The following is a 72,089-nucleotide window of genomic DNA, read 5'->3' on the forward strand; positions in this document are numbered from 1 at the left end:
ATTTTGATGGTTAAGAACTAATTAAAGATTTTCTAATTAAAGGAGAGCTTTAACTTTCGAACAAATGGTTAAAAACTGAAAATAATATTTATTCTAAATAATCATATCTTTATCATCTAAACTAATAATTATTAAATAAAATTAAAATTAATTCTTTTAAGGTTTAAAAAATATTGAAAACATCTAATGCTTTATTCATTTATTTAACAAAAAGATTATTACAATATTCCTGACATGGATGCTAGTTCTACTTCTACATGCGTATTACTATTACATACAATACCATTATTCACAAGAAGAGTAAATCCATGGAAATCAATAATATAATAATTACCTTTGGTGGAATAATGTAATAATATAATAATTACCTGGCACGTCAAGTTTTATGCGATTGGCAAACACTATGTAGTGGGTATCTGTGAAAGCCCAATCATGGATCATAAGGTGGTCTGGGATTCTAAACTCTTGCTTATGTAACAACTTGAAATCGGAATCGTATTCTATAAAAACAAGACATAAAATATAAGAGTTAATAACCGACAAATTTATCAAAATAAAATAATCTAGCTAGTTGATACTTATTGAAAGGGATATAATATTAGAAAAAAAAAATGCCATTATTATTGTAATAACTTACCGCTAAAAGTAAAATTGCTGCGTGGAAGCAACATGTCTTCTGCATTGCAAGAAACAGTAAGTAGCCTGCTCTTACTAGAATCAACCTTATAGTGAGACAAAAGCCTCTTTGGTGGCATCTTAAACACACCTGTAATCAATAAATTAAAGGTTAAAAATTTAAGAGTGCAGGTCACTAAAATAGTGGTTTAATATTAAAGAATTTGATTTACATAAATTTTTCTTTTACAGTATTTTTAATCCGATAAATTAATAAAAATTGAAAGATTATTTAAAAATTTATTATTAATCAATTATATATACAAAATATAATTTAAATTCTCATATTTACTTAAGTAAATGAGTTAATTGATCATTCGACTAATTTAAATTCATTTAAGAGTTTAGATAGTATATATATTCATGCATGAGATTAAGTTTAAATTTTTTACTATTGTCAGCATAAAAATAAAGCATTTGAGAATATTATTTATACTATTGAATATACTTAAAGAGTTAACTTGTAATAATTAAGATCCGTATATTGAAAAATCAATAACCAATTTTATTTTATTTTACTTTATTTCCCTTTGGGTAAATGGAATAATCCTCAAACAGATATATTAGTGTGCAAACAAGGGAAATGGATTATCTCAATTTTTTTTAACAATTGAGATAATAAAGTGTGATCTTTTACTATTAATGATTATAAGTGAAACCAAAAAAAAAAATATGAAAAAGAGTACATTAAAAGATTATAGATCATACTTTACTTCCTCAATTTTTTTTCAATAATTAAGAGGATCCATTTCCGCAAACAAGTACCTTGGAAACTACTGTTATGATATCACCTTGTGCCACACTAAGTTTTGCCACCATTATTCATTTTCTTATTTATTTATTTAATTCGATGGAAAGAAATTAGAAGCACTTCCATCTGTCGCTTAATTTGAATCCATATTTGCTTCTATTCCTACTTGTCCAGCTAACTTCCAACTCTAGATGGTTATGCTAATACGAGCAATTTCTTCATTATATATGTACAACATTATAAATCAATAAATTTTAACAGTGAATATATATGATAAAAGAAAAGACATATTGTTTGGTGCGTGATGCATAAAATAAAACTAAAATTAACTCTATGATCTAGATGTCTACAATATTTAATATAAGAACTAGGAGTTAGGACAAAAGGAACCACTTTAATTCAATTATTGTTCCGTTTTGCCCTGTCATATACTATATTATTAACAATATTTTCTTGATAAATGCATTTACATTCAACAACTACTTAACCCTTGTGCAATGCATAAACTTAAAATTAATTAACTATATATAAACTTATCATAAAAACTGAGTTTTTGTTTAATTTTCTGAAAAAAAAAAAGTTTCTAAACGTAACTTGGAGATTCAAGTGTTTTAATCATTTAAAAAAAACAGAAAACCAATTACACTTACATAAAAAACAAATTAAATATAAAATATATAATAAAGTAAATAAAAACATATTTGCGCGCGGTTCAAGTTTTAAATGAAAGTAATGAAAATAAAAATAACTTTAATATGATAGTTTGACATTTTTTATTAAATGATTTAATATAATATGTATCGATATTTTAATTATTATTCTATTTTCGCTTTAAAAGGTAAAGTGCGATCATTTCATTCTTGAATAGTTTTTTTTCTCGTATTTTTTTACTTTCACTTATAAAATAAATAGTGAGAAATCATACTTTACTCTCTAAAGTGAAATCTAAAATTCAGAAGATCCAAATCCATCCTATTCACGTATAGGGTTGAAAGTGAGTCAAACCAGTGTCATGAAACCACTTATCCCAAAAATTTAAGCTGATAGGAGAAGATAACACTAATGGTTATATCTTTAACATTCTCCCTCAAGGAAGAGTCACTCTTTTGGGTTTGCTTAATTTGCTATCTTCTTTCGGATATAGAACTCTGATACCATGTCATGAAATCACTCATTCCAAAAACTTAAGCTGATAGGAGAGGGTAACACTAATGGTTATATCTCTAACAACTAGCTCATGAGTCAGTTCGAACTCGACTCGTTAATAGCTCGATAAGCTGAATTGTGAGCTAGTGAGCCTAGCTTGAACCTAAAATTCAGCTCATAAATTAAATGAGATGAGCTTGAACTTGGTAAGCTCAACTCATTAGTTTATAAACTGGATCAATTATATATATATAATCTTAATTAGTTAGAATTTTATATTTATTTTTTATATATAATTTTGATGTAAGACATAAATAAAAAAATTATAATTTATTGATATAGAATTATAGATTATATTCCTATTATTTGAGTCAGCTCGTGGGCTCGAGCCAGTTCGTAAGCTTTCGATAAGCCGATCTTTAAGTTTAAGAAATAGGTTTAATTGTTAATGATTTGAGTTGCGAACCAACCTCGATTTTCGTGAGCAGAACTTGAACTTGGTCTATCTCGACTCATTTTCAACTCTATTTACCTAAAGACATTTTTATATTAGTAATTACTTTATTAATTAGATAAATGTTTCAATGCTTTATTATAGGATAATGTTAGAAAGAAAAAAAATAGTAAAAATTTATCTTATTTAATTTTTATTAATTATTACAACAATTAATAAAAATTAAATAAAATAAATTATAGTTATTGTTGGTTAATTTTCTTTGCTTACTAACCATTTTCGTTATTACAAAGGGATGGGCATAATGTTATTGCTCACTTTCTTGCAAGAAAGGAGGAGTGGATAGATGAGTGTGTGTTTTGATCTTTTGATCTACCACCTATAATTTCATTGTGAGTTTTCCTATTATATCTACTTTTACTTTTCACTCCAAAAAATATAATAATCTAGCTTGTATTATATTGAAAGAATTGATATGTGATATAATGATAATGAATTTAAGTGTCTACATGCTTGTGTAAATTGTCAAACCCAAAAAAATCATTATTAATTAATATTTCATCATATAATAATAATAATAATATTTTCTATTATATATCTGAAATAAGTGTTCAATTAGAAATATATACTTTGATTTTAGAAAAATTAACAAGAGATATATGAAAAAAAAATTACTTAAGTTTTGAGTCAATTGTTACCTAGATTATTTTTTTTATTTGAATTTTTTTTATATAGTAGGAGTACATAAGGAGTACATAGTATATAAGGGGTTATAATTCAAATATTTTTTAAGAGATTTTTCATTCTTTTCAAAATGAGAACAACTTATTCTTTTTTTTAAAAAAAAAAAAGAATGAAAAATCCCTTAAAAAATATTTGAGTTATAACCCCTTATATACTATGTACTCCTTACGTACTCCTACTATATAAAAAAAATACAAATAAAAAAATAATCTAGATAACATCAATAGTCAATTTAATCTTTGATTTTTTGTTTACAAATAATATGATATCTAATTAAAATTAGATAAATTACAATCTGATTTCCAAATATGTAATAATAAAAGGTTCTGTTTGGATGAGATAAAGTTGTTTGTATAGAAGAAGTTGCTAACAACGATTGAATTAATTAAATATTCTAATCCAAAATCAAGATGTTTTTAATCTATAATATGCATAATAGGTTCCAAACAAGAGAAAGTAAAAAAACAATCCTTTTAATTTTTTTTAATTATTCTGTGAAGTGTGATTTTTATTATATATTTTTTAAATACAACTAAAGAATATAAAATAATAATTAAAAAATTGAAAAGATGTATTCTTAGAAAAAGTGTAATAATGTTTAAATAAGAATTAATAATGGTCTAGACCAGAAAGCTGCTATAATATAATGCAGAAGAAGAAACGGACACATACCATACAAAATAGGCTTCAAGAGGTCGGCAGCAACCTCCCATACACCATCACTATCTTCCGTCGAAACATCACGACCGTCCATCATGTTATACCGTCCGATCGTATCCAACGTCCCAGATTCAATCTCATAAGGCTCACCACCTTCCCACATGCATAGTAGCTTCTCCCCCCACTTCACCACACTAGTGTTCGCCACATTTTTCATTACCTTCGTATTCCCAACTTTCTTCCCACCTTTCAACACAGAAAACGGACCTCTATGCGTAAACCGCCACGTGTCAGTTTCTGGATCATGCTCTTCTACTTGCGCTTCTGTCTTAATGTATTTCGCCATGTACGTCACTTTATTGTTGTCAATCGTGAATGCTCTTAGGTATCCATGACCGTCTAGTGGGTGCACCGTGGAGCCGTGATCATCGGAGAAAAGTCCCGGTCCGGTTAGATAGTACGTGCCGGAGGGAAAATCCGACGGTATGACGCCGTCCACAAGGCGTAGCGTGATTGGTTGGGTTGTTTCGGATCGTTGTGAGACGAAGAGGAATTGGTAGTCCCAAAAGGCGGTTATGGAGTCATCAAGGTCTATAGATGGAGGAGGTACTACGGGGACGGCGACACGGGTTTCGGGTGCGGTTATGGATATTGCATGAGGTATGGTTGGTGGTGATGGCGGCAATGGAAGTTGTTGGGGAACCGGAATTTGCCTTATTGGAGGAGGAATGTATGTTGGTGTGGAGTGAATTGGTTTGGCGTTCATTTTTGGAGGTACTAAGGCTTTTGGGTCTTGGTATGTGAAGGTGGCAACGAACATGTGATATATATAAAGAGTTTATAGCATCCTGGAGTTTAAAATGGTTATTAGTACGCTCACTATTATTATTATACAATTTTGATAATATTTTTTATATTTTTAATACTTTTAACTATTTTTTAAGTGTTGTCAAAATTATATTTATTAGAGTATATTTAGATCAATTAGTATTTATTAAAATTATTTAGTATATTTAAATATTTTGTTATAGGATATTATATTTTAATTATTTTAATAATTTTTTTAGCAATTATATATAAAAAAGTCTCTGATAGCTAAAATTGTGATGGCTAAAAGTGATTTTTTTATTGATCAATAAGTACTTTACCTACATCTGATACTGATACTGCTACTAGACAATGCAAGAGAAGTATTAGAACTAAAGACAAAAAAATAAGTGCATATCCAAAAATTATTTTTTGTTCTTGTGGGTCATTAATCCATTATTAGATTGTGACCCTTGTTTTGATAAGTTTTGTTTATTTCTTTAAAATTATATAATAATATTTAATTTATGTTTATTTAAAAATAGTATAAAAAATTATTTAAAATTATATTTAAATTAAATATTATTTTAAAATTTTAAATTTATTTTATATATAATCGGTTAGATATAGTTTGAATATATATATTTTAAATTTTAGTATTTATATTTAGAATTTAATTTATTAATTTAAATTAAATAGTGTATAATTTTAAATTATAAGTTAGTATATGTAAATAAATTATATTAATTTTTATTATTAATTATAAGGGTAATTAATTAAAATCAAACTATGAAAAAATTATTTTTATTAAGCATGAAAATTCTACCATTAATTTTTTATGAAATATTCAAAATGTAACCTAAACCATAGTAGGTTTTTTTTAATATTTTTTATATGATTAAACTAAAAAATTAAAAAAAAGTTTATTTTTAAAAGTTCATTAAATTAATAAATTAAAATTTTATATTTAATAATATATAATAGATTTAACTATTTTTCTTGAAATATATCTTTAGAATTTCTTTAAATTTTAAACTATTTTAATTTATTTATTATCTATATAATGCAGGATTAATATCAGTTATCTATCAATTTATTTAAGTTATAACTATATTAGAATAAAATATTTACTAAGTAAATAAAAATTTGATATTCACCTTCATTTAAGATTGTCAAAAAAGTTTAAATTAATTATTTTTCTATTGGTGCCATAAATAAAAGTAACAAAAAATTATCAATATTTATTTTTTTAAAAGAGATCGATAAAGTGATAAGTTTTCAATTTTTAGTTGTCTAAAAATTTTTTTATAACATTTTTAACTTATATTTTAGAGAATTTTACAATCATGTATTTAATTATCTCAATTATTTTTTAAGATGCAATATTTTATTTATAGTTATTTTTTATTATTTTTATTTTTATCTTATTTGACATCGAACTTGTTATAAAATTAGAATATTTAATCTATTATATATTATCAAATATAAACTTTTAATCTATTAATTTAATGAACTTTTAAAAATAAACTTTTTTTTTTGTTTTTTAGTTTAATCATATAGAAAATATTAAAAAAAAAACCTATGGTTTAAGTTACATTTTGAATATTTCATAAAAAAAAATTAATGGTGAAATTTTCATGCTTAATAGAAATAAATTTTTCAAAGTTTAATTTTAATTAGTTACCCTTAAAATTAATAATAAAATAATTAATATAATTTATATATACTAACTTATAATTTAAAATTATACAGTATATATTTAATTTAAATTAATAAATATAATTCTAAATATAAATGCTAAAATTTAAAATATATATATATGTTCAAACTACATTTAACTGATTATATTTAAAATAAATTTAAAATTTTAAAATAATATTTAATTAAATATAATTTCAAATAATTTTTTGTATTATTTTCGAATGATCGTTAAATTACATATTATTATACAATTTTAAAGAAATAAACAAAACTCATCAAAACAAGTGCCATGATCCAATAATAAATTAATGACCCATATAAACAAAAAGAAGTTTTTGGGCATACACTTATACTTTTGCCCTTCGCGCGCTTTATATAATAGTCTCCTTCATTAGTTTTATGATTAACGCTTCTCTTACATTGACCAGCGCCAGATGTCGACAAAGTACTTGTTGGTCAACAAAAAGTTACCTTTAGCCACCAGAGATCTTTTCTTTTAAATATCCTTGTATATTATATTATTTTACACAACTTAATTATACACACATTTTTTTTACTGCTCTCTCATACTTCTTCTAATATAATATCAGAGTCATCATATATCTTCCTTTAAAATGATAGATTATTTTTCTTTTAGTTAAATCACCTTGCTTTTCACACTTTTTTCTCCATGCCATTTTCCTTCTTTTTTATCTGATTTGATATTTTATCACTACACCGACTAATTCATCTTCTCTGTCTTGTATTTTTTCTAATAAATTTGTCACCCTAAAATATTATCGTCAGAGTTGATGTTCTGATGGTAATATCGACGGTAAAATTTGGAGGAAAAAAATAAATTTCAGCGCACTAGATACCGTTGGATTTATCGGCGAGTAAATCTGATGCGTTTTGGTTACATGCACCATGTTACTGGCGGATTTCGTCCCTTAAATTCGAATCGTGAACCCTCTTCCCTTTTATTTCTTTCTCTAATCTCTCACCTTCCTCCCTCTCTCTATAACCTCTCACCTCTGAGTCTCTCTTCACCGCTGCAAAGGTTACCACCGTGCTCGAAACGCCCTCTTCTCTGTGCTCTATTTCCGTCGTTGCTACCTTGTGCCGTTGAAAAGGCCGCCGCTGCTCGAACCGCCCATTTTTATCTTTTCTCTTCTAGCTAGTTGCTTTGCATTCTATATTTTTATTGAATATGTTTTTCACTCTATTTAATTTCTACTTAGGTAAACTTAATTTTATTTAGTTAGTTGATTTTTAGTAATTGGTTTAGTTAGATTAATTTATGTTTTAGTTGATTTTAGGTGGTTAGGAGTTTTCATTGAATCTATTTTTTACGTTGTTTAATTTCTACTTAGCTAATCTTAATTTCATTTAGTTAGTTGATTTTTAGTAATTAATTTAGGTAGATTAATTTCTGTTGTAGTTGATTTTAGGTGGTTAGGTTAGGATAATTTAGTTAGATTGATAGGTTCTGATCTCTGCTCAATGTGTTTGGAATTATTATCTGAGATTGTTGATTTTTGTTGTTGGGATTATTTGAATTAGTCTGAATCATTAATTTTACGTTTTATTATTAATTTGGCTTAAGAATTGTTGCTGAATTTGTTTAAGTAATGCTTAACTGTGTTGATGGCTGTTACTTTGTTAGAAAATTACTATGTTAATGCTTATTTTGTTGTTAGAAAATTACTATGTTAATGCTTATTTTGCTGATTCATATTGCTGCTAGAACTGCTGGTTTATGCTTATTAATTACCGTGTGTATGCATTTCTAGTGATGTTTTATCATATATTATTTTGTGCTTTCTTGAGGTTGCATTTCAAATTTTTTGGATTGTTAGAATGTTTTGAAAGTTAAAATATTTTGAAAAATTATTAACAAGGTTAGAATACTTTGAGAGTTAGAATACGATGAAAGTTAGAATAATTTGAAAAGAAAATAAGTTAGAACAAAATTAGAATGCTTTGATAGCCGGATTTTTTATTTAAATAAATTAAATATATTTAATAATTAAAGAAATAAATAATTTTTAAAAATTATTATGAAAATATGTCAGCCTTTCATATCTCGTTTATACCGTAAACAAGATAATTTTACAAATATCTTGTTTATAGTGTAAACGAGATATGTGTATTTTTTTCAATTTTTATATATCTCATTTACAGTCTCGTTTACAGTGTAAACGAGATATATGTATTTATAAATATAAAATATATTTTTTAAAAATAATAAAAAATATAAATAATTTAAATTGGACCAAACTCTTAAAAATAGAACATGTCAAATAATAGGGAAAATAAACCATTTCATATAATAGAAAATATGGACGTTTTAAGAATGGAACACTATTAATATGATTAAAATATGATTATTAAAATACCATTATTAATAAATACAGTGTGCTAACTCATACAAATTAAAAGATGAGAAGCATGAAGAAGTTGATGTACGATAAATAAAACAAAAAAAAATGAGAAGAGAATTGAATTATCCCCCACTCTTCACTGTGTTTTATTTTTCTTCATCAGTCTATCCTAATAATTGGCAAACCTCTCCTAATAATTGGCAAACGGTCCTCTTCTCCTGTTTTATTTATCCCGTCAACCTCTCATAACAATTGGTAACGGTTATTTTCCACGTTTTATTTATCTCCTTAACGCAAATGGTTATCTCCCTATTCTTTTTCTATTTTATTTATCCATTAACTTCACGTTTTTTATCTTTCAATTTTTAGGAGTGGAAACAATTACCATATTTATTCTCATCAAGGAACTTGAACACGTACAAATTTTTTTCAAATTTAAATCAATCAATTTGATCTATAATTTAATCTAAATTTTTTACGTACTCTTTTTGAGTACTAATTGATTAAACATATCCATTTTAATCTCTTCTACCAACCTTTTTAAGTACTAATTGCATGCTAAAAGTTTAGATTATTAGTATTATTAATTTTTTTATTATTTTCAAAACATATATTCTTATATTTACAAATACCTATATCTCGTTTACACTGCAAACGAAATAATTTTTCATGTATCTCGTTTACAAGATATGAAAACGTATTTTCGTAATAATTTTTAAAATTATTTATTTAAGTAATTATTAAATATATTTAATTTATTTAAATAAAAAATAATTGAAAGTCTAATTTAATTATTTTGAAACTAAAATACAATGTATTTTTTTTTATTTGCTAAACTAAACTACTTTTCAAATAATTTGTTATTTCTTGAGTTTCTTCTTATGTTATTATTTATTGATGTTTATTATGTTATTAATATATTCGCCATACGGACATGACGACAGGCAGCAGAGGTAGGTCAAGTGAGACAAGTGGTCGTGGTAGAGGGCGAGGTTCCACCAAATCCCCCAAGGCTGCCTAGTCATCGTCCTCTATCCCGACTACCTCGTCAACCCCTATGACACCACATGCTGGTCCATCGGACTAGCAAATTATCATGGTCCTAAACCCTAACTGGGTGCTTCCTTCTGCTACGCCCCTTGCAGATGCAGCAACAACGTCGACAGAGCCTGCGGTGGATGTTACTTCCAATGCTCCTGAGCAGGATGCCCCTCCACCACTACCTGTCATCCGGTTGAGGATTTGGCCCGAAGACATGCAGTCGTAAGTTTGATTTTTAATGTTAAGTTTGTTTATGTTAAGTTTGTTTATCTTGAGTTTCTTTATTTTATGTGTTTATTAATATGTGGTTTGTTATCTGACAGGTTTGCACCGAACCCCAATGCTTGTACACAGGAGATATCCGAGGTCATTAAGTCCATGTACGACCACCCGTGGTTGACCTACATGCAGATTTCGGCTGGGACCAGAGCGCTAGTTTCAAAAGTGAGCGGCAAGAACCCAATTTGGTTAGAATTAATTTATTGTATTTGATCCGTATTTTATTCCAACTAACTAATGTTGGTGAATCACTTTGTGCAGTTGAAATTTGTATGGCATGCGGAACATACCCTCATTATTCAGAAGATCTACGACCACCAGACAAGTAAACATTTTCAGCAAATGATGAGCGATATTCGTCAGGGGAAAGACCACCTGACATCGTGGATCCGTCCAAACATCAAGAGTGAATTGGAAGCTTATTTTAGAGATAACGAGGGGTTCAAATGTCGCCGTCTGACGAACATTTCCAACATGGCTTCACTCAGGTCGTCAAGGTATACAGGTCAGTCGGTGACCTACATGAAGAAGAAGACGAGACTAGTAAGAATTTTGACATTATTTTATGTTATAGTAGTTACTTGAATTAATTTTTTAATTTGTTCAATTATTTTAAAAGTTACTTATTCTATTGATATATACTTATATAGTCCTATATGAACTAAACTGAGCTTAGCTGATATAGAACTATTTTGTTGGTTTAATTTTTTTTATCAAGTTACTTAAGTAGTTAGTAGAATTTAGTTAGTTTAATTTTCAATTTTTATGGATTTAGGTGATTAGGATAGGTTAGATTAGGCTCTAAGATTGCTGAAAAATGTTGGATTATTGAACTATTTGTTGATTCCTGTTGTTGAAATTGTTTAGAAAATACTTCACTGTGAAAATAATAATGGATATTTGGTTTGGATAGAACCCTTCAAGGGCGGCTAAATCATCCAAATTTTATGGGAGACTTCCTGTTGTTAAAATTATGTTTTCAAAATTAGAATTAAGATTTCCTGCTTCATATATATGTCTGTCATTGGTTTAAAGTCAATTATTTAACTATTATCCTAATCACAACTAACGTGTGTGACGCAGGAGGAGTATCAGCAGAGGTTGGAAGCTACGACCCAGCAATCTCAGCCGCCTAGTGAAGTCGACAAAGCCTGCACCGAGACCTCAGTCGTGGATCCGATAGGATTTGGAGCGAGACCGCCTCTGAACCTCACAAGAATTGCTGATTCTGGTTGGGCTCGGTCTTTGTTAGCGGCCTCCGCTCCTCCGCATTTGGCAGCTTCCTCTGTCTCTGCCTCTACCACCATCCCTGTTGATCCCCAAGAAATTGTCAACTTGAGAGAGAAGGTGCAGAAGCTAATACAGAAGCTTCACCAGCAGCAGGAGTAGAGGTATCAAGAGATTCTTGTACGCGTTGCCGTCAGCTCAGACCTGATGGAGAAGCTGGAGCAGCTCGATCGGTTGCGACAGCAGATGAAAGAGTACAACCAGCAGATGTACGTTGGAGACAGCAACGCTGCTGGTGGGGAACTGATGGCAACACTACTCCGCTGCCTCAGCTGGGGACCACAGTGCCGACGACGGTAATTATCAGGATCTGTAAGGGTTAGAATTTTATGCATTTTTGTTCGTTTAGGATACAATACTCTACTTCTGTAACATTTTATTGTATTCATAGCATTTATTTTTAATAATTAATTTGTTAATTTTTGCTAATTTTAGATTTCTAATAACAATTTTGTTAACAAGAGTTTTAATTTGATTTGACTGTTAGTTGTGGCTAAACTATGCCAAAAAAATAAAAAATAAAAAGCCTACCGGTGGATGTACAATGGGATTCATCTGACGATAAGTTTTGGTACCATTTCAAGCGAAATGGCATCAAAGTTGCTGTCGGATTAATCATCAACTCAGACTCGACAATCCATTGAAAACATCAACGAAAAATCTGCCGGTAATTAGTGTCGGAAGAAAAAAATCCGTCGGTAAGTGATTTCTAGCACTGTTTATACCGTCAACTACAAGACGATGGTAATCTATTTAGCAGTGGATTCATTTGATTAATCTGATGGCAAATCCGATGGTAATCAGCGTTTTTCAATAGTTTCGTCTATGTTCCGTTCTAGCAATTTTGCCCGTTCCATCAGTTTTTGCAGTTTCTTTTTTTTATTTCATTGTTTTAAATAAGTTTCAAACTCAAGTTACACTTGAGTTTGAGGAGAATGTTAGAATATATTAGGATCAATTAGCATTAATTAGAATTATTTAGCATAACTGAATATTTATTATAGGATATTACGTTTTTATTATTTCGATTCTCTTATCACATATAAATATCCTCATATTGTATATTATATACACAAACCTTTTTTTTACGGGCGCGCTACACATTCATGTAACCATGTAACCAAGTTGGTTCAAGTCCAAATAGAGTCACGTGCATTAATGACGAGTGAAATCACGTGCTCGAAAACCCTTTGTTACTTCGCGCTCATTATGAAAAAGCATTACTTCTTCCTCAACTCGAAACCGCTCCTTCTCTTCGAATCTCTCTCAAAATCACTCAAACTTCAGTCACATTCTCTACGAAAACCACTACTGGAGAAGAATCGTGAGAAGATTTGGCAAGGAACAACGATAAACGAACAAAAACAACAATAGAGATTCGCCTTCCTCCTCCTCCTCATTCTCCTTCTTCTTTTTCACGTTCCTTATTCTTCATGTGTTTTCTCCTTGTCTTCATTCTTTTGTTGTTATTGCTGCTGTATTTTTTTGTCTTTTCCTCTTTCTCTACCTGGTGAAGAAGCAGTAGAAGGTGAGGAGGAAGAGTTTTAAATTGTGCAGAACATAAATGAACTGAAATGGCCAACTCCACTGAACCGAACATCATTCATGTACTGAATAAAACGTTATAAACATTTAATCATCAAGAAAAATATTTTTACATGTACAAAGACTCAATTGAACACACTAACAATCAAGTAAATCAAAATGAGCAACTCCACTGAACCGGGTAACATTGATGTACTGAATAAAGCATCATAAACATTCAATCATCAAGAATAGCATTTTTCCATGCAAAACAAGTCGACTGAAAACATAACAATCAGGTGAACCGAAATGACCAACAGCACTGAACCGAACACCAATCATGTGCTGAATAAAACGTGATAAACATTTAATCAAGAAAAAAAATATTTCTGTATGTACAAGAACTCAACTGAATACATTAACAATCAATTGAATCAAAATGAGCAACTCCACTTAACCGAGCAAAATGTTGGTGTTGTTGGTGATGATTATAACGAGAGAAGAATCTGCGTGTGCGAAGAAGAAGAAGCAGAAGAACATACATGCGCGAATTTGAAAGAAGAAGGAGGAGGAGAAAGAGGAGGAGAAATACTATTATTGTTGATTGAAAATTGATCACCATTTATTCACTATATGAACATTGTTCGGTTCGGTGGCCTCCTTTTACTTTGTTCAGTATTTAAGATTATTGTGATAGCATGCAGCAATCATTTTCTAGCTGTCTCAACGTAACAACCTCATTCAACTGATTTGAAGTTGAATCATTCATTGTTTCCATTCAGAAGTATAGATCGAAGAAGAAAACGAAAAAGAACGACGAAGCTTATTACGTTGAATTCAATAAAGATCAATAATGAAGAATGCGATTAGAGAAGAAAAACGTGAACAAAGGATAACGACGAATTTTATTAGGTTGAAGAAGAAGAAGAAGAAGAAGAAGAAGAAGAAGAAGAAGAAGAAGAAGAAGAAGAAGAAGAATGCAAACAGAGAAAAAGAACGAAAACGCGAGAAGAGAACAATATTTACGTTATATGAGGCACGTGTATAACAAACGCCTAAGTGAGTTGGGAAGGCGCGTGTGATTAAAATTATTTGAATAGCTTGAATGAAAAAATTACATGAATGTAGAACTTTTCTATTTTGTTATTATTCTCTCCTACCTCTTCTAACATACATAACTATGATAATGAATGTAACATGCACTTTATATAATTATCACTATTTATAGAGTAGATAAAAGAATTTTATACTTTTATTTTATTATTTATTTTGACTTATTCATTTTTAAAATGTGAATACTTAAATGGAATCCTTTTAATAATGTTATATTGTATAATTAGATATTGGGTATATAAATTTTTTACGGTAATAATATATATACAAAAATACAAATAAAGTCTATTATAATTATATTATAGTTTTTATATATTTACTTTTATTTAATTTTTCTTATCTCACTGCCATACTCTTAAATTTAAAAGAATGCATGATGTTTGTCATATTTTTATATATACTTTTTATAATATAAAAATTGGGGCAAATGACTTGATTAAACCACATTCATTTCAATATGTTCTGAATGTCCCAAACCGAAAATTGCAATATCAAAGTCCCAAACTACGTTTTTATATAAATCGAATTAAATAAATTCAATTTAGTAAAACAGGTAGTAAATCGAATCTAAATTATTCGAATTAGGTAATAAACTCAATTCAATTAAAATCGAATCAAATCAATTCGATTTAAAGATCAACGCAAATTGAATGAAGTAAATTTGATTTACACATGCAACTAATGTTAGAGTAAATCGAATTTAAATATTTCGATTTACAAACCAAGGAGGTATATAAAAATGAGCTGCTATACAAAATTTTGTAGAAGAGTGAGATTCACAATGGCTAGTGATGACAGTTTTGTAACTCTTGTGCACTATAGAGAGTCCATTAAGAAGAAAACGCGATCAGGAATTAAGTTCACTGACAAGGACCCACTGAGTGTTTTTCTCAAACCTTCGACAAGTTTTGCTGAGTTTAAGAATACTATACTCCAGAGACTAGGACTGCATGGCGTGAAACGGGTGGAGAAGTTGTTTTATCGAATTCTGATTTCCGTGTTACGCGATGATGTAAAGTATGATTCATTCATTATTAGCAGTGATGAAGATATGTAGGTGTTATTTCATTGTCGCCGTCAGTTCTCTGAGGTGAGGACTCCAGAGTTGTTGCTGAAACTTGTGGATGTGGCATCTAGTTCTGGAGGCTCAAACAGGAATATGTACTCCACAGGACATCTAGCCAGCTCTAGTGCATTGCCTGTTAGATCCTCGTCAGCAGTGCTGGTGATTGCACCCGAGCCAGATTTAGCGGCTTCACCATCGTTTGCCGTCAATCTGAATCGAAGTTGTGATGCATTAGTTGGCGAGGCTAGACCATTGGAGGCGGTGCTTTTGCGGCACCCAGTTCTCTTCCGTGTGTTCCGGTATTCGGAGAGGTTGGAGCACCCGATGGAGTTGAGAATGCATTGTAGGATGATGATGATGTGGAGCTCGCAACGATTGCTGCGGATGATAGCAAGGAGGAGACACCACGGACGACTCCACCTGTGGGTGGGGGAGCATCTAGTTCAGGTACTAATCAGTACCCCCCCACTTCTCTGCTCTGGACTTGGATGCCATGGCACCTCAGGAAGATCCCTCTGTACCTGTTGGCTTCGGGGCAAGAGACTCGCAAAATGCAGGAGGTGGAGCTAAATTTCAAGTCGGCCAACAGTTTCAGGATAAAGAAGAAGTTGTGCTTAGCGTGAAGACCTATAGCATTCGTCGCGGGGTAGAGTACGGGTGTTGGAGTCGGATCACTGCAAGTACTATGGCAAGTGCAAGGAGTTCGGGAGCAGGTGGCCATCAATGGCCTCCCCCCTCGCATCCCACGTCCCCTCCCCTCCATGACATCAATGGCCTCCTCCAACCAAATCCACTCACGCTGGCTAGATTGAGTCCCAACACGCTGCATCCTAGCGACCCTACGGTTATCCGGAACATCAGGCAGCTGGTCTATGTCCGGGACTCGTCTAGGGCCTTGCTCAATCGCCTGAGCTGGTATCGCAGCTGCCCTAGGGTCACCTAAAATGAGCTCAGGCGATAAAAACCTCCTGCCGTGCTGATACCACCAATCAAGGTACTCATGAGAAGGTCTTGGATCATGTATGATATCAAACTATAGCACATGCTGCGCCCTGTCGGACCAATGAATGTGCCAACTCTGCAGTGTCAACGAAAACCAACGAAATCCGCCCTTCCTATCCTTTGACATCAGAAAATCTATGCTCAGGGCAGCACGTGGCCAACCCTGAACCCCACAAAATTGAGGAAGAACCCGATCTACCGGATGTCCCTCAATGACAGCAAAATAGATCAACACTGTTGCAGCCCTCCACAAAGTCATATGGCGTGGCTCCAAGATCTCGGGGTGTAATGCCTGCACGACCTCCGCCAGGCTATATGACATCCATAGAAACTGCGCATTCAAGTTCAAATTGTTAGTCAACATAAACCAATAAAGATGCAAATACAACATGAACATGGAAATACTCACATCTCCCGGCTGGAGCAAATCAATCCTCAGTCTCCAATTCGAGACACGAGGCCCCTTGTCACTCAAGCTCGGCTGATAACCTCCCCATTTGATAACCACAACATTTAGTTAACAATCATTTTAAATGCTAAAAAAATGGAAAATAGTTTGCATAGCTAAATAGAGACTACCTCGAGGCCAACGGCCAATGGAAAATATCATATTCGTCCGACCGGAATCCAGGGAAGCTTCAAAAGATCCACGACTGTAGCAGCTATAATGGACCAGCCAACTTGACGACATTTGTATTCGCCACACAGCACATACACCTGTATAGCCATAACAACGCAACAGAACCCCAATTGTACTGACCCATGTCCTCCAACCTGGCGACGTACGGCAGCCATCGGATTTGGAGGTGGGTACCTGACTTGTCCCCAAACAGCTACGTCGATAGGAGCATCATGATGTATGCACGGGAATACCTCCTAACCGTCTCGTCATCTGCCCCCCGTGGAAGCTCACTAAACGTCTCCTCAAACTATGTGCACTTCACTGTGAACTTGTCGATGCAGTTCGCTGGAGGCAATACCCCGAGCAACTCCTTAAACCACACCCATGGTGGTCGGCTACCCTCTATAAATCGTGGAAAGTCTGTCAGGCATCCGCTAACATACTGATCGTTGATCGGGAGACCAAGGTGGTACGCTACATCCGATAGGGTTATCATACACTCCCCAAATGGCATGTGGAATGTATGCATCTCAGGGCGCCATCTCTCTACGAAGGCGCTGACCAATGGCTCGTCCAACCGAAACCAACTCTCGTTCAATCTTGCAATATGGTACAGACCATCCATCTGCAAGTAAGGAACGATCCTACCATCCAACATCATATCGTGCTGCCGTCTTATGCTGCTGATGCATCGATGGGGCTGAATAAGAATAGAAGATGACTACTCACATTTGTCACAAAAAAACCTCTCAATGCATCAAAATTTCTAGTTACCACAACATTGCATGCCATCACTTTGTAAACATCTTTACAATGAACCCCTACCAATAATCTTTTATAGATAGAAACACTAACCACTACATTACTCATGATCCAATTCTTTGTATTAACAAAAAAATTACTAACACGAGATAAAAACATGTTCCTTTTATTAACAAACATAAAACCAGTACTTAACCCTGTTCATTATTCTACAGCTAACCATATTCTATAGTTAATGACTCACTAAATCTGACATGAACTAAATTTAAATATCTGTTTCTGGATTTATTTTAAAAATTTCACACTAACAGTTCTAACTAACTACTAATTTATTTAAAAATAAATTAAATATTAAAAAACAATAACCTCGAGGTGGACGGCTCCAACAATACGCGAGACTCATCCAGTTGATACAGACGATTCGAGTCGTCCTCCATGCATGCAGATTTGGTTGTTCTCGGGTTGCTTTCAGAGAATCTCGGAACTGGGTGGTTGGGGGTACGAGGTTTCTGGGTTCGAATCAAGTGACTTTGATTTGTTTAAATAACTAACAACCAAGAAAATCGAATCAATTTGATTCGAATTATGATCAACGCCAATTGCATGTAAATCGAAACAAGTAAGTTCGATTTACAAAACCATCAAATCAAATCAAGTGGTTTCGATTTACGTTGGTTTTGAAATCCATTGACTAAATTGAATCATGTTAATTCGATTTACATGTTTTTAGAAATCGAATTCACTAAATTCGATTTATTCAATTTCTTACCACGAACTTAATTCGAATTGATTTGATTCGATTTGCACTCAAATTGTTTTTTCACTTAATTCGAATTAAGTGGATTCAATTTACTAAATGTTAGGCTAAATTTATATAGAAATCAACATTGGGACTTTGACGTTGCAATTTTCGATTTGGGACATTCATAACATATTCATATGAAAGTGGTTTAATAAAATCATTTGTCCTAAAAGTTGATTTTTTTTTATATTCTCTCATTTTTGTTAATCATTTTTAAAATAAAAAATAAAAAAGTATTTAGATATACATGAAAATTATGCACATAACATCCTTCTAAATGTGTGTATAAAAAAAAATTAAATCAAGAGTCCAAATATCATATTTTATAATTTTAACCTAGTAGGTTTGGTATGTGGCTATACGCAATAGCATTATAGCAATAAGAGTTTAATTTAATTACGGATTTGCCACCGCTGCTTTTGCAATTTACATACATGGTTGCATGGTTGATTTAGTTTGTGCTCTTTCAATGTTGATGTGGGGTATGGTTAGCAATTTACAATGTGGTGGACACGAGAATTCTTGCACTTTGAGTGGCAGACACAATGCATTTCAATATTCATGGTTGTGCGATTTGTCTGCTTTTGAACATTTGTTTTTTTTTTTCTCAGATATCTACTGAGTTTGCCAAAGTAATGATTTCTCGTGGATTTAAATTTTATTGTTAGTTACTGAATTATTATATATATAAGACAAAATTTAAATTCTTAATACTTACATATTAATGAATTAATCATTAGACTAATTCAAATTGGTTAATATTTAGTTTGTTTTAATGAAATAGAAAGAAGAAAGAGTAGAGCTTGGTGCTCCATGAATCCTACAACTACTGGTTTTCCCCTTTGGTCAATGTGCTGGTTTTAGTTTAAGAGAGAGGGAGCAATGCGTGATCATCATATATTCATATAGAAGCTGCAATCATAACCTCTCATTATGATAGTTGAGAAGGAAAATGTGCAAGTTGCATTATAATAACTCAATCATTATATATGTATGATGTACATTCTATTACCACTTTAATTTTTTTTATTTCTCTCTTTTTCATCCCTGTATTTTAAATTTCTGGAAATCACATTTAGCAAAATATGAAGTCTCTTTGTTTATGTTTCTAGTATGTTCAATAATAATAATAATAATAATAATAATAATAATAATTTGTCATTGCATAATTCATAAGAAGAAAAATGAATTTAATAACTCATTTAAAGTATAAACTACACCTTAAAAAATAGACTGCAACATGCATAAGTTATCTATTAAAAATATTAATGATAAAATATTGTTTTGATATTTAATATTTGAATTAAAAACAAAAATGATTCTTACTTTTTTTTTATTGGTCAAAATTATCTTTATATTTTAAAGAACAATGCTACATGTTCAGCATAATTTAAGGTCAGTTTAGATAGGTCCATAAACAGGAACGGACATAAGGGGGAGTGGAAGTCTCAGCTTCAACTTTTTTTAAAAAAAATAATAATAAAATATTAAGTATGATTTTATTTTAAAAAATATATTTAGTAATTAGTTTAATATAAATAAAAGTTCAATTCAACCTAAATATTATGATCTCTAATATAAAAAAATACTAATATTTTTTAGTTAAATAAAATTTTTTAAATTTCATAAAGTAGATTCTTTTTTTTCTTGTTACCGTCTTTTTTTTATTTGTTTGCTATTAACCCTCCATGTTTCAAATATTACAACTGAGATATATTTTTCACCTATAAATATTGTGAAGATTAATTCAGAAATAAAATAGAAGATGAATTTATTGTTAATTATCTTTTAATTACACTAAAAAGAAAATTACTAAAAAATTTAACACATATTCTATTATCGATAAATTTTATGATACAAAGAATCCACAACTTCCTTAGTAAATTAAAAAATACACACATATTTTTTATACTTTAAAATATATTTTTCATCGATATATTTTTGTAATACATTTTACATTATATAAATTTTTGCATATTTTTTAATATTATATATATTATTGGCCCCTATGATAAAATTTTTTGATCCGTCTCTGTCTATAAGTAACTTTTTTTAACTTTTAACTTATAAAAAGTTATAGCATTAATATTTAGTACAATTTTCAAAATCAAATTATAACTTTATAAAAAGTTATTTAAGTGCTTATGAAAAAATTTAAAAAAATGACTTCTCTTATAATAAAAAAATTTTCATTATTCTTTTTTAAAAATAAGCATTTTTAAGACTAAAAAATTAAATATAAAAAAATTATTTATAAACTACTTTTAATATAAATATTTATTATTTAAGTTTTTTTTTAAAATAAGCTTAATTAAACAATTTATCTAAACTAGATCTTATTGTTTTTGGCTAATAATTAGCCAACAATATTTAAAAATATTGTCTAAAAATATATATTAGACTACTGGCCAAAAAAATACTAGCCAATATCAATTAAAATTGTTAACCCTCAAACTTTTTTCTACTTTAAATTGGACGCTATTTTTTTTATTTCCAATAATTAATCGTCCTTCTCTTATAATTTCATAATCTTTTTCTCTCTTAAATCTTCGTTCTTTCATAACCTTAATTAAATTAGCTTTTTTGAGGCATAATTCACACTTCTATAATCCAAATATTATATTTCAAGGACTCTTTATTTTGACTTAGTGTTGGAGTTTCCTTGTGGGCATCCCAATTCTTGGAGCCAGCAAATCTGCCCTTTCGGTTACCAACTTTCTTCTCATCAAATGCTCGACCCAAATAAATCTTATGCTCAAATATTCTATTCACAATAGTAATACTAGGGAGGAAAAAAAACACCCCAATTTTTAACAACTACGTATTAATGAGTTGAATATTACATTATAATGAGTACTCTTATACAATGTTTTTCCATATATAATCTATGTTTGGACACTCGATATATCTCTTTTTACTTACTATCTCTCTCCTTTATCTAATATAATTACTAATGGAAAAAATTAATTAAGTATAACTAGCAAAAAGAAATAATAATATTGTGCCATTTTCTAAATGAAAATTAACATATTTTAGACCAAATGAATTTTAATAATGAAATGTTAAACGGCGGACATTTCGCGGCGGTTTTTAGAAACAAAACCGCCGTTAAATAGAATATGGCAGCAGTTAGTACGACAAATTTGGAAGAAGTTACTAAAAACGTCACATTTTATAGTGGTTTTACTTTAACCGCCGCAAAATGTCAAATGGACAAATATGTTTGATGAGCTTTTTGCAGCGGTTTTCTCTCAACCGCTGCGATATGTTTTTAGAAATTTTTTGTTTAAACATTGCCTTGTTAAGTCTGCTCAAGTTCTTGCTAATATTTTTTTTGAAAAACATGTTTCAAACACTGTAAGTTAATGCATTAGATACAATTTCGATTTTGTATTACATAAAAAATAATTCATGAATTAAAAAATATTTATTACATAATAATGTGCACAAATTTACGATTAGGGTTTTTTCATGTACTATCAACGCATTTTGAGTTTGTATTCAAGCATAAATTGAAAAAATATCAAGCCAACGTCTGAATTCATAAAGTGAAAACAAAGTTCAATAGAGTTTAACAATCAGAATTCTTGAAATAGACAAACAAGTATTGAGTCAAAAATTTTCTTCAACATCGTATTCACTTGGCCAGAAATATTCTGTCACAAATCTACTGCAGTCACGTGATAAAGGATCTGACAAGTCATCTCCAAACCATGACTTTTTGTTCAGGTCGAAACCCCTTTTTGCAGCATATACGTCATCTTCTCTATGTTGGGTGTAAAAAGTTTCATTGTGTTCTTTCGAAACTTTATTGAGCTCAAAATGCTTGGAGGTGTCATATCCATCGGAGGAGATAGCATCTAAATCATCTTCTGAATCAGTGTCTGCCCCATCTAGAATGTCATCAACTATTTTGCCTGAATATTCAACTGACACTGAAAATATGAACATGCAAACAACAACCTAAGTCTACTTAAAAGAAAATGATAACTCCCAGGTCACTAGCTAGTAATTAAGAAAAAAAAACTGCGTTAAAATGGTAACAGGACTTTAAACTTAAAAAAAAAAAACAAAATTAACAATTACTAGCTCCTTCGTTGGTAGTTTGGACAGATTTCTTGGAAAGAAGTTCTGTAATAAAACATTCTATATACTTTAGTTCCTCTTTTGAAGCAATATCCAACTCAACAACATGCGTGTTTCTAAAGCGTGTCTGCATCATAATAAAATTAACCAGTTCATTGTCTTTTTTGTAAAGCATATCGTGTCTCTGTAATTCACTTTCTATGCTAGAAATTTATTTCTAACCTTTAATTCAGCAAGTATGTCTTCAGAGGTCCTACCAGCCACAAATGTCATAAAAACATACCCAAATTTCTCTTTGTACATTGATCCCCATGCATGAAGTTCTTACAAATTTTAACATGAACGTATCAACTATTATTGGTTAAATGTTGTAAGCATATATCAACTTAAAATACTTATCATTCAAATATAGTTTAACTCAAGTTTTTAAGAGTATGCCTAATGAACAAACATGCACAGTAGTTTCGTTCGCCGTTTTCAAGTATTCATTAGAACAAAGTCATGCTGATATAGCCTCTAACCAAGACCTAACATTCAATTTACAGAACCTTATGTCTCTAGCAACAGTAATTGCATGTTCAAGTGAATAGAATGGAGAGAAATGAGAAACTGATGGTATTCATGAAAACCAACAAGAAATGAAAACTTATTTCAAATACGAAAACACAGATTGTAATGTAACCAGCAAACTGCATACATCATAAACACTATTAAACTTATTAAACACACACAGATCCTCTATAAATGATGTTTCATGTTCTCCATATTTCCACTAAGCCACATCATCGAAATTTTCGGAAGCATCATCTATTGGATCTTCTAAATCATCATCCATTGTCAATTATAAATCACCGATGTCACCTGCCGCTGACATGTTCAATCCTGGTTGTGGAGAAAAAGCAGCTTCAACTTCATCATTCTCTCCTCCCATGTCATATAAGTCTCGTGGTTTTACATGAATCACTATATTTCATTCTTTATCTACTTCATCATCCACATAGTATACGAGATGAGATTCTGATGCCAATATGTACAGTTCATCCTCTTCTCGATCACCGGTGTGTATTGGACGAGTGAAATCAACGCTGGTAAGGCCCATATGGTCTTGTTTGATGCCTCTACTCGTAGTTGTATCAGCCCAGATACATTTGAATAACACCATTGTGAAATGGCAGCTGTAGTTCAATTCAATTATGTTCACAATTTTTTCATAATATGGGACACTACCAACCGCCACTCTATTGTCACGCATGCTTGCATAACTTCTAGTATTAGATGAGACATAAACTCCACTATTTTGTATTTTTAGTCAGTTTTCTTTTGTGATAGTTCTAAACTTGTATCCATTGACGTTGTACGCCCCCAAAACGTCTTGCTTGAAGCATGGGATCGCATGCTAGCAACTTTATTTCTTTCGAATGTATAGTACTGTCCATTGAAATCTGGCACCAAATAACATCCATCGTTGATATAAAACATTGGATTTCATGAAGTTCAAATTCTAGACTAAAAAGATATTAGTCAGGTTAAATTTCTATGAATCTCATCTTTGAACCAGTAAAAAAATTCTGCATGCACAACACGGTCTATCTTAACATATATAATTAAATCTTAGAGTTGAATTTGAATTTATTTTAAATTTTGGAAATTAAATAAATACAAATTAAAAGTTACAAATATTTTTAAAATTTTCATGCAAACGTTAAAACTATTAAATAATTTCTCTTACTATATGAAAGGAGCCAAATAAATTAAATAACTACACTAACCAAAGTCATTTATTAAGTCTTTATCACTCATTGTCATCTTATCATTGAGTTTAGAGTACGGTATTTAAATGTGATACATTGTTCAATTTATTGCCTACCTGTCCTAGACAAACTTTACCATTAATCAAGAAACGTATAATGGTTTCCATTAGTTTCTGTCCCCATATCATGCACCATTGATGACAATTATGAAAGTCCAAAAAGAATAGAAAGAAAATAGAGTAGAGCAAATATAATATTATGTCATCTTCTAAACTCTTCCAATTGATTATTCCACCAACTCTGAAAATTCCGTTTGAACCTAATGTAATCATGCTGGCGGATTTTTTAAAACCAAGACTTTTCTCAAGCTCATAGATTTTAACTATTTTAATTTCTTATTACCTTTAAAAATTAAAAAAAGAACTAACTAATAAAAATAACAGATAGAGGCCAGGTTTTGCAAGTATTGTGTGCTTCGATCGCTAAGTTTCATTTAAATAATTATATAACAATGAATGACCATAACAATCATCAATCGTCTCAATTAGATCGGGGTATTATTCGGGTATCAAAATAAAATATCTGATTAACCTGACTTTATCCGGTAAAACTCATAAATAATAAAAGACAGTACAGGTGTTTTATTAAATCAACATGGATTTTTTTTAATTATTATTTCTGCGTTATAATAACTTAACTTTGAGATCTTTGATGGAATGATCAAGTTAAATAAAGCACTTGTTGGTATATATATATATATATATATATATATATATATATATATATATATATATATATATATATATATATATATATATATATATATATATATATATATATATATTCATGTATCTTTTTTATATAATATCAAAATTTATATAATTTAAAAATTTAAAATTCGATTTTTATTGATTAAAAAAAATTAGTGTAAAACAAATATAAAAGGAAAAATTTATGCAAAAAAATTGAAGCAACTCTAAAATAGACACATACACGAGAAAGTGTGTTAATATATAAATATTTATATAATTTTTTTCTATCATTCTATTAGTTTAAATTAAAAAAAAAAAGTAGCTTCATGATTCAATGATACTCATCACATTAATCAATCTCATATTGTTACAAAATAGTAACAATTTTCTAAAATAGTAGGTACATCGTAATAGATGGTGGATATAACGTATAAGAGATTATACAAGTTTTGTTTGTACATATATAATTTTGCTATTTTATTTTTTAACTCGAAAAGTTAAGGATTAATTCAAGTTGGTTTAAATAACATATCTTTTGTATATATAGTTAAGCTCTAGGATGACCAATCACAAGTTTACAACTAACACTTCATGGCATTATATACAAATTTTATTATTGATTATTAATTTTAAATATTAAATAATGATCATTGACAACACTTTACGAAAATATAAAATATATACGCAAATTTTGTTTCCAATTGGATTGAACTTATTGGATGTAAAATCTAATCATGAAATGCATATATTTCACCACATAACATATATTTGTGATTATGAAAACAAATTGCCGTGAGATATAATGGCAGTTAAGAGTGATTCGGAGAGAAAGCAAGGGCATTTTTGTGGAATTGACTTTGAAATCATCATAATTAGAACAAGGTTGTAATCATAAAATATTGACCAATGTTTTGATACCAAAGCTAGTAGTTGGTGTGATTCTACTTAAATGATGACAAGAATAATCAAGGGCCCACCGCAGCCCTAAGCTTTGGCCCGTTAAAGAGGAATCTGCTGATTTCATTAATTATATATTTCTCATTTTCAATCTCAATTCTCATTGTTTCTCAAAGTATTAGTGGGTGTTTGGAAAGTTTACCAAAAGAATTTTACTCTGATGAAAAATTAATTTATTTTTATTTAAAATTCAATTTTATTCTTTAGAATGGTTTTAGTGTTTTACTATATTTGTACAACTGAATTTAATTGTTTGGGTTGAAATAATTTTTGAATGAGTAAATTTTTTTCTTTTATAATTTTATTCTTGAGAAAACTATTTTTGTTTGACATTTCAAAAATATATTTTATTTAAATAGGGAATATTTTGACCTTTCAAATATTAAATTTAGATATTGTGAGAATTGATTTAGAAATAAGATTTTTTTAGGCTTGATTTAGTAAATTTTTATTTTTTTAAAAGTAACTTATAAAAGTTAGCTTTTAAAAGATAATTTTTTAAAAATTATAGCATTTATGTTTGATAAATTAAATTAAAATGACTTTTAATAATCACAATACAAATAACAACAAAATATGTTTAGTAAAATAACTTTTAAAATTTAAAAATATTGTAATAGATATTAATAAAAGAATTAGATTTAGAAATCAATTAAGTATAGAATTATATTAGACTTTTTAATTTTGACAAGTATAAGTCATCTTTAAAAAATTTTATTTTAGATAATTTCAAAAGTACTTTTATTTTTTTTAAACGACAAGTACAAATACATAATTTTTTTTTATTTATCAAATGTAAAATTAGTCCGATTTATAAATGATGAAAATTTGATAATTAAAATTTTAAAATGAATTAAAATTATTTATTTTTATGTGTTTTAAAACAAGGGAAAATTCTATTTTTGATTGAATTATGATTCTTGATGTTCCAAACAACTAAAATTCACTTTTCCTGAACCGGCCATAGTTACTTCGACCTAATTAATATTGTAATTATGACTATTGTGTCGATGCCCATATTTTTCCATGTTTATTGGTTAGACGGTTAGTGGGCCACTTAATTTTGCATGGTCTACTCTTAAATTTGTGCACTAATAACTTTATCACCCTTCTTTTATTTCTTTATTTTTCCACCCTTGTTTGTTGTTGATACAATATATATAACATGGTATAGCTAGCCATGGATAACAGTTTTTTTGCATTCCTTCTTTTGTATTTCAACATTTTACATTTTACATTTGTTTGTTTGTTATAGTACAACACACATGCCATTAATTTCTTTCTTTTTTATTTGTTTTTCTGAATCCTAGTATTCTTTGTTGTTATAATGCTAAGTGATCGCAATGTCTTGCCCCTCATCATCTTCCAGTGTGTATATAGATACGAGTAGCTATAGGGTGAAGAATGAAATTTTGATAACCAGTGAAGAAATGTTTTTTTTTAATAAAAAAACTGCTAAAAAAATTATCATTCTTTATAAATTTAGTAAAAAATCTTTATGTTTCACGTAATTTTACTAGTTATTAACAAAATTTCTGTGTGTACCTTTGTGAACTCGATTTTATAAAAAAATATGTAACTTCCATGATCACAAAACTTAGATATAATGTGAGAAATAAACGTTTTACATACAACAATAATAAGCTTTGTTATCACTAGTAGGTTTTTACAACAAACCAATTGTGGTGCATCTAATTACTATTTTATACTGCAGGTATATTACTCTGCAGACAAGAATCATTAATAACTAGCTGCATTTGATTGAGGCAATTTTATTCTTAATCCAAGTTACAGACAACTATATTCTTCTCCTATAAAACTAACTAAATTTACTCAATATTTTTTTTGACAGAAAGTATCTCAGATTTCATCAAAACTTGAAGACAACTAATAATTCAGGATTTAAACCTGAGTGAGACAGTACAAATAGACAGACCTACCTCAAAGAATAAATTTGCTGGCAACAATCAAACTAAAAATAACAAACAACCTTAAAATCATGCAAATTTATATCTACATGATCGTAACGATGAACAAAGCTTTCTATCTGTATATATTATACAGATTTTTAGGTAGTCTTTCTCTAGGAATGAACGAAACATAAACATTTTTTTATTTTGTTGAAGTAGGATAAATTCACAGTTAATTCTAAGAATCTCTGGATGGCTTAAAATTTGTTCCGTAAAAATAGAGACTAAATTTCACCCTATTTTTTGTATAATACATTTTTAAACTTTGTAGAATTAATGATAAATTTTAGAAATTAATGGTCTTATTTTAACTACATTTGGGTATAAATAAGGCTCTCAGACAAAATTGACTATGCTCATGAATCTTATTTATATGTGAGCAATGATTTTTCTCTCTTTTACGTTGAAGTTTTTATATTTGATTATAAAGATGTTAGATTTTAGTCTCCTTCACTTCACATTTTTTAACCCATTCAAGCGGGTAGAAAAAAAAAAAATACTAAGTTATTATTACTTTATCTTTAGGATTGGCATAAAAAATGAGCTCTCAAAGAACTACAAAACACAAAATAAAAACATATAACAATAGAAATCTCATTTCTAACCATACCTGCATATCTTTTGAATGTTTCAAACACCTAATGCATGCAAAGTTGAGTACGATATGACCTACCTTGTTGAGATAACATATCATAATATATTTTGTGTTGGATATTAGTTAGATATCTTTTTTTATGTTAAGGATTAGATAAATGATATAATAAAATATATAGATTAAAAAATTAGAAATTTGTATAAAATATATTTTTTGAGAATTACAATTTTTTTTCTATAACAAAAAAATTATAATAATATTTTCTATTGACAAAAGGAGAATATATCTCTTTAAATATAGGAGAAATCTCTCAAAGAAAAATCTCTTTATCTAATTCTGATATATGTTACTATTATTCTTGTTGGATGAATTGATTAAAAATAAAATATAAAAACTTAATTTATTGGCAAACGTATTCAATATAAACCATCTGTAATGAGGATTCCATTAATTTTTTTTGTCAAAAAAATAGCATTTGCCTTTTTAACTACAAAATTTTAGCTTTACTATTTTTATAATCTCTCACTTAAAGCTAATTTTAGTAAAATTTTAAAATTTATGTTGCTTATGTATCTAATAGGGCATAGGAGGATTTGCACCATTCAAATTTATCGGTATTGATTGCCTTTGTCATAATATCTGCTAGGTTATCTTTAGTATGAATCTTTTTCATATCCACACTCCGTTCTTCTACTACTTTTCGAACAAAGTGGTATTGTACTCTAATATATTTTGTTCTTGAATAAAAGACAAAATTTCTTGCAATGTGCAAGACACTCTGACGGTCACAATATACAGAAATCTTTTGTAGTTTGTGCCCAAGTTCCTCCATCAATCTTTGGATCCAAATAACTTCTTTGCATGCTTGTGTAGCTGCCATATATTTAGCTTTTGCAGTAGATAGAACTACAACAGTCTGTAATTAAGATAACTAGCTCATAGCTCTTCCTACAAGTATGAACACATATCCTGTAGTAGATTTTCGTTTATCAAGATCACCTGCAAAGTCTGAATCAACATATTCATTGACAATTAATTTTGATCCTCCAAAATATGATGCAATATTAGAGGTCCCTTTGATGTATCTCAGAATTCTCTTAACAGCATTTTAATGTTCTTTACCCAAATTTGTCATAAATCGATTTATCACTGCAATTGCTTGAGCAATATCTGGTCTTGTACAGATCATGGCATACATAAGCCTTTCCATCACTGATGCATACGGTACTTAAGATATTTTTATCCTATTTGCTTCACTACTAGGGCACATACTTGAGGATAATTTAAAATTCATATAAAGTGGGGTAAAAATTGACTTACATTCTTGCATGTTGAAGTGTTGTAAGATCTTCTTCAACTAATTCTTTTACGATAGCCAAATCTTCTTATTCCTTTTGTCTCGGTGAATTTGCTTTCTTAAAATTTTGTTTGTTAGTCCCAAGTCTTACATATCAAACTCCCTAGCTAACTCTGCCTTCAATTCTTAGATTTGATCTTTGTCGGGGCCTACCACCAACATGTCATCCATATACAACAACAGAATGATAAAATCATTATCATCAGACCTTTTGTAGTAGGTATGATGATTTGAACTAAGTCTGTTATATTCAACACTAATAATGAAAGAATCAAATATCTTGTACCAACACCTTGGCGCATGCTTTAGACCGTACATAAATTTAGTTATCTTGCAAACCAAGTTTTCTTTTTCTCGTTCTTCAAAATCTTCTTGTTGGAACATATATATCTCTTCTTCAAGTTCTCCATGAAAAAGTAGTCTTTACATCTAATTGCTCTAGTTGTAAATCAAATGCAGTATACATAGGCAAAATTACTCTAATAATAGTTAGTCTCACTACTGAAAAAAATATTTCATTGAAGTCAACACCTTCTTTCTGAGCATATCCTTTGACAACCAATCTTGCACGATATTATTCCACCTGATAATTAATATCTCGCTTGATCTTGTAAACCCATTTGTTAGCAATGGTTTTTCGACCGACTGGAAGTGCAACAAATTTTCAAGTATGGTTCTTATGCAATGCCTCAATTTATTCTTTCATTGCTGTCATCTACATAGAAGCATCTGGATTGCACATAGCTTCCATAAAAGTTGTTGTCTCTCCATCTTCTATCAGAAGATAATATGTATCAAGGTTTGTCAAAACATAATTAATTTGAGTGTCATGATGGTATTTTTCTTTGTTGAGTGGATCGATGAACTTCTATTTCATTGGCCTCTGCTTCTTGTTCTTCATGCTCTGATTCTGCTTCAGAAAAATCACCTTCTCTACATTTTTCATCTATTTGAACAGTGGTCATCTCTTTAATAGTGTTGTTATTTTCTTATTCTCTTTGCAATTCATCTTCTGCAAATAATACATCTCTACTAATAACTACCTTGCAGACAGTGGGATCCCACAGGCGATATCTTTAACTTTGTTAGCATAACCCAAGAATATATGTTTCCTAGACTTTGGATCCAATTTTGTTCTTTCTTGTGAATTGTACATCGTGTATATAGGACAACCAAATATATATATAAAGAATAATAATTAGGTGGCTTACCTTGTCACATCTTCATTTGTGCCTTCAATCCAATTGCAGTTGATGGTGATCGATTTATCATATAATAGGAAGTTTTAACAGCTTATGCCCAAAAAGACTTGGCTAAACATGCAATTTGTAACATAGCTCATATTTTTTCTAGTAGAGTTCTATTCATTCGCTTTACTACACCATTTTGTTGAAGCGTATATGCAACTGTAAATTACCATTGAATACTTGCTTGCATGCAAAATGCTAGAAAGTCACCATCGATATATTCTCCTCCATTATCTGTCCTTAAACACTTGATCTTATTTTCAGATTCAAGTTTCAACTTTGCCTTGAACCCCTTAAACATCGCAAACATACCTTATTTTTTCTTGATTGGGTACACCCATTACCTCCTAGAATAATCATCAATAAATTATACAAAATATTTTGCTCTTCCTAAGGATATTTTTGACGACTCTCATACATCAGAATGAATCAACTCCAATATATACTTGTTCCCAGCAGTTGATCTACCAAGTGTCAATCTATATTGTTTGCTTGTAATGCATTGCTTACAAAATGGTACGTTTATCAATTTAAGTTCGGAAATGAGATTACGTATTTATGTTCCAAAAGAATTTTCAAGTCTCGTTCTAATATGTGGCCCAACTTGCGATGCCATGTCATCGTCATTTTTTTTAGACTTGCTGAAACAACTGATTCCTCTGTCTCTTGCAAAGTATCTCCCAGAAGCATGTATACTACAATCTCTTATACTTTTATTACCACATAATCGCTTTTAATAACTTTGAAGATCCCACCTTGAATATGGATCTTGCAACCATGTTCATCTAGTTGTCCAATTAACAACAAATTCTTTTTCAAATCTTTCACATGTCTTACTCCTTAAAGTGAACAAATAGAACCATCAAATATTTTTATTTTAACAATACCCATTCCAACAATTTCTAAGGCATGATCATTTCCCACGAACACAGATCCTTCCACGACTCATTCATATGCACTATAAGAAAATCACCGGATACCGTCAGATTTACTGGCAAATTTTTTCGTCTGCCGCTAATTACCAATGAATATTAACTTTTAATTGGTGAAATTCTAGAACTTGTTACTATCGGATTTATCTCTGATAAATTCGACCTGAATATTAGTTTCTTTTTAATTTGTTTAAAAATTCAATATAAAATTTTAAATGTTTAAATTCAATCATTTTTAAGATAACAAAATTCAAAATTTTATAATTTTTTATAATAATTTATCTATAACTTTTTGTTAAAAGTTCACAAATAAGTTCACACATCAAAGTTTAAGACTAAAGAAGAAAAAATAATAATTACTCGTATATAAAAAAATGTATCACTATAAACATATATTCTAAATCCATAAAAGATGAACCTATATATGGTTCAATATGAAAAATAAGATACCTAATAGTGGCTAAGTAAATTGCATAGTTGAAGATCTTTAGACAATAAAATGTTGAAAGGAAAAATTAATTATACAAATAGTATATCTATTTAAGTTTCCACGTAATCAACTAATATGCATATGTGTATCTCTCAAATCTTATATCTTTTTAAATTTATACAATTTCAAAAACTTACAAACCTAGTTGGAGGTTTTGCATCATAAACCTACTGTCTACAGGTGTATTTACTGGAATAGCAAGCTATACATCTTCAATTACAAACTACAAACATAATCAACACAGAAATTATAATTAAACAAACAAATTAAAGTTTATATATTCAAATGAGTAAATTACAACAAACTTAGAAAAATTAACAATAATCAACTTAGCAAAATTAATTCAAAAGACAATGAACTCAGACAACAATAAACTCAAAAAATTAACAACAATCAATAATAAATCAATAATTAATTTAGAAATTAACAACCTAAAATTAACTTGGAGAATTAACAACAATCAATACTAAGTAACTCAAAAACACAATTAACTCAGACAACAATAAACTCAGAAAATTAGTAATAATATAAAACACTATCAACTCCAAACAAATCTTAAATTATACCCTACCTAACCTAGCATTATTTAATTTCTAATTACACTAAATTAATATAATAAATTCTAATCACACACTTCATTAAAAAATTTAATCAATAATTTAATAAAATACCTAATAAAATCATAAACAAACAAAAAAATATGAAAAATACAGAAAATTACCTCTGATGGTGACTACAGGATGGTGGAAGCGTGGTGGTGACAGGAGGTGGCAGTAAAATCTACGGTGGTGAAGCTAGAGTTTAGTAACATAACAAATAATAAAAAGAAAAAACGGACAATAACCTTAACTTTGGCGCAGTAAACTTTAGTTGCCGTGATGGCGACAAGGCAATGACCTCCGATGGCAAGGGACACCAACAGCGGTAGAGAGAGAGAGAGAGAGAGAGAGAGAGAGAGAGAGAGAGAGAGAGAGAGAGAGAGAGAGAGAGAGAGAGAGAACTGAAGTGAGGGAAAATGATTTTGTGTTTGAATTTTACTCCAAATTTACCGGCGGAAAAATTTGACGATAAATCGTTCGTTGTTGCTTAGACGCCAAGTTTCACTAAATCTGTTACCGCCAGAATTTTCTGACAAAAAATCTGACAGTAAATTCAGCAGTCATAAAAATAATTTTTGTACCTCTATTTACTGTCGGAATTTTAAATCCAACGGTTACTTATTCGAGAGACGAATTTTCACTCGTAACTGTCGAAAAATTTGTCGATAGTGTCTGTCGCTAAATCTGACGGTATTCAACGCATTTCTTGTAGTAATGTACAAAACCAATCACAATGAGGAGTCATGTGTCAGGTTGCTTCTGAATCAAAATCCAGGCATTAATAAGCTGTTTGATGCCTTTAGAATTATTTATTGCTTTGCCATACAAGATTTTTCCATCATCAGAGGTACTCGTAACTAATCCTTGAGAAGTTGATTCTTTTGGAACTTTTTCTATACTCTTTTTATTCAGACAATCTTTCTTGAAGTGTCCTCTTTAACCAAAATTGTAGTATTTGAATTGCTTCTTTTCTTGTGATTTTGGTCTGCTTTGGCTCCTACTGGAACCAAGCTCCATTGATCTCCCTTTCATGATCATGATCAACAGCGTCTTTACTTGTTTGAGTTCCTTAATCTATTTTCTTTATTCTTGTGCCTCGATTCTTCTTCAAGAATCGTAGCAGCCATATCATCAAAGGAAAGATAGTCTGTCAAAATAATATTGGTTAAGTTAATAACAAACTAATCATATGAATCTCGTAGACTTTGAAGTAGAAGTTTTGTACGTTCGTTTTCTCCTATGTTGTAATCTAATGATAAAAGTTGAGAAAATATCGTATTTAGATTGTCAATATAATCTGTTACTGATGTATATTCACTCATTCAAAGAGTATAAAGTCTTTTCTTTAAAAATATCTTATTGTGAATTGATTTGACTTCATATAATTCGGAGAGAGCATCCCAAATTTTTTTTGCCGTTCTTTTTTCTACTACACTTGATAAGACTAAATCACCTAGTGCCAAGTGTAAGTTTGTAATGATATTGTCACCCATCTCCTTTCATTTTTTATCTGTAATCCAATGGGTCTATTTTCAATTGCTGTCAAGCAGTTGTCTTTCCTCATAATTATTTTTATTTTCAATTTTCATAAGAAAAAATTATTCCTAATAAATTTTGGAATCTCATATTTTACTGTTATTTTTTTAGACAGTAACTTACAATAGAAGAAAAACTTATCAATTAGCAATATTTGTCTCTGATATTACTATTAGATACCAGACAAATGATACAATAAAATATATAAATAAAAAATAAAAAATTTGTATAAAATATTTTTTTTGGTAATTACAATTTCTTTCTATTACAAGGAAATTATAGTAACAATCTCTTTTGACAAAAAAATATACCTCTTTTTAAATATAAAAAAAATTTCTTTACGTAATTTTATGTTGCTATTATTTTTATTGGATGAATTGATTAAAAATAAAATATAAAAACTTAATTTATAGGCAAAACTTCTTCAATATAAATAATCCATAATGAGCTTTTATCTCTCTTCCATAAACCAACAAATAATTGCATTATTATTTAATCACAAAATAGCATTCATTTTTTAATCACAAAAAATTTGCTTTACTATTTCTACATTTGATTCTCTATTTATCTTTAAATTAAAATGGAAATTTTGATAAATTCTCCATCTAAAAGTAAATAGTTAACATTCTTAACAGTAGTCCCACACTCCCACGTATCCAAATTTGTAAGTTTCATGAATAATTCATCTTCTCTTTCTAATAGATATAATTTCTTCCATTCAAATATAAAAGATAATTAAGAAATATAATAAAATATCGTTTTTGTCCTCAATGTTTGGAGTAAGTTTTAAAATTATTTTTAACGTTTCAATCGTTCTATTTATATCCCTAATATTTCAAAATTGACTCAATATTATCCTGCCGTTAGGGATTCGTTAACAGAATTGACGGCGAGATAAAATTGAGACGATTTTGAAACGTTAAGGACTTAAATAGGACGAAAACGTTGGAGACAAAAACGATACATGAAAATAAATTTTAATTTTATCCTTTAATAATATCAATTTTTTACTATACATAGTATTCAATTATTTTTTAATCATATCTAAGTAAATTACACTTCATTATATTACTTTCATTCTAAATAAATTATTTTTTTTATAATTTTACTCTTAAAGATTTTTAGTTATCATGAAATGTTTGTAAAATGACTAGTATATAAACTTGCGGAAAAGAAAAAAATAATATATATACAATAAAATATAAATTATACCTTTTATCTCTAATGTATCAAAATTCTTTAAAATTATAAAAAAATAAATTTATTTAAAATGAAAGTAATGTGATTAAGTGTAACTTACTTAGATATAATTAAAAAATAATTGAATACTATGTATAGTAGAAAATTGATATTATTGAAAGATAAAATTAAATTAAAATTTATTTTTATGTATCGTTTTTGTTTTATTTAAGTCTCTAACGTTTTAAAATCATCTTAATTTTGTTCCGTCGTCAATTCTGTTATTGGATTCTTAATGGCAGGACAACATTGAGTCAATTTTAAAACATTATTGATTTAAATAAGACGATTAAAACGTTAGAGACAACTTTAAAACTTATCCCAAGCGTTAGAAACAAAAACGATACTTTATTCTTCAAAAATGGCCCTTCATTCTAGTTTACCCAGTTAGTTATTTAAGATTTTTTATTTTACGAATAAGATACTCAATCGATGTAAAGGCCTACTCTATAATGGCTTGATGCCAATATAATTGAAATGGCTGAAAATGCATGAGAAGAACAATTGAATCATATTTTTTTAAATAAATAAATTTTAAAAATATTATCAAGTTTTAAATTTATGAGCAGCGAAATATGTTATCAAGTTTTAAATTTATGAAATGATCAATTTTAGCAAAATAATTTCTAAAAAAATTTTGAAGTTAGAAATAATTCAAAAAATTATTTTTAAAAATAAAATTTACAATAAAATACAAGATAAAACTTAAAAATAAAATGAAAATAAGGTAGAACATGTATTTAAAATGGTTTTCTTTTCTTTTTTCATTCAATTATTCTCTACATACAAGTCATTTTTTCATACAAGTCATTTTACCTTAATTCACCTCACGCGCCTCTTATTCTAACAAACTTTTCAATCAACGCGCGAATATATAATTGCCTTTTTCGAAAGGATTTTGTTTTCGTTTTTGAATTTTCTCAACTTTTTCGATCTACATTCTCTTCCATCTCTGCGTTTCTCTTTGTTCGTATCTACGCTTTTGAAATCAAGCTCTAAAATCAGTTTTGAACAGTTATCTCGTTGTTAAAGATAATGAATAATTCATGTTCATATTGTCAATTGAACCAGAATGAAGTTGATTATTGTTTTGAATCCAATCAAGTAGCTGAGGTGTAGTTCGATTCTAGTTAATGTTTTTGTTAGTAGTTTATGATTTTGTAGGTGAATAATGTTATTTTTGTTTGTGAAAATTGTTATTCATCGTTGATGGTTTGAATTAAATTTAATGTAAAAGTTCTGCATTAGAGGAAATATTTTTTGTATTTGCAGCAAATTTGGGTGTAATACCAAGATAGTTGGGTGTAACATGAAGATATTTGAGTGTATTGTTCAAGAATTTTCGGTGTATATGTGTGCTGATAAGTTCTGCATAATTCAAAACTCTTCTTCTCCCTCCTCTTCATCTTCTGCTGCTGCTTCTTTTTTTTTTTTATCATCATCATCATCATTATCATCTTTTTTTCTTATTCATCTTTTTTTCTTGTTTTATCTTCTCAAGTTTCTTCTTGTTTTACTCTCTTAACAAAAATAAAAAAATCAAATAAAAAAGAAGAAAAAACACATAATGGTACAAAATTACTTGGAAGAGAATGAACTTACATTCATTCAACTAAAAGAAAGACTGAAAGAAAGAAATAAGGAAAAAAAGAAGAAAAAATGCAGCATTAGAGGAAATATTTTTTTTATTTGCAGTGAATTTGGGTGTAACACGAAAATATTTGAGTGTATTGTTTAATAATTTTTGATGTATGTGTGCTGATAAGTTCTGCATAATTCGAAACTCTTCCTCTTCCTTCTCCTCATTTTCTGCTGCTTCTTCTTCTTCATCTTCTTATTCCATTTTCTCATAATTCTTTACAAATTCAGTTTCGCAACTTCTTTCACTTTTCACGACGATTTTAAAATTTTTTTGAGAGATTTTGATCATTGTTTGAATTTTGAGCATTGCGATTTTAATTGAAGAAAAAGAACCGTTTACATTATTTAAGAGTTAGAAAAAATGTGTGTTTACACGCAATCTAAACTTAAGGTCATTTTTGTTAGATTTTGACCAATTTATATAAACTTATATATCCAAAAAACTTATGTGTAATATATCTCATTCTCATTTTCAACCTAATTTGTTGGTTAAGTGTTATATTTCTAATGTAAGGAATCAAAGCTTTCTTGTTTATTTCCATAATATTCATGAAATTCACATCACCCCCTTTAGTATAGTAATTACAAGATTTCTTCTAAAATTTCCAATTTTTCCATTGAAGATTTTATTTGTGATGTTATCAGTTATCACACTACAATTTTGTCATATATAGTAAAATAGAGAGTAAAGAGTATAGCTAGTTTGCTATTTTTACTAGTTTGACATGAAGTTATTACATTTAATTAATTAGTTTCTTATTTATTTTATTTTAAAATTTTTTTGAGAGATTTTGATCTTTTGTTTGAATTTTGAGCATTGTGATTTTGATTGAGGAAAAAGAACCGTTTACATTATTTAAGCGGACGAGTGAGTTGACCACTCGACCAACCCAAGTTGGTTAGTTTCTTATTTATTTTAATTAATCTCAAATTAATATTATTTTGTTTTCAAATTCAATCCAAAAAACCTTTATGACAGATTAGCCCACCAGGTAGAAAAAAATGGGGACGGACTTAAATTGTCAGACAGCCTTTTTAGTGCGAGGACCCTGAAAGCCCCCTTACAAGTTACAACTGGAAATCTAAATCGCTATTTTTTTTTTCATCGACCAAAAAAAAAAATCTCTCTTTTTTTTTTTATTATTATTCTTATTTTTTTGGTTTTTGAAAAGAAGTGGTCGCTCCCAGTGTAGAGTGTGGGAGCGCGCAAGAGCAGCAACAATGTCTGGATTCTCCTTCGGTTCTTCTTCTTCCTCTCAGTCTTCGTCTTCTTCTCCCTTCTCCTTGACAAACCCTCCATCCTCTTCCGCTTCCTCTTCCGCATTCTCCTTCGGCTCATCCACCCCCTCCACTGGTTTCTCATTCGGATCCTCCTCCCTCTTCTCTTCCACCACCGCCACCGCCACCGCAAACCCTAGCTCCGTCGCTTCTTCCTCACCAAGTCCATTCTCTTTCTCATTCGCTTCTTCATCCTCCACCGCAGGAGGAAGCGGCGGCGCCACTACTACCGCACCCTCCTTCGGCTTTGGCTCCACACCTTCCTCCTCCGCAGCCTCTGCGCCGTCATTTTCCTTCGGTTTTGGGTCCGCGCCGACCGCATCTGGCTCGGCTCCTGCTCCAGCTCCGTCTCTGTTCGGCTCTGCTTCTTCGGCATCCACTGCGGCAGCTTCGAGTTCCGGTTCTTCCATTTTCGGTGCCGCGAGTTCAGGCTCCTCCTTGTTCTCCACACCGTCTTTTGGTGGAACTTCCTCTGCCACGACGCCGTTTGGGGCAAAACCCTCTGCTGCGACGACACCATTTGGCGGAGCATCTTCTGCTTCTTCGGCGTCACCTTTTGGCGGAGCATCTTCTGCTACACCCTCGCTATTTGGTGGAGCATCTTCTGCTTCAACCACACTCTTTGGGGGAACTTCATCTGCAACGACGTCATTTGGATCAACACCTTCTTCAACAACAGCGGCTGCGAGTAAGCCATTTGGCGGGTTTTCGCTCTCCCCGTCGGCGGCTTCCTCTTCTGCTGCAACTACAACTCCTTCATTCTCAAGCGTGTTCGCCACTGGTGCTTCTTCTTCCTCTTCGAGCTCATCTTCTCTGTTTACGGGGTTTGCAAAACCATCTGCACCAACACCAACAACAACTGCAGCCTCTACTGCCGCTGCTTCTGCACCGACGCCGACCAGCACTACTGGATTCTCATTTGGAAATGCAACTTCGTCTGCTTCTCAACCGTCTTTCGGGTTCCCCAATGCAGCTGTTTCATCACCAGCTTCATCCGCTTCTACAGCTTCCAGCACACCGGCTTCAAAACCTCCTGGTTCTTTCTCGTTCACCACAGCATCAGCGCCATTGTTTTCGACTGTAACTGCCACCACAGCTTCCGCACCAGCCGCGGCTGCCAGCGGCAGTACCCCCTCGTCTTCTGTGCCTGCATTTGGTATCCCAGCTTCAACTGCTCCGGCAATTGCTGCATCTTCGTTATCGGGGACTCCAGCAGCTTCTGCTGGTGCTGCCTCCTCTACTAGCGGAGGATCATCTTTTGCTGGATTTGGTGTGGGGAGCTCTGCATCAACCGGTTCCTCCACTGCTTCTTTTGGGACGGGGTTTTCTTTTGCAACCAAGGCATCTGCAGCATCAACGGCGGCTGTTTCAAGCTCTGCACTTGCATTTGGTGAGTCAGGCAATTTGAATGCTTTTGGAAATAGATGGATGTCAAAATGATGGATACTGCTGTTCTTTTATTTTATTTTTTGGATTTTGTCCATATCAATTTGCTTTGAGTCAATATTTGCTACTTGGTTAAACTTACTGGAAAATGTTGGATATTTGTTGTGTTTTAACATGGCAGCGTTAAGTATGAGTATTTCACTTGCTTTGTCCATTTTGAATGGTGGCCCTGATGTTCTAGTGGTGGTTTAAGATTTAGATAGGTGATAAAATGAAGAACTATAAATGTTAACGATGAGTAACTGAGTTGTGGTGGTGAAGGGGAGAGGGAAGTATTGATGTATTGCATAGTTAGTTGATGATTTTAACATCTTGTGTTATTTAGTTTTTGTGTATTCATATTGTCATGCACTCTGTTTGGAGGGTGAAAATATTTCCTGTGCATCTACTTATCGTTGTAACTTCATCGGATATTTCATTGTCATTCTGAGAGTGTAATTTAAATAGTTGATGGACTGGAGAGGAGGCAAAAAAAAAGAAGGGGGGGGGGGTGGATCCCAGTTCTACTATAGTTTAACCAAATATTGAGAGAGGAAAGAAGACTTACATATTGTGGATAGGAGTATATGTTGAGCTAGTATGAGAGATCTGACTAGATTGATGTCCAGTTCATTAGTATATCCTTCGGGTTTACTTGCTTCATGTAAGCTGTAAGCATATGAAAAACTATACTTTCTCTGAAGTGAATACTGTGAAGCTGCATTGAAAGAGTGGATGTTTTGTCTTTGTCACATCACCCTGTATAAGAAATTTGAAACCTTATTGTGCTTGAAGTAGGGATATACAATGCATGCCCAAATCTAATTGCCCAATGACTCAGTTGTTTTTAAATGATGCTTATGCCATTGATTATTGATCATGCTCCAGCTTGTCCAACAATGCATGGTCACCATGACTGAGAATCACCCCACCTTAAAGTTTAAGCTTATAAGTTGAAGCTGAATAAAGTTTTGTATTGTCAACCCATCAGTGATATGCACTTTTTTTCAGGCGTCAAAGTTGTTGAGAATTTCAAAGGGGAAGCAGTAATATTTACAATTTGCGTATTATTCTGTTGTTTATCTTTGTAGACTTCTTAGGATTGGGGTTTGTCTCATCTTTTATCATTTTTTCGTTTTCAACCCCATTGTAAAGATGATAGAGCATAAATGAGATGATAGGTAGTTGATAGCTATAAATAAGGGGAGACCAACAAACATGATAGAAGAAATCATTAAGAGCAAGTTACAATTAATTACTGCTGTATAAGAATTGCTTACTATGAGATATATAATGGCATTGTTTGATCTGTCAATGAGCTCATGTAGCAGGGAAAGGCTTTGTGCTGATTGTTCTGAGAGTGTAATTTAAATAGTTGATGGACTGGAGAGGAGGAAAAAAAAAAAAAAAGAAGGGGGGGGGGGGATCCCAGTTCTATTATAGTTTAACCAAATATTGAGAGAGGAAAGAAGAGTTACATATTGTGGATAGGAGTATTTGTTGAGCTAGTATGAGAGATCTGACTAGATTGATGTCCAGTTCATTAGTATATCCTTCGGGTTTACTTGCTTCATGTAAGCTGTAAGCATATGAAAAACTATACGTTCTCTGAAGTGAATACTGTGAAGCTGCATTGAAAGAGTGGATGTTTTGTCTTTGTCACATCACCCTGTATAAGAAATTTGAAACCTTATTGTGCTTGAAGTAGGCATATACAATGCATGCCCAAATCTAATTGCCCAATGACTCAGTTGTTTTTAAATGATGCTTATGCCATTGATTATTGATCATGCTCCAGTTTGTCCAACAATGCATGTTCACCATGACTGAGAATCACCCCACCTTAAAGTTTAAGCTTATAAGTTGAAGCTGAATAAAGTTTTGTATTGTCAACCCATCAGTGATATGCACTTTTTTTCAGGCGTCAAAGTTGTTGAGAATTTCAAAGGGGAAGCAGTAATATTTACAATTTGCGTATTATTCTGTTGTTTATCTTTGTAGACTTCTTAGGATTGGGGTTTGTCTCATCTTTTATCATTTTTTTGTTTTCAACCCCATTGTAAAGATGATAGAGCATAAATGAGATGATAGGTAGTTGATAGCTATAAATAAGGGGAGACCAACAAACATGATAGAAGAAATCATTAAGAGCAAGTTACAATTAATTACTGCTGTATAAGAATTGCTTACTATGAGATATATAATGGCATTGTTTGATCTGTCAATGAGCTCATGTAGCAGGGAAAGGCTTTGTGCTGATTGTTCTGAGAGTGTAATTTAAATAGTTGATGGACTGGAGAGGAGGAAAAAAAAAAAAAAGAAGGGGTGGGGGGGGATCCCAGTTCTATTATAGTTTAACCAAATATTGAGAGAGGAAAGAAGAGTTACATATTGTGGATAGGAGTATTTGTTGAGCTAGTATGAGAGATCTGACTAGATTGATGTCCAGTTCATTAGTATATCCTTCGGGTTTACTTGCTTCATGTAAGCTGTAAGCATATGAAAAACTATACGTTCTCTGAAGTGAATACTGTGAAGCTGCATTGAAAGAGTGGATGTTTTGTCTTTGTCACATCACCCTGTATAAGAAATTTGAAACCTTATTGTGCTTGAAGTAGGGATATACAATGCATGCCCAAATCTAATTGCCCAATGACTCAGTTGTTTTTAAATGATGCTTATGCCATTGATTATTGATCATGCTCCAGTTTGTCCAACAATGCATGTTCACCATGACTGAGAATCACCCCACCTTAAAGTTTAAGCTTATAAGTTGAAGCTGAATAAAGTTTTGTATTGTCAACCCATCAGTGATATGCACTTTTTTTCAGGCGTCAAAGTTGTTGAGAATTTCAAAGGGGAAGCAGTAATATTTACAATTTGCATATTATTCTGTTGTTTATCTTTGTAGACTTCTTAGGATTGGGGTTTGTCTCATCTTTTATCATTTTTTCGTTTTCAACCCCATTGTAAAGATGATAGAGCATAAATGAGATGATAGGTTGTTCATAGCTATAAATAAGGGGAGACCAACAAACATGATAGAAGAAATCATTAAGAGCAACTTACAATTAATTACTGCTGTATAAGAATTGCTTACTATAAGATATATAATGGCATTGTTTGATCTGTCAATGAGCTCATGTAGTAGGGAAAGGCTTTGTGCTGATTGTTTTCATCTTCCCTATAGAGGATGATGCATATCTTGATGCGGTTATTTTTCTTGTTCAGGATTGTTTACAGTTATAACATTTCACGCAGAGCTTTTCATTAGTTGTTCATATTTTTTCTTGTTTCTTTTCACGTTATCTAATTCTTTCAATTCCTTTTATTTAAACAAATGTACATAAACTTTCCCATGCCTGATGTGTGATTGTTAACTGAAAACTGCTTCTGTAGGAGTTAGCAGTACCACAACAACTGCTCCGACAATTTCCAGCTCCAGTGCAAGTGCAACTCAGACATCATCTGCTCTGGTGGCTTCCACTAGTGGGTATGTATGTTTTATAATTTTTACCGTTCTAGCAATCTAGTTATTTCCTTTCCCTCTCGGCAAATGTTGTTATGTGATCTCTATTTGTGTTCATTTTTTCTCTCTCTATCTTGGTTCATTTCTTAACTTTATTCATCTTGCAATATGATATGGTGGTAAAGGCTTGATATATATTTCATTCCAAATATTATACATGGATTATATTAAATTTCAAAATATACAAGAAAAAACTTATTTGCATTCCAAGTGTTTCTTTTGTTCTTTTTGATTATTTTAGGCTTTAACTCATAACTTTTACTAATAGGAGTAACTCATGCATTATGTTGTGTACTTGATGATTTATCAAAAAGAATAAAAGGGAAGCTCGGTGCATAAGCATCCTGTGTTAATATAGGATCCGGAGAAGGGTCGCATCCAAAGGGTAGGTAGAATTTTTAACGTGGTGCTTCCAAGTTTCAACATGCACCTTATAAGTGATTGTTTGCTACGTTTACACAGACATTTACTTCACATTGCTTCTTGTTTCCAGATTCTTTTTTACCTGAATGTATCGATTTCCTCACCTAATGATACAAGGCTTAGCTGTTGTATTGATTTTATGGTGCTGATGTTAAAAAGCTTTAGTATATTATATTTGCACAAGGAGTCACTAATTTTGATACAAAGGTGCATCTGATATCTTACGTTCTTTTTGTCACTTAGAACTACTTCAACTGTCAGCACTTCAGTTGCTGCTGCTGCGGCTCCCAAATTGCCATCTGAAATTACAGGGAAGACTGTGGAAGAGGTACGTGATGCATTCCTATTCTTTTCCATGTTCCCTATTTTGTGTGCATTTGGCTTAGAAAATTGAATTAATTGATAAGTTAAGAAATGAACTTCACGTTTATTGAGTGGTGAACACGACTTACTTGAATATATTGAGAAGAATTGGAATATTGCATAAATGATATAAACTTATTTCAAATGTATTTAGTGTAAAACTTATTGAGAAGAATTGGAATATTGCATAAATGACATAAATTATATGTTCAAATTCATTGTATAAAGCCCTTATTTAACAGATCTCGTTTCCAGTGATGATAGAGGTTGGGTATTTCCAACAGAGTTGTTTATAGAATTCTGACTAGATATTTCTTTCTTTTGCCCTGACCATTTTGGGATCCTGTAATCTTCTGTAGATTATCAAAGAGTGGAATACTGAGTTGCAAGAGCGTACTGGAAAATTTAGGAAACAGGCTAATGCTATAGCTGAATGGGATCGCAGAATTTTGCAGAATCGTGATGTTCTATTGAGGCTTGAGGTTTCTCTCTCTGCTGATAATCTTTTTCTTTTCCTACTTTTTTTTCTCTATAAGACGCTACATGAAACAGCTTACATTTACCAATTATTTCTATATAGCTTATATAAAATGTTTTTAATTTAGATCGAAGTGGCAAAAGTAGTTGAGACACAGTCAAACATGGAGCGGCAATTGGAGTTAATTGAAACTCATCAACAGGAGGTATTTTGAGAAGTTCTTTTCCCCGTTTCTAAACAGTTTTTGGCGAGCTGCATTTAATGTGTGTTTGGCCTACTATTTATTTTAGTTGTTGTGATGTGCTGTTCAAGTGTTCATACAAGGTTTTTTGTGTGATTTTTTCTAGTTCTTGTCTTCAGTAAGTAGGATCTTTTTCTTTTTTGGTAAATTTCTCTAACATTGGGGCTCGAAACTAGCTTCTCTTCTGTTTCAAGTTAATTTTACTTAAGCATCTTTGCATTTTTGTTGTATGAAGGAATTAGTTGTTTGCTTTTTTTTTTTTTTGTCATCAAGCTCATGGAGGATGGATCAACACAATCTACAAAGCTGATACTAAATTATATAAAAATATATTACTTCCTGCTTGTATATTCGCATATTGGGGATTAACATACTAGTAAGAAGCTATAAATTTCATGGTTTTTACAAACTCAACAAGCAGGCAACATTTATTGATTTCAATCACATCGTTGACATAAAGTGAATTAAACCTAGGTAGCTTGATTATGGAAGCAATTAGAATTTAGAAATTCAAAAGATTGAAATTGATAGACTCAAAATCGGAACATTTAATTTTCATTATGCTAGAAGAGTTTAGTCACTTCATCTAACCTATTTTGGGTTATCAAAATTGTTTTCTCTACATCTGAAGAGTAAGTTACTATGCTTATATAAAAATATTTTCATATTGATTTAATCATTTAACAGTTTCATTACCCAAAAAGATAAAAAAGGAATTGAAATGAGTTGTGTTCTGAATGAATTCTTTTGTTGACATTCCTGTATTTAGGTTGACAAGGCTTTACAAAGCATGGAAGAAGAAGCTGAACGTATTTACAAGGATGAGCGTGGATTGCTTCTTGATGATGAAGCTGCTTCTACAAGAGATGCAATGTTAGTTAATCGTTGTTTGTTTGGTGATTAAGTAGTATCTGGGTCCAGTGAAGGCTATTAGTAATTTTTTTTGTAATATGAATTGTAATTTTGACACCAGTTCCTCTCATTCTGTCATTTCTTTGATTTTTTTTTTTTCCAATACATTGATTTGCAGGTATGAGCAATCTGAACTGATAGAAAGGGAACTAGAGCAGATGACAGAACAGATCAAATCCATCATCCAATCTCTTAACTCAAACCAGGTAAAAGTTGTCAGTTTCAGTTGATTTTGTTATTACACTAAAAGAACTTAAAAAGCGATGCTTACATTATTGTGACATTCAGGGTGGAGAGCTTGATGCACTTGATGGAATGACTCCATTAGATGCAGTAGTTCGAATTCTAAACAATCAACTAACCTCTCTGATGTGGATAGATGAAAAGGTCAGTATTTTCCACCATGCCATTGTTTGGTGGAACTTTTTGTTGTTTCTACTTGTTAGGTATGCTTAGTATTATTACTGGGTGTGTTCGTTTGGGAGTGAAGTCAAGCTACACCCTTCATAATAGGTTGGATACTGTATGCACCTGAACTTAGTTAAAAGCTTAGGTTCTAGTTAAGATCATTCATGCTCTTTAATTTGACAGTATTTAAGTTCGATGTGCATATAAGGATTGTCTTCCCAGCATTTGAAATTCATAATAAATTTTCTCCAAAAAACAAAACAAACAGAGATCTCTTAACATGATTCGTCGACTCAAATAGTCTCTATAATTGTGGTCATGGTGTATATTTTTTTCTTTTGTGAAAAAAAAAAAGGGAGCGGGGGGGGGGGAGGGGTACTTGAAACCCTAATTTGCGCCTGTTTTTGCCTTATCACTGAATGCAAGCGCTTCGATTTTGATCAATCCTTCTCAGGCTGAAGAATTTTCATCCCGCATTCAGAAGCTTGCTAACCAAGGTTCTGCTTCGGATCGTGAACTGATGGGTCCAAGAATGTGGATGTCCTGATATATCGATCTTGTAAGGACCTGTTCAAAATTTAGATGAAATGCCAGCAGATAAACAAACACAGGGATTTGTGAGAAGAGGTTGTTGTGCCTCTTGTGTGAGATTTGAGATGAATTGTTTGAGTGATTGTTACTATTAAATTTTCTGTTGGCCTAAATGTTATTTTTTACATATACTGTTTTTAAAAGAATAGAAAAAAAATATAAATACATTTAATATCTAAATAGGTAATGAACAAAATAATTAAAAGAATGAGAGACTAGCTTTCGTTTGAATAGCTTATGTTCTTTCCTCAACATTTGTTATCATAGTATTCTTGACTATACACGAGGAAAACTCAAGAAAATCATAAATGATGTGGTCAAAAGAAATTTACATATAAGCAATTTCATTTGTAGACATGATACTATGATAGGATTCAATAGCATCGATTGATCTGTGTAACTAACTCTACCTAATGAGATAAAGCTGCTTTGTTGTAATATTTTTCATTTGGCCATCCAAATAAAGGCTTTTAGTTCATTCAAATAAACTAAATATCATTTAATCTTAGAATCATTAGTGATTTAATCTCCAGTTTATTTTAAAGCTTTTAATTGAAGAAGTATCTATCTACATTGAATATATTTTTGTTAGTTGTTTCAATTATTCAAAATCTAGCGATATGCAAATACGAGTCTGTATCTTGCAAAATGCATTTTCAGGTTGATTGACACAGCAACTTGCTAAATATTTGTATTATAAAATTGAATACAATGAGAAAGCTAATACATACACTCTCAAATGTCTCGGGCGACAGACTAGTGTCTTATGTACAAGAAAAAGTTGTGACACGAATGAGGCAAAAGATTGTGCAAGATGTCAAGATTGTCCAAACAAATCGAAATCAACAGCCACGAATGAAACTACTCTTGCATGTTCACACACCAATCAGAAGGTGTGCGTAGTTCATGAAATGTTTTACATTCTATGATTTTTGGCTTAGAAATAAGGTTCCCCAGCGCACAATATTCCCAAGAATGTGAGACATCTGATGAACCACATTTCCTAAGATCTTTCCAATCGCGCCATGATCACGATCAAGAGGATTACAATGCAGAGAAGCAGAGATGACCTGAGTTTCTCGTGCAGCACTGCCGGATCTACGTGTTGCGTCTTTGGAGAATGAAAGAAATCATTTACCAGTGACTGGAAGTTTTCTATCAGTTCCCAGACCTTTCCTTTTATGAGTTGTAGTATCCAGCTTAACAGATACATGGCGAGCTCATTTTCTTCAGAATTCTGAGGCGTCTTGTTCTCATCTAGATGAAAGAATACAACGTGGAATGAGTCAGTTCGTTAGAGGTTGAAGCAATCTAGGATTTCAATATTTCATGAAACAGACATTGGCATTTGGCAATATTGGTGTCGTTCATTCAACATAGCTTCTTTGTGACAGTTTTCACTTAATAACCACTAGTAATTATTATTGTTATTATTATTCAAAATACTCAAATGCCATGCCAATAGTCACAAAAAAAATGCCATGCCAATGACTCACTAGTCAAGTGGCAAAGTCAACTAGAAAAGAAGGTGTTTATGGACTAAACATCCAGGGGGAAAACAAACTGTTTTGATGCGTGGCTCCCTAAGTTATGACTAAACACTCTTTCTAGGTTATATATCAGGAGGCTGGAAGGATTGGTTTCCGCTATGTTGGTAAACCCACCAAAGGTAGTATAAAGAACAAGGTCAAAAGTAAAAAAGAAATACTCAACTGCACTTGCTAGCCGCTGCATCTTAGTGATTTGATTTTGTTTAGCTTCTTCATTTTATAAAGGGTTAAGTACATTTTTTGTTCTTTTAAGTTTGACAAAAGTTTAAAAAATATCTCTAAATTTTATTTTGTTTCAATTTTGTTCCATAAGTTTTCGATTTGCATCAAAATATATCTCTGGTAGCTAATTTTTCAAAAAAATTAGAATCAATTCAACAATAATTACATAAAAATAACATTCAACACAAGCAAATCAAACATAATTGTCATGCATTATTGTTGGATTGGTCTTAAATTTTTTTAGTTTAACTGTCGGAATTTGGATCCTCTAAATTTTAAATTTCACTTTAAATGGCAAAGCATGATCTATTACTGTTTATTTCATCGGTGGGAGTAAGAGAAAATATGAAAGAAAAAACATTTAATGGTAGGAGATCTTACTATATACCCTAAAGTGAAAATCTAAAATTTAGAAGATCCAAATTCTAACTGTAAGAGGTATATTTGATGCAAATAAAAATCTTTTGAGACAATAAAATTTAGGGAAGTATTTTAAAATTTTTGCCAAACTTTAGGGACAAAAATATATTTTACCGTTATATAAAATAAGAGGGGGTCTTGGAGCACCGATGAGTTCTCTCCGTGTGATTTTGAGGTCAAATTCAAACTGTGAAATGAGTCCCTAATCCGTTTATCAGTTAAAATACATTATACGCTTTCCTGGAATTTGCATAAAGCGGAATATTTGTGCACAGGGTTGAGCTTCATTTTATAAAATAAATATGCATATAACTAGAAATAAAGACCTGAATCAGGCATCTCTAGGAGCTTTTGATGCCGCACATGGCTCATGACAGCATCCCAAATAGCTTTATCAGATGACAGCGACACCACTAATCTCTACAAGGAAATTGTAGTCCAATACAAAGTTAACGAACAAATCTAACAGAGGTCATAAAAATTTCAACAATAAATGCAAAAATAATAACAAATTTTGAAGAGAATAGTCGCCAAATAGCGTTAATTATAATGAGAAGATCTGTATATAAATGAAAAAAATTCCAAGATGTTGGGAGATCAAAACAATATAGTGGAAAAGTAAGAACCCATAAAAGTATGTCTTTAAGATAACAAAATTTATCACCCATAAAACAAGATAATTATTACAGAAACTAATTTTATAGATTGACAATTTAAAATAATCATTTTACAGAACGCAAAGGAATCAAGCCATATTCATTATTTATTTATTTTCAATATCTATTACTTATTGAAGTATATTGATCGTTCTTTTTTTTTTTTTGTCGTACACGATGATTGAGTAAAACTGAATTATACCGGGTAGAAAATTACCCAATTGCCTAAAATTATTCTCATTTTAATAATCATATCCATGTTGGATTATGGTTATATACGTAGTTTACTATGTAAATTTGTACTGTTTCACTTTGAGAAGCATAAAAAAAACTTTCAAATGTTGTAAAACTTCAAAATGGAACCTTAATTGATGGATCAGTTTGCAGCAACTGGATTGCATCATATAATCGTTTATATCCCTCAGACAGAAATATCCTCGAATCAGAAGAGCTTGTGATTTGTCGATCTGAGCTCGAGGATGATACCACTTCTATAAAACTGGCAAATCAATTTGAAAAGGAATACTTGAGTTTCTAATTGTTATGGTAGTTTGCGCAAGTCAGTAATACACTAATTCTAGAAAAATTGAAACCACATGAAGTGCAGTCCAACTCTTTTGACCGGGAAATACACAAAATAGTCCAGGTAGGAAATAGACTAAATAAATTGGAATTTTTGTTTATTTCCAAACAAATTCATCCCTCCTTAGCTAGATCTTATCATAAGACATACTAATCCTTCAAGACTACAAAAGAACACGGAATTAATTTACAAGAATTTTTAGAGAATAAAAATTTGTTAAGTACCAAAGTGTAGCATATGATATTCTGACCGATTTGGTATCTTATTTGTTGTTTAAGATTAAAACGGGAATCAATTTAATGACTAAAATCTTTAATTTTAAAATCCCCAGAACACTGGAAAATTACCCATCAACATGTCCGAACAAACTCAAAACCTAAGTCATGGTAATTTCCCCACAAATATTTCCAAAAACAAGCAAATTCCAGAACTAACAGTTCAAATTATGTAAAAGCAGCTCAAGTAACAAAAGAAACTCCCAGAATGCTAACATTAGGTAAGAATAAGAAATTGAGAACTATATAGAACTCACTTTAGAAGAGCTGATATGGCATCCTCAACTTCCCGTTGAGATGGAACCGTTTCAAAGACGTGATCGTAGAGACTACTGTTGGCTTTTTTGGCTACTTCTTTCGGATCCACCGGCATAAGCTCTCTACTAGGTTTATTGCTGCGAGAGATAGAAGTAGATAAGGTAGTGTTTGCGTTTGGAGGCTTGAGATGATTAGGAGAAGAAAATGAAGATGAAGATGGCGGCGGAGGAGAAAGCTTTTCCAGATTTGAGCTTAACTGAGGCACAGAAGGACGCTGAGGCATGGTTCCACCACCCATGACCGACCGAATTTCCAGATTCAAGGTTGTTGAGGTGAGCAATGATTGTCGCTGCTTACTCTCTTTTCTTATCTATGGATGCTACGGGTTGGTGTCATTTGACAGGCTTTTGGTACACTGGTTAATTATGGTGCACTATATTAATTTAGTTTTAGTAAGATGAATGCTATGCTGAATAAGAAAAATTGTTTTTATTAATTTTTTAAAATAAATTATAAAAAAATTATCACGTGTTCTCCTTGACAAAACGGTGAACACAATGTTCATGGTACCATCAGGTAGTTAATAATATTTTTGTCTTGTAGCTAGTGTTAAAATGTCGAAAATATCCATCCTTATAGTAGTTGTCTGAAGTGATCAGCTGAGATAAAGAATGTTATTGGCTCATGACTTAAAAGAAATGAAACGAACGGAATTGTGCAGTAAATAGGCCTTCCACGTTTTATTCAAATCAAATGTAGTAGAAGTTATTCATAAAACCTGTACCATTCCGAAAAAAAAAAAAACATGCACAATTATTATCATATTGTTTTTTTTCTGTGACTATTATTATCATATTGTTAATAATAAAATAAATGTTCACCTAAAAAAATAATAAAATAAATCAATAATAGTTTTTTTTTCTTGGCTCGCATTCTCCATCAGCAGTTAGTTGTTATAATCAAAGTAATTGAAAAATAAATCAAAACACAAAAAGAAAATTAGGCAAATAATGCATGTATGCTAATCTATGTTTATATAATTTTATCAACTTCAAATTCTTAAAATTACGTATGTATATTTTATTTATTTTTGTTGGCTTTATTACGCCTGTAATCATTTCATTAACATTTTAAAATCGAATCAAGTACAAAAAATAGGTTTATTTTATTTCATAAAAAATACGAAATTTTAAGACAATTTTATCTGTCTATTTGTTTTGAAGTGAAAAATAATAAAATTAAAAACTTTTGCAACCAATGTTAAATGTTTGAAGTATAAACAGTCAAATAATAATAATTAACTTAAAAAAATAACAAAAAATATGACTAATACTACGGTAAAAAAAGTAATTTTTTTTCTCATTTAAAAATGTGTTGGAGGAAAAAAAAGAGAACACGTAAAATGTCGGTCCGCCATTGTCTGACAAATATTGCCATTGTCCGACAAATATTATGGCAAAGTGATATAAAATGTGGACTAAATTTAAATTATAGAAGCTAATTTTTTTTCTTTCTTTGTGAATGTGTGGGGCTAACAAAAAAATTAATAATAAGAATTATTACAAAAATACTATGAATAATAATAATAATAATAATAATAATAATAATAATAATAATAATAATTTCAAACGTCTTTTCATCGTTTTTTTAATTTTTTTTAAATAAGCTTTTGATTACGATCAAATTATTCTCATTAGATATATTTCATTTTTTATATATATTTTTTATATTATTCAGTTATTGTGAGTAGTAAAAAATATTATATTTTTATTATTAAATATTTAATTTCTTATGTTAAATATAATTAAAAATTTATATGTTTAATTTTAAAATTTTATTGTTATTGTTGACGTAACAGAAACTCTTTTTTATATTTTTTAAATTAAAATATTTGGTTGATATTATTAATAAATATATTGAGTTGTTAAATTGATATTGTTGTTGTTGCTGTTGCTAATAAGAACAATTTTATTTTTACAGATAATAATAATCAAATTATTTTCGTCTATTTAATATTATAGTTTTATAAATAATAATAATAATATCATATTTGATCTTTAAAAGATTAATTAAGGTCATGTTTAATGCTATAACATTCATTAACAACAACAACAACAACAATAATAATAATAATAATAATAATAATAATAATAATAATAATAATAATAATAATAATTTTTGTTTTAATATTACAACGTTTTAATATAATAATTTTTGTTTTAATAATAATAAACAAGTAAGAATGTTCCTAGTTTTACTAAAATTGAATATAATAGTAATTCTTAAGCTCATTTTTTTGTTGAATAAAAAACTCTCATATTTTTTATCTATTATTTTTGTTGTTTTATTTATTATCATGATAAATTTTATAAAATTTTGAAGTCACCAATATTATTTTTTATTTAAAAAATGAGTTCAAGAATTATTATTATATGCAAAGCTAATTCCAATTAATAAACTACAGTATTGTCTACATTTCATATCATTCTACAAATGTCCTAGCATAAGAGAGAACCAACATTCTACGTGTTTTTTTCTCCTTCTTCCAACACATTTCAGCAGGTGAGAAAAAAAATCACTTTTTTTTTATCGTAACATTGCTCTTAAAATATAACACACCCTAAATAAAATGTTGAAAATACTCCCATATTTAATTGATTAATAATAATAATAATGATTATTGGATGTTTGTGTTACAAAAATTTGTGGTGGAAATAAAAAAATATTGTTTTAATTTATGATATTTCTATTTTATTAACGTTTTTAAATGTCAATTTTTTTACTATACACGTTTTTAAAGTATCGAAAATGTTATGTATTTTTTACTTTTTATCTTTATTATATTTTTTTAATTAGAATTTTATTGTGATTTGTATTTTTTTTAGAATTGTGATTTATATTTTAAAAGTTGAAGTACTCTAGCCAAAATTTATAAAATAAGGTCTGATAAACAAAAAAAATTTAATCCAACTTTGTGAAAGTCAAGACACTGTTTTTATAAAGTCTCCATCCATAAACTCAACTCTCAACAACGAGCCAGCTTTAAGTAACAGTAGCTCAAAGCCTCAAACCTAGCCTCCTTCCAAGCGGCTTTGGCAAATAAAAAATTTTAAATTTCTATACATTGGGCAATGGCTGCATCAGTTGCACACCCAATGTAGGCCTATTTACATTCTTATCCACCACAATAAACATTCCTTAATTGCAATTGTTCAAATTTTTTAAATTATATCTATACATCTATAGTTTTTGGAACAAAATGTTCCGTGTCCGTACAAAGGAACACGTGAACATCTTCTATTATTCTTTGGAAGTCAAAGAAATAAAGATGCTTAAAATGTTTTTTTTAAATATTTTTTAATAATTAAAATTTAACATATATAATCGATTAAATCAGATTATTTTTGTCAAAATTAGGCTATACAAATTAATTTAAGAAAAACAATGGTGAATCAAATTTTGAACGAGTCTAAATTAATATTATTTTTTATAAAAAATGACTACAATACCCTTATTATAGAGAATGATTAAAATACTCTTATTAAAATACTCTTATATATATATATATATATTAAAAAAATTCTAAATCCTAATCCTACGATAGAAAATAAAGGACTAAAATTTAGGATTCTCAAAATTAATATATATAATAAAAGTATTTTAGTCATTTTTTATAATAAGGTATTGTAGTAATTTTCTATAAAAAATAATATTAATTTAGACAAGTTCAAGATTTGATTCACTATTTTTTTGTTAAATTAATTTGTCTAGTCTAATTTTGACAAAAATAACACGATTTAATCAATTATATATATTAAATTTTAATTATTAAAAAACAACTTTATAAAAAGACGTCTTCGACGTCTTTATTTGAGTTACTCTTTATTCTTTATTCTCTTCATACAAATACTCTGTCATAGAATTATCCTTTTAGTAAACCAATCCATTTTTTACAACAACAGAAGTTTTTCATCAATTCGATTAAAGTATTGGATCACTATAATTCCAGGTAATTTCAATTAAATATATTTTAAGATTATCATTAATAAAAAAATTTAATTTTTTATTTTAAAAAATAAATTATAAATTTATTAAAAATTTAAGTTTTATATGATTTTTTATACAAACTTTTTAATTAATAATATTAAAATTTATTCTTAGCACATATATTAACTAAATTTTAAAACTTTTTTATTATTTTAGAATAAAGTGACAAATAAATTCTAAATATTTATATTTCAGACAAATTAATTTTAAAGAAAAAAATATTAATAAAATTCTCTAGAATAACAACGTGAATAAATTAGCTTTAATTAAAGTTTTTATCCTAATCATAGAGATTAATTTAAAGATAATGTATCCTGCTATCCTAAAAAATTTTATTGATATTTTTTTTATAAATTAATTTGTCCAAAGTGTAAATTCTCAAAAATTTATTTATCATTTTACTCTATTATTTATATCATATAATTCTATAAATTCTAATGTAATATTTTATCAGGATTGCTACACATCTAACTATTTTTTCATCCAAGTTTAACTAAATAGGTCCAACATCAACAACAACCACTTTTATTAAAAGAGCGTCATTACACGCGCTTTTTCTTGTTTTCCTCCTCGCGTTTCTTCTTCTTTTCTTTTAAATACACGCATATGTCCTCTTCTTCTTCTTTTAAATTCACGCATACCTTCTCCTCCTCCTCCTCCTTCGCGCACGCAGATTATTTTTCTACTTCTCCTCCTCCTCCTCCTCCTCATCATCATCATCTTCTTGTTTTCCTCTTTCGTTGTTATCATCACCAACAACACCAACATTTTGCTCATGGATTATTTTTTCAATCGAATTGAATGGAATGCGATTGCTAAATTGAATTGAATTGAATAGACGCAGGAGTTTTGAATTGAATTGAATTGATAATCTTAAATTGTAGACACAGGTGTTTTGAAGTTGATTTTATATAATGGATAATGTTCCATTCATTTAGTACTATAAAATTGTTTCACCTTAATAACATGTTCGGTTCATTATGCAGAAACCTGTTTTAAATTTTGATTTTATATAATGAATGATGTTCCATTCATTTAGTACTATACAGTTATTTTACCTTAATAACCTATTTGGTTCATTATGAATTAAATTTAATGGTTTTTTTTCTTGGCTCGCATTCTCCATCAGCAGCAGTTAGTTGTTATAATCAAAGTAATTGAAAAATAAATCAAAACACAAAAAAATAGGCAAATAATGCACGTATGCTAATCTATGTTTATATAATTTTATCAACTTCAAATTCTTAAAATTACGTATGTATATTTTATTTATTTTTGTTGGCTTTATTACGCCTGTAATCATTTCATTAACATTTTAAAATCGAATCAAGTACAAAAAATAGATTTATTTTATTTCATAAAAAATACGAAATTTTAAGACATTTTCATCTGTCTATTTGTTTTGAAGTGAAAGATAACAAAATTAAAAGCTTTTACAACCGATGTTAAATGTTTGAAGTATAAACAGTCAAATAATAATAATTAACTTAAAAAAATAACAAAAAATATAACCAATACTACGGTGAAAAAAATAATTTTTTTCTCATTTAGAAATGTGTTGGAGGAAAGAAAATAGAACACGTAAAATGTCGGTCCGCTATTGTCTGACAAATATTGCCATTGTCCGACAAATATTATGGCAAAGTGATATAAAATGTGGACTAAATTTAAATTATAGAAGCTAATTTTTTTTCTTTCTATGTGAATGTGTGGGGCTAACAAAAAAATTAATAATAAGAATTATTACAAAAATACTATGAATAATAATAATAATAATAATAATAATAATAATAATTTCAAACGTCTTTTCATCGTTTTTTAATTTTTTTTAAATAAGCTTTTGATTACGATCAAATTATTCTCATTAGATATATTTCATTTTTATATATATTTTTTATATTATTCAGTTATTGTGAGTAGTAAAAAATATTATATTTTTATTATTAAATATTCAATTTCTTATGTTAAATATAATTAAAAATTTATATGTTTAATTTTAAAATTTTATTGTTATTGTTGACGTAACAGAAACTCTTTTTTATATTTTTTAAATTAAAATATTTGGTTGATGTTATTAATAAATATATTGAGTTGTTAAATTGATATTGTTGTTGTTTTTTTTTTCAAAGATAGTAGATTATATTTCATTAATTATTGAAAAATGAAATATAAAGATGTCCAAAAGCAGGACAGTATAATGAAAGGTGGGGATTTCCCAAAAACACTACACTGAAGGTATTCATCCAACGGTGCAAGGTCGAAAAACGAAAAAAATCTTAAAGAAGAAAGAATGATAAATCAAATTGAATGCAACTAAGAGCTTGCCTCATGGAGATGACACTTAAACTGGGAGTTCTTTGGATTTCACGGAGCAACTTGACAGAGCTTGCTAGAATGGCAGACGACATTGAAGTAGAACCTTCAAAAATCAACTGGTTGCGAGCTTTCCAGCAGTTCCAGCAAATGATGGCAAGCAATTGAGGATTACGGTCATCATTCTTCAACAGGTTAAGCATCTCTGTTGATGCAATCCACCATGTCCAAAAGTCGTTAGGACTCTGAGGGGAAAGACAGTCACGAAGATAACTCTGAGACCATACATCTTTAATTCTAGAGCAATCGATCAAACAATGAGTGACTGTTTCGGTGGCTTCATGACAGCAGGGGCATATTGGTGATATAGATGGGATGCGGTGATGAATCTGACAAGCACCGGGAGCCGGCCATGGAGAGCTTTCCAGATAAATAACTTAATTTTGTGAGGCAAGTTCAACTTCCATAGATCAATCCACGGCTTTTTCTGTTGCATATAATTAGGGCAAAGCTCCAGAGGCGGATGGTAAAATAAATAGCCAATTCTGTAATCTGAAACTGTATCATATTGTTTGGATTTGTTCAAATCCCATTGCAATTTGTCCCTACTCTGCTGAATTTTAACTGACAAAATCCTGTTTGCAACGTCTTGGGGAAATAATTCTTGAATAAGATTCTGATTCCAATTCCTATCTTCAGTAATTAGATCTTTAACTCTTGGAACCAACTCAGCAATAGCTTGTCTATTTGGCATGTCAGAAATCATTAAAGGATACGGAGGAGGCAGCCAAGGATCCTCAAAGGTTCGGATATTCTCTCCAGTACCCACAGCCCAATTAAGACCTTTTTCAACAATCTTTCGGCCTTCCAGTATACTCCTCCATCCCCAAGAAGGTAAGACTCCAATTTCTGCCGTTATAGCATTACCATTGCTAAAGTATTTACCTCTTAGGATTTTGGATAATAAGGAAGTAGGCTGTGTTACAAGTCGCCAAAACTGTTTGCCTAAAAGCGCCAGATTTTAGATTCTGAGATCTTTAAATCCAAGGCCTCCTTCTTTTCGTGGGCGAGTCATAGTGTCTCAGCTAATCCAAGCCATCCACCTTTCAGAACCTTTTTGTCCCCACCAGAACTGAGAAAATAGAGAGTGAATTTCTGAGATTAAACCATCAGGCAACTTGAAGCAAGACAATGTATAAATAGGAATAGCTTCTCCCACTGCCTTAAGCAATACGTGTCTACCACCTGACGATAGAAGATTGTGCTTCCACCCTTGAATTCTTTTCCGAACCTTTTCTTTGATCATACTAAAAGAAGCCTTTTACGATTTAGAGACTGTAGAAGGCAAACCAAAGTATTTATCCTGAGCCCCAATATGATTAATATTCATAGAGTTAGCCAGTAGTGTACGAGTAGTGGATGGAGTGTTGTGGCTAAAGAATACAGCAGATTTATTAAGATTTACCCTCTGACCACTGATGCTTTCATAAGAATTCAATAAATGCAGGATATTTGAACATGCTTCAGGATTAGCCTTACAGAATAAGATGGAATCATCAGCAAAGAGGAGGTGGTTGACCTTGGGACATCGTCTATGTATCTGAAGACCCTGAATTAGTCTGTTTTGTTCTGCCTTGTGTAGCAAGAAGGAGAGACCTTCTGCACAGAAAAGAAAAAGATAGGGAGATAGAGGATCTCCTTGTCGAATACATCTATTTGGTTTGAAGAAACCATAAGGTTGTCCTTCCACAATAACAGAATAAGAAACAGTTGTCACTAATTCTCGAATCCACATGATCCACCGGGAGTCAAAACCAAACTTCTCCAATATAAACCAAAGAAAGTGCCATTCCACCCTATCATATGCCTTACTCATATCTAATTTTAGCGCCATTTCATTTTCGAGTCCCCTTTTTTGTTCTTCAAGTAATGCATACACTCGTGAGCAATTAGGATATTATCAGAGATTAATATGCCTTTAATAAAAGCACTCTGCGTAGGGCTAATTAGTCTATTCATCATACCCTGAAGTCTATGTTCAAATACTTTGGAGATAATCTTGTAAAAGACTGAAGATAGGCTTATTGGTCTTACCTGAGTCATATCTTTAGCATCAAAAATCTTGGGAATAAGACAGATCTGAGTGTGATTAAAATCCTTCGAAATTCTGCCCCCTGAAAAGAAGCTCTTAACTGCTCGAAACACATCACCACTAAGTATGTTCCAGAAGCTTTGAAAAAATTTTGCTGTCATACTGTAAAACCCGGTTAATTAACGGCTAATTAGCCTATAAATGAGAATTTATTCTAGAAAGCCCAAAATATGATTTTTATGGCTAAATGTGATAGAGGAGATTGAGACGAGAATTTCGGTACCAATTTTATAGAAATCGGACCAAGATTGGACCGAACGGGCCAAACCGGGCCAACCGGACCCAAAGTGGGCCCTTGGCCCAACATAACTAGACCAAAACCCTAGTTTTCAGCACTCTCTCTCCTCACAACACTCAAAACACGCTGAAAGTTAGAGAGAATGAGAGAAGAACACTCCCTCAACCTTCTATCTCTCACTTGATCTTCAAACCACCATAACTTTTGATCTAGAGCTCCGATTGCCGCTCCGTTTGTGGCCACGCGTTCACCGCGGAGAGCTCTACAAAATCCATACAATTAATTTTGAGGTAAGTCATGTTTTTCTCTTCGAAATTCCAGCCTTGTTTTCGAGTTTTATGAGCAAAAATGTTGAGATTTTGGGCTCTTTGATGTTATAGGACCCAACTCTCTTGAAGGAGAAGGTTAATCTTGTCTCCTTGGACCTTGGGTGTGGTAAGATTCTCAACCCTAGTGTAATTTGTTGTTCTATGATGTTTGGGTATTGAGATCATGTGTATGGGTATGATGATTGTGGCTTAGGTTGTGTATATGTGAATATTGGAGCTTGATTGGTGATTTTGAAAAGCTTGAAAAAGGGATTTGGTGGTGAAAAATCTATTCTTGGAGGTGTTGAGACCTTAAGAGCTTGTGGATAAGTGATTTGGAAGTGCTCCGGTTGAGCTTGGGAAATCGGCTAAGGTATGGTTTCGGTTTCCCGTATCTAATATGTAATGTGGTAGGAAATACTTAGGCTAGAGGCCCTAAGATAGGCATTGAATTGTTGATGTTGTTGAATTGTTGATATATATGATGTGGTCATATATGTGATGATGATTAATGATGCCTTGATGGTATGATGTATGAGAAATATGCATGTTGCGATATATGCTTGATGATTGGTTATGGTTGAATGTGAGTTGAACCATGTTGATAGTGAGTATGATATTGATTGTGTACAATTATGATTTATTGGAATTGGTGTTGTTGAGAATTGGCATGAGGAAGAGTATATGATATGTCAATATGTTTGAGTTTGAGCCACTTGGGTGAAGTGGGTTAAAATGATAAGATAGTGATTTTGTAAATTGTGGTAAAGTGTCAATGTGTGAGTTGAGGAGGCTTGATGTTGAAATTGATATATTTTGATTGATTTCAAAGAAAAGGGATGAAATGGCATATTTTGATTGATTTTGAAAAGAGTTGAATATGGCTTGTTTTGAAAATGGCATGTTGTGGTTTTGTATGAAAAACATGGTTTTTGGGCATACTTTGACGGGACATAACTTGGACTACAGATCTCTGTTTTGTACCAAATCTGTTTAGAAATGAAATTGGATCCGGCATGTTCCTGCCGTTCGAAGAACGGGTGAAAAACGATTTAAAATGAGGAAGTTATGTCCGTCAGAAGATTGGGGGTTGAAACTGTGAATTCTGCAGCTTTTAACTTAGAAAAATTTTTAGCAGAATGACCCCCCGCGCGTAGGCGCACATGGCGCGTACGCGCCATTCTTCTAGATAGCGTCATCCACGCGTGCGCGTGATGTGCGCGGGCGCGCCGATGTGCTGCACCCAATGCCCAGCCATTTTCCAGAGAGTTATGCCAGAACTGTGCCAGTTTTGTGCCTGGGGCACGAGAGTACCTACGCGTACACGTGGTTGACGCGTGCGCGTCGTTTGACTAGTTTTCAATCCACGTGTTAGCGTGCATGACGCTTACGCGTCGATGAGTTTTCGAGGCCATCCACGCGTGCGCGTGGAGTGCGCGTACGCGTGGACCTGTTTTCATCCCAAAGTTGATTTTTGAGTTTTAAAAGCCAAATTTCATACTTCTAAGCCTCCGATCTCACCACTTATATCTTAAATCATTATGATATGTCTAGCTATGAGAAGAAAGGCTAGTGAATGTGGTAACTTGCGCGTGAAGCAAGGGGAAAATGAATGATCATTGAGGATCAAGCATGATTATGTGAGATGCGGAGGATGGTGGTGGAAGTGCTTGTTATGCCATGGGCCGAAAGGCCGTATTTGTTAATGAGATGGCTGGTTATGGATTTAACCGTGATGCCGATGGGCTGGTTATGGATTTAACCGTGAGCCGGATGGCTAGATTATTGCCGTGTTACGGCGGAGCCATGATTATGGCCATGTATAAATGCATATATGCTGTTGAATGAATTGTGAATGTTGCACTTCCACTGTTGGAGATGAGAGTTTCCCTGGGAGGAAGCAGTGGCTAGCCACCACGTGCTCCAGGTTGAGACTCGAAGCTCTTTTGACCTTATGTCATAAGTGTGGCCGGGCACTGTGAAAAACCCGGATGAGCTCGCCCCCGTAAATATTCACCAGTGAAGGTGATGGATATAGATCATGATTATGATCAAGTTTATGACGAGTATAACTCGAGTTGGGGATGCGTGACGAGTATTACTTGCTAATTGTCTAAATGCCTTAATTGTTCCTATTTGTATATTCCTTGATTGATATAACTGTGTTTGCTACATTATACTCCTGCTGGTGGTTGGGAGGTCTGAAGGAATTGGAAAGGAAAGTATTAGTTAGACTGAAGTATCTTTAGTCAGATGCCCTTTATGGTTTAGCTTGTTTATAAGCTTTGATATTATCTGGAGGAAGTTCTAGGATTGCCTTCGGCTTTCCTCTATTATTATGTATTATATATGTGGAAGCTGTTACCATGCTGGGGACCTCTGGTTCTTACCCATGCGGATTTTGTGGTTTTCAGATGCAGGACGTGAGGTTTCCCGCTGAGGCATGCTGGAGACTTCTAGATTTGCGAAGATCCTTTGTTCTCGGGGCTATGTTTTGGCTTATATGTTTTTCTTAGATACTTTTATCTCCATTAAATAATACAAACTGTGATGACTCCTCTTATGGGAGATTTTAGAGAATAGATTTTATGTATTTGTGTCCCTTTGGGTTTCCTTTGGGGTTTTTCTTATTTTTATCATATGTATATATTGCTATGCTCGGACCGGTTATCTTCGCAGCCGGATCTTGAGTCTTGATATTCCTATTTTTGACACTCCTTTGTATATATATAATCACGCGTTGGTTATCCTTGTTCGTTACGTTATCGATCGGAGTGTTGCGCTTTAGAGTTGCGATTTTTGTTTACCCCTTTTTCTACAAAGGCTCCTAGTTATAATCAGTCATTCATACTACTATACGTACTAATTTTTATTTTAGAGGTCGTAATACCTTGCCATCTCTGAATTATGTCTTAAGCATATGACTCTGTATGGTAGGGTGTTACACATACCATCATCTCCTGGAGCACTTTGAGGATGAATGCTAAATGTCGCACGTTTCACTTCCTCCATAGTCACTGGTCTTTGAAGCCTACGGTTCATGTGAGCTGTAACCTTAGGTTCAAAATCAGTAAACAGAGGTTCAGGGTTCTCATGACAACTGGAGGAAAAGATGTCCTTGAAATAAGATTCAGCCACAGAAGCAATACCAGCATTTGAAGTAGCCACTTCACCGTCACTACCAGTTAGTTGCCAAATTCTATTCCTTCGGGTTCGATTTCTAAATTTCTGATGGAAGAAAGTTGTATTCTGATCGCCAGATTTGAGCCATTTGACTCTAGACTTATCTTTCCAATAAGATTCCTCATTTTGCAATGCTTTTTCAAGTTTGTCCTCTATTTCTGAAATGATGTTGCCTCCATGAATTCCTACTAAACGAAGTTCCTCTAATTCAGACTGTAGTAAATCAATCTCCACCTTCGAATTAGATCTGTATTCTTGCTGCCATCTGACAATCTTATGACGACAATGCTTTAGTTTTTGAGCTAGGATATACATGGCTGAACCATCAATCTATTCGTGCTAAACCTCTCTAACAATCTGCCTTATTTCATCATTGGAACACCATCTTTCTTGGAATTTGAATCGGTGTTTAGATCTCTCAGTTCTCGGGTTAGAGTCTAAGAGAAGATGGGAGTGATCCGAGCCTGATTCTGACAGTCTAAGAACCGTTGCATTGGGATAGAGTTGCTGCCAATCAACTCCTACCAGGAATCGGTCCAGTCTTTCCTGTATCAACTCATCACCCCTCCGTCTATTCGACCAAGTGAATGGTCTTCCGACCATACCAATATCAATAAGAGAATTATCATCAATAAAACTGTTAAAGGTTTCGATAGAAGAAGGAGATTTAGCACCCCCACCTGCTTTCTCCAATTGACTAGAAATGGCATTAAAATCACCCATTAACACAACCTTACCATCAAACTGTTGCGTGACTGAAGTTAATTCAGCAAACTGAGCCATTCTATGTTGATCATTTGAGCTGACATAAACACCTAGAACACCATAGAGATCATTAGATCCAGCTGTCAGAACTGATGCCGCAATGAAGAATCTACCATGCTGCAAAATCTAAACAGTGCAACCATCCCTCAATGCCATTGCCAAACCCCCTGATAATCCATCCGGATCCACAATAAACCATTCCTTGAAACCACAAGATCTTAATTTTCCTTCAACTTGTCGAGATTGATTTTTTGTTTCACAGATAAAACCAACATCGGGGGAGTAGGATTTGCAAATCCCTTTAAGATTGTGGATTGTCAAGGGTCTCCCCAAACCCCGACAATTCCACGAGAGCAGTTTCATATTTCTTTGGGTGCCACTTGAAGGCTGGCACCCTCCACCGTCATAGCATCAGAGACAATATCATTGAGACAAATTTTTTTTGAAATTTCTTCAGTACCATTACCTCCACTCCTCCGTTTGAAACCTATCACAGACTTTCTGGCAAGTTGTTTCAGGTTTGGCTTTTTGTTCTCCTTTTTAAGCTTGGATATGACATTGTTATTGTGTTGGACATTATTCATGGTATAGGATATCTCCAATAGAGCATTAGAAGAAGAATTAGTATCAGTAGCCGTACCTGTATTTTCTGATTCACCCTCATTTTCTTCTCTAGAACCCGAATTAGCAGCAATTTTTTCATTATTCTGTTTTTTCTGATCATCTTGCACACTCATTTTTGAGAAACTATCAAAAGCCAAGCAGGTGGAGATTTTTTCTTTGGTTGAGCTGGAATAGAACCATCCCGAGGTTGGTTAGGATTGAAGGAAGCTCTCTTTTCAGTTAAACGCCTACCGACTTGATCTACCTTAAGTCATTCACCAACTTTATCTTCCTTGATATTGTTTTGGGCAGAATCATCAATAAAACATTGGCAGTTCTTAGATTCATGCCCCAATTTTGCACAATAAGTACAGAACACACCTATACGTTCATAGCGTACTCCAATTTCCAGCATTTTCTGATTAGGATCAAGCAGTTTCAGTGTATCCCTCATTCTTTTATCACTGTTCAGTTCCACTTTAGGCTTCACTATGCGTGTATCGTTGCCTCTAACTTCAAATAGAGCAACATCTTCAATTTGACCAAGTCTCCCACCCAATTTTCGTCCAACCTCAAGTATTTTGTATTGTTCAGAAAATCCCCAAAATTGTGTCCATACAGGAAAAGAAGAGATGTGATTATCCTCCATGTTTATTGATTTCTTCCATCTGCGAACATGAATAACAAAACTCTTGAATAACCAAGGTGAACCTCTCTCAATTCGAGTCACATCAGAGTCATTCTCAAAGAAAAATTGAAACTGGTTACTGAATTTTTTGACTACTCTGAATCCTTCTAGTTTATTCCATATTGCATACAGAGCTCCTTCCATGGTACCTACGGAAAAGATCCGATCTGAGAAAATTCTTCCAGACAGGCTCCGTGTACAGGCTTGAATTCCTTCGGAAACATCTTCATAAGCTAAAACGATCAAGTCATCCTCCTGATCACTATCAATTATACGAGGGTTCTGTGTCTCTGATTTGTTGCTCATGGTGTAGAGAAAAACAGAATTGGTATTTAATGATTTTAGAGAGAAATAAGATATATGGAATGAGTGAATTAGAAAACGAAATGAATTAAAAGAAGAATGAATTGGGAGAGAAAACGAAAATTAGGGAACTAAGTGGAAAAGAAATTAAGAGAAGAAAGTAGAAGAAGATAGAAAAGACTTTGACGAAGAAAAGACAAAGAAAGGTGTAACCATGGAGGCGGCGCAGTGAAACCCTAGTAAAGCATGAACGAACTCATAGGGCGCGAGTACGTACTCCCGCATATTGTTGTTGTTGCTGTTGCTAATAAGAACAATTTTATTTTTACAGATAATAATAATCAAATTATTTTCGTCTATTTAATATTATGGTTTGATAAATAATAATAATAATATCATATTTGATCTTTAAAAGATTAATTAAGGTCATGTTTAATGCTATAACATTCGTTAATAATAATAATAATAATAATAATAATAATAATAATAATAATAATTTTGTTTTAATATTATAATTTTTGTTTTAATAATAATAAACAAGTAAGAATGTTCCTAGTTTTACTAAAATTGAATATAATAGTAATTCTTAAGCTCATTTTTTTGTTGAATAAAAAACTCTCATATTTTTTATCTATTATTTTTGTTGTTTTATTTATTATCATGATAAATTTTATAAAATTTTGAAGTCACCAATATTATTTTTTATTTAAAAAATGAGTTCAAGAATTATTATTATATGCAAAGCTAATTCTAATTAATAAACTACAGTATTGTCTACATTTCATATCATTCTACAAATGCCCTAGCATAAGAGAGAACCAACATTCTACGTGTTTTTTTCTCTTTCTTCCAACACATTTCAGCAGATGAAAAAAAAAATCACTTTTTTTATCGTAACATTGCCCTTAAAATATAACACACCCTAAATAAAATGTTGAAAATACTCCCATGTTTAATTGATTAATAATAATAATAATGATTATTGGATGTTTGTGTTACAAAAATTTGTGGTGAAAATAAAAAATATTGTTTTAATTTATGATATTTCTATTTTATTAATGTTTTTAAATGTCAATTTTTTTTACTATACACGTTTTTAAAGTATCGAAAATGTTATGTATTTTTTACTTTTTATCCTTATTATATTTTTTTTAATTAGAATTTTATTGTGATTTGTATTTTTTTTAGAATTGTGATTTATATTTTAAAAGTTGAAGCACTTTAGCCAAAATTTATAAAATAAGGTCTGATAAACAAAAAAAATTTAATCCAACTTTGTGAAAGTCGAGACACTGTTTCTATAAAGTCTCCATCCATAAACTCAACTCTCAACAACGAGCCAGCTTTAAGTAACAGTAGCTCAAAGCCTCAAACCTAGCCTCCTTCCAAGCGGCTTTGGCAAATAAAAAATTTTAAATTTTTATACATTGGGCAATGGCTGAATCAGTTGCACACCCAATGTAGGCCTATTTACATTCTTATCCACCACAATAAACATCCCTTAATTGCAATTGTTCAAATTTTTTAAATTATATCTATACGTCTATAGTTTTTGGAACTAAATGTTCCGTGTCCGTACAAAGGAACACGTGAACATCTTCTATTATTCTTTGGAAGCCAAAGAAATAAAGATGCTTAAAATATTTTTTTTAAATGTTTTTCAGTAATTAAAATTTAACATATATAATCGATTAAATCAGATTATTTTTGTCAAAATTAGGCTACACAAATTAATTTAAACAAAACAATGGTGAATCAAATTTTGAACGATTCTAAATTAATATTATTTTTTTATAAAAGATGATTACAATACCCTTATTATAAAGAATGATTAAAATACTCTTATTAAAATACTCTTATATATATATATATTAAAAAAATTTCTAAATCATAATCCTACGATAGAAAATAAAGGACTAAAATTTAGGATTCTCAAAATTAATATATATAATAGAAGTATTTTAGTCATTTTTTATAATAGGGTATTGTAGTAATTTTCTATAAAAAATAATATTAATTTAGACCAATTCAAGATTTGATTCACTATTTTTTTGTTAAATTAATTTGTGTAACCTAATTTTAACAAAAATAACACGATTTAATTAATTATATATATTAAATTTTAATTATTAAAAAACAACTTTATAAAAAGACGTCTTCGACGTCTTTATTTGAGTCATTCCTTATTCTTTATTCTCTTCATACAAATACTCTGTCATAGAATTATCCTTTTAGTAAACCAATCCATTTTTTACAACAGCAGAAGTTTTTCATCAATTCGATTAAAGTATTGGATCACTATGATTCCAGGTAATTTCAATTAAATATATGTTAAGATTATCATTAATAAAAAAATTTAATTTTTTATTTTAAAAAATAAATTATAAATTTATTAAAAATTTAAGTTTTATATGATTTTTTATACAAACTTTTTAATTAATAATATTAAAATTTATTCTTAGCACATATATTAACTAAATTTTAAAACTTTTTTTATTATTTTAGAATAAAGCGACAAATAAATTCTAAATATTTATATTTCAGACAAATTAATTTTAAAGAAAAAAATATTAATAAAATTCTCTAGAATAACAAACGTGAATAAATTAGCTTTAATTAAAGTTTTTATCCTAATCATAGAGATTAATTTAAAGATAATGTATCCTGCTATCTTAAAAAATTTTATTGATATTTTTTTTATAAATTAATTTGTCCAAAGTGTAAATTCTCAAAAATTTATTTATCATTTTACTCTATTATTTATATCATATAATTCTATAAATTCTAATGTAATATTTTATCAGGATTGCTACACATCTAACTATTTTTTCATCCAAGTTTAACTAAATAGGTCCAACATCAACAACAACCACTTTTATTAAAAGAGCGTCATTACACGCGCTTTTTCTTGTTTTCCTCCTCGCGTTTCTTCTTCTTTTCTTTTAAATACACGCATATGTCCTCTTCTTCTTCTTTTAAATTCACGCATACCTCCTCCTCCTCCTCCTCCTTCGCGCACGCAGATTCTTTTTCTACTTCTCCTCCTCCTCCTCCTCCTCCTCCTCATCATCATCATCTTCTTGTTTTCCTCTTTCGTTGTCATCATCACCAACAACACCAACATTTTGCTCATGGATTATTTTTTCAATCGAATTGAATGGAATCCGATTGCTAAATTGAATTGAATTGAATAGACGCAGGAGTTTTGAATTGAATTGAATTGATAATCTTAAATTGTAGACACAGGTGTTTTGAAGTTGATTTTATATAATGGATAATGTTCAATTCATTTAGTACTATAAAATTGTTTCACCTTAATAACGTGTTCGGTTCATTATGCAGAAACATATTTTGAATTTTGATTTTATATAATGAATGATGTTCCATTCATTTAGTACTATAAAGTTATTTTACCTTAATAACCTGTTTGGTTCATTATGAATTGAATTTAATGGATGCAGGTGTTCTGAATTAAATTGAATTGATAATCTCTAAGAGAAGGAAAAGAAAGAGGAGGAGAACAAAAAAGAAAGAAGAAAAACTTGCGTGTGAAAATTTGGAAGAAGGAGGAGGAGGAGGAGAAGGAGGAAGAGGAGGAGGGAAGAATAAGAACCTGATTTGGAAGAAGAAGAAGAAGAAGAAATACGAGGAGGAGGAGAAGGAAAAAGAAACGGAGAAGGAGAAAGAGAAGGAGAAGGAGAGCATGATTTGAAAAATTTTTACAACAACTTGGATACACTTAAATAAATTTGGATAAGAATTTTGCTTAGATATAGAGTTTTATTCATATTTTATAATACTCAAAATAAATTAAACTAAAATCATGTATTAAAATTACTCTTTTAATAACCATAAAAAATGGTTTTTTATATGATAAAATACTCTAAATATCATAATCAAACATTTTTCTAGACAAATTATCCTTTTTAGACAAATTATTTGTATATTTTTAACACATCAATTTATACATTAATCAATCAACACATAATTAAAGTTTAAATAAAAATAAATACACAGATATTTTTTAAATTTTATGTCACAAATGGATATAAATGATGCCATAAATTAATTATCACAGATGATACCGCATATTCATATAAAAAACAGAAATTGTGAACAACATGAACAATAAGCTACATCCCAGGTCCACTAAACATGAAGATAATATCCAATATAATTACTCTAATGTGTTTATAATTTCACTTTTTTCATTTATCTTTTTTCCTAACCTAAATCCTATTTTCACCTACCCCTAATGTCAACCCTAATTTTTCACCGTCACCTTCCCTGTCGCCAGAAACAAAGCTTCCAAGTGCCGCCCTCGCCTGCCGTCGCTAATCCACTGAGGAGAATCACAGTTCTCCAGTTGCTCGGACGCTGCACCATTGCCGCTGTGTTACTGCCGCGCAATTGCGTCTTTTCTCCATCCTTCGTGCACCGCTATTCTGCCCATTTAGAAGCCCACGAAGTGACGTCTCACCGTTGCTGAGCAAGAGGCCTATTCTACCACTACTCCAACGCTGCACTTTTGCCCTTACTTCCATGCTGCTGCGTCGTATTTTCGCCACTTCTATCGCGTGCTGCTTTGCTTCGTTCACCCAAATGGTATGACCCAAATAAAAATCCACATCTTAGTGAAAAGAACTGTCCAGCAGTAGCGGTGATGACACAGGATTGCGAGAGAGCGATTGTGACTGAAGGATTACCATGAGTTCATAACACATAGCAGAAGAAAAGAAGGTTATCCTAAAGATCGATTTTATGCTTAAACGTTATTCCAATAATATATAGATCAGATCTAAAACCTTTAGACGCTTTAGTAAAAACTTTATTCTTACATTGTACGAAGACTCAATGCGTATCCACACCGAGACCAACCTTTGCTGTCAACTCTTTGACCAATAGATATCTGATCTAAATTGAGAAACCTCTTACAACTCTTTGCACGCCATAAAATTATTCTCCAAGAATCAGGCTCACATACGTTTATGTGTGTAGAGGTAAAGGAATAAAACCCTTCTGTTTTATTCTCTCTATGTCCTCTACTCTTGGCATACATATATATAACACGAGATTTGTTATTGATTTTAAATTTGAATCATATCTTACTATTTTAAACTTGAATCTTTCAAATTTATGAATTATATAATAACTCAATTTGAAACAGAATCAGTTAGGATCTCATCCAAATTTAGAATTCAAGTTTAAAAATAGAATAACTAATTATTCTCAAATCTCATTGGTGCACGAAATTGCAATCACACTTTTGCAACTCCGCACAACTAACCAGCAAGTGCACTGGGTCGTCCAAGTAATACCTTACGTGAGTAAGGGTCGATCCCACGGAGATTGTCGGCTTGAAGCAAGCTATAGTTATCTTGTAAATCTTAGTCAGGATATCAATAATTATCAAGGTTGACTGTGAGAAGTAAAAGAACATGAAATAAGTACTTGTTTTGCAGTAATGGAGAACAGGTTGAGGTTTTGGAGATGCTACATCTTCTGAATCTCTGCTTTCCTACTATCTTCTTCTTCAAGCACGCAAGGCTCCTTCCATGGCAAGCTGTATGTAGGGTTTCACCGTTGTCAATGGCTACCTCCCATCCTCTCAGTGAAAATGTTCAACGCACCCTGTCACGGCACGGCTATTCATCTGTCGGTTCTCAATCGGGTTGGAATAGAATCCAGTGATTCTTTTGCGTCTGTCACTAACGCCCAGCCCTCAGGAGTTTGAAGCTCGTCACAGTCATTCAATCATTGAATCCTACTCAGAATACCACAAACAAGGTTTAGACCTTCCGGATTCTCTTGAATGCCGCCATCAATTCTAGCTTATACCACGAAGATTCTGATTAAAGAATCCAAGAGATATCTACTTAATCTAAGATAGAACGGAGGTGGTTGTCAGGCACACGTTCATAGTTGA

At 31.3% G+C, this 72,089-nt stretch overlaps 4 protein-coding genes across 4 annotated transcripts in view; 1 reads left to right on the top strand and 3 right to left on the bottom strand.

Annotated features, from left to right (window-relative positions):
* Positions 1-5,224, bottom strand: part of LOC112697384 (carotenoid cleavage dioxygenase 7, chloroplastic) — an 8,691-nt gene extending 3,467 nt beyond the window's left edge. The window contains exons 1-3 of the mRNA XM_025750532.3: positions 4,443-5,224; positions 638-766; positions 369-500 (exon numbers count right to left, since the gene is read on the bottom strand). Coding sequence (XP_025606317.1) covers positions 369-500; positions 638-766; positions 4,443-5,196 — 1,015 coding nt within the window. The 5' untranslated portion in view covers positions 5,197-5,224. The remainder of the gene's footprint in view (positions 1-368; positions 501-637; positions 767-4,442) is intronic.
* Positions 5,225-38,995: 33,771 nt separating this feature from the next.
* Positions 38,996-47,779, top strand: LOC112697386 (uncharacterized). The gene is made up of 9 exons (XM_025750535.3): positions 38,996-40,619; positions 44,054-44,147; positions 44,850-44,934; positions 45,329-45,451; positions 45,575-45,652; positions 46,458-46,561; positions 46,719-46,806; positions 46,889-46,987; positions 47,463-47,779. Exons 1-9 carry the CDS (start codon positions 39,173-39,175, stop codon positions 47,553-47,555), a joined length of 2,211 nt encoding a protein of 736 aa, XP_025606320.1. The 5' UTR covers positions 38,996-39,172; the 3' UTR covers positions 47,556-47,779.
* A 498-nt stretch (positions 47,780-48,277) lies between these two features.
* Positions 48,278-52,038, bottom strand: LOC112697387 (uncharacterized). Its single transcript, XM_025750536.2, has 4 exons — positions 51,563-52,038; positions 50,811-50,946; positions 50,118-50,211; positions 48,278-48,856 (listed from the first exon to the last, which is right to left on the bottom strand). Exons 1-4 carry the CDS (start codon positions 51,859-51,861, stop codon positions 48,603-48,605), a joined length of 783 nt encoding a protein of 260 aa, XP_025606321.1. The 5' UTR covers positions 51,862-52,038; the 3' UTR covers positions 48,278-48,602.
* Positions 52,039-65,443: 13,405 nt separating this feature from the next.
* Positions 65,444-66,166, bottom strand: LOC112805879 (uncharacterized). Its single transcript, XM_025848203.1, has one exon. The coding sequence runs from the start codon at positions 66,164-66,166 to the stop codon at positions 65,444-65,446; it is 723 nt and encodes a 240-aa protein (XP_025703988.1).
* Positions 66,167-72,089: the final 5,923 nt, after the last annotated feature.

This window comes from Arachis hypogaea, chromosome 6, assembly GCF_003086295.3.
Source record: "Arachis hypogaea cultivar Tifrunner chromosome 6, arahy.Tifrunner.gnm2.J5K5, whole genome shotgun sequence".
Lineage (NCBI taxonomy): Eukaryota > Viridiplantae > Streptophyta > Magnoliopsida > Fabales > Fabaceae > Arachis > Arachis hypogaea.

Coding starts and splice junctions, on each gene's coding strand:
- LOC112805879 (XM_025848203.1), bottom strand. CDS start 66,166: ATGAGCAACAAATCAGAGACACAGAACCCTCGTATAATTGATAGTGAT.
- LOC112697387 (XM_025750536.2), bottom strand. CDS start 51,861: ATGGGTGGTGGAACCATGCCTCAGCGTCCTTCTGTGCCTCAGTTAAGC. Junction 50,947..51,562: donor GCCATATCAGCTCTTCTAAA/GTGAGTTCTATA, acceptor TTGATTTGCCAG/TTTTATAGAAGTGGTATCAT. Junction 50,212..50,810: donor AAACTGATCCATCAATTAAG/GTTCCATTTTGA, acceptor ATTTCCTTGTAG/AGATTAGTGGTGTCGCTGTC.
- LOC112697386 (XM_025750535.3), top strand. CDS start 39,173: ATGTCTGGATTCTCCTTCGGTTCTTCTTCTTCCTCTCAGTCTTCGTCT. Junction 46,807..46,888: donor AATCTCTTAACTCAAACCAG/GTAAAAGTTGTC, acceptor TGTGACATTCAG/GGTGGAGAGCTTGATGCACT. Junction 46,988..47,462: donor TGATGTGGATAGATGAAAAG/GTCAGTATTTTC, acceptor AATCCTTCTCAG/GCTGAAGAATTTTCATCCCG.